The 72,089-nt window shown below is 37.8% G+C and overlaps 3 protein-coding genes across 3 annotated transcripts; all 3 read left to right on the top strand.

The window, feature by feature from the left end:
* Positions 1-13,819: 13,819 nt before the first annotated feature.
* On the top strand, positions 13,820-15,391 carry LOC129730229 (mantle protein-like). The gene is made up of 2 exons (XM_055689384.1): positions 13,820-13,897; positions 14,459-15,391. The coding sequence occupies exons 1-2, from the start codon at positions 13,892-13,894 to the stop codon at positions 15,008-15,010; spliced, it is 558 nt and encodes a 185-aa protein (XP_055545359.1). The 5' UTR covers positions 13,820-13,891; the 3' UTR covers positions 15,011-15,391.
* A 15,671-nt stretch (positions 15,392-31,062) lies between these two features.
* Positions 31,063-48,479, top strand: LOC129730227 (putative cyclin-dependent serine/threonine-protein kinase DDB_G0272797/DDB_G0274007). The gene is made up of 2 exons (XM_055689382.1): positions 31,063-31,300; positions 46,032-48,479. Exons 1-2 carry the CDS (start codon positions 31,274-31,276, stop codon positions 48,147-48,149), a joined length of 2,145 nt encoding a protein of 714 aa, XP_055545357.1. The 5' UTR covers positions 31,063-31,273; the 3' UTR covers positions 48,150-48,479.
* Positions 48,480-64,237: 15,758 nt separating this feature from the next.
* On the top strand, positions 64,238-65,684 carry LOC129730228 (uncharacterized). The gene is made up of 2 exons (XM_055689383.1): positions 64,238-64,332; positions 64,402-65,684. The coding sequence occupies exons 1-2, from the start codon at positions 64,309-64,311 to the stop codon at positions 65,338-65,340; spliced, it is 963 nt and encodes a 320-aa protein (XP_055545358.1). The 5' UTR covers positions 64,238-64,308; the 3' UTR covers positions 65,341-65,684.
* Positions 65,685-72,089: the final 6,405 nt, after the last annotated feature.

The raw sequence follows: 72,089 nt of genomic DNA, 5'->3' as shown, positions 1-72,089 counted from the left end.
CCAGATGTTTTGGTTTCCGACGGAGGTCCTCCTTTCAATTCATTTGAATTTGTCGGTTTCTTAGAAAGACAGGGTATTAAAGTTCTTAAAAGTCCGCCATATAATCCGTCGAGTAACGGTCAAGCGGAAAGATTTGTGAGAACAGTTAAAGAAGTATTGAAAAAGCTCCTACTGGATCCTGAAATCAAACATTTAAATCTGGAAGACCAGATTAATTTATTTTTAATTAATTACAGAAGTTCTTGCCTGACACCGGAAGGTAATTTTCCTTCCGAAAGAATTTTCAAATATAAACCAAAAATTTTGATTGACTTGACTAACCCAAAAAATCATTACAAACGACAAATGTCGTCACCGCACCTTCCATATGATGAAAGATCATCGGGTTATACTAATGCAAATAACAGAACTACTAAAGTTTCTAACGAACATAGCAATGACTTATTCGACAACCTGATGGAGGGTGACGTGGTATGGTATAAAAACCATAACCCTAACCATCATACACGCTGGCTAAAGGCTAATTTTTTTAAACGCTTTTCTAAAAACACCTTTCAGATTACGATTGGAAGCGTGCCAGGGCTGGCACATCGCAATCAAATTAAAATTTGCGACCGTAGACAGGAGGGACCAAGGTTGTTACAGTTGTGGCGACCTGTAAAAGCGGCAGAGGAGTTAAGGCGGTTTCCAAGTATGGAGGAGGAGCAACCCTTCAGAGGTTTCCCGGAGCGAAATGGTTCCAGGACGGATAGGAAGAGAAAAGCGCCGATGGAGTCAACTGATTCCGGTCTTTGGCGATCGAAAAGGAAAAAGCAATCAAAATTAGATGATGATTACATTTATAATTAGGCAAAGGCTTATTGTATAAGAATAAATTCAGATTGAAATTTCAATCATCAATTATAATAATATCTAGATAGATATATAAATATATCTTACGAATTTTACAAAAAGAAAAAGGGAAGTGCTGTTGCATACGCCCTTTCGAAATTTCATACTATGTCGAATAAATTAGACATTCGAAAATCGATATTCTGGAAACACTGGAACTAAGAATAAACCGACGGCGGGACCGTCACTTCTGGTTATAACGTTAACTTGTTCAGTTGTGTTTTCTCACATAGTGTTGAAGAATCCTCCTCAATCCAAGGAATTTGCCTTCATCGGATCTGCCACACTTGGTTATATCGCTTCGCTCTTTTTGGAATCCCAGGCTTGGGATAAGGATAGATCCTGAGTGATAGTAATTGCGGTAAGTGGGAATCATCCTGGGGTTGGAGTACCCCTGAGTAATTAAAACAGAGCCCATATGTAGGGACTCTACAATTACTAGTGATGAACAAAGTTGCATATTCAATTTTTGGGTGCTTTTTTGCGCGCGACGATAGATCACTCCACAAGTATAATTTTGAGAAACGATGTATGACAAACTTGTCGTTCCTAAGTAGTACAACAAGTGTGTTGAATAGTGCAATGCTCTAACTCGTATTTATTGAACGTAGAGCCCATATTCAGTGCAATATTCAGCCAAAATTCATAATATCCACCGCGAATATTGGCTGAATATTTCACTGAATATGAGCTCTTACACTTTAGGCATAAGAGTTAGAGCATTGCTTTTTTCGATAAACATGTAGTATTGCTTAAAGACTGTAAGTTTGTTGTGCATCATGCTTCAAAATTGTACTTGTAGAGCGAACTATCGGCACGTGGACAATTGAATTGAATTGAGCATTACCACTTACCTCGCTAACACTAACGCAGATTTTCCACGGAGTGGCTTGATCTGCTATTATACCGTTTTTGAAATCGAAAAATCATTGCTTATCGGAAAAGTTGAATCGATGTTACAGTGCACTGTATATAGAATAACTGAAGGTGTGATAAAAGCTTTGTCATAAAACACAATCCTCGATTTCAAAAGCGTCTTTCAGTTTGTACTATAACTCAAAAACCATTTCAAATAGGCTTTAGCTAATTTGCAATTCACCGAAATAAAATAATAGTGCCCCCACTGTGTAAAACCCTATCAGTCTAACATAACCTTCATCAAATATAACCTTGACTGCAAGCATACCTACTAGTTGAAAAAACATCATACACGGAAAGTTCAATAACCTTGAGGGATTTATTATAAGGGTCTGAATTATTTCGAAACAAAAACAAGTCTCATAAACGCCGAGTGATTCAATACAAACTCCGTTGGTGATCATCCTATAACAGACGGCATAAAAGAGCTAAATCTCAAATCAATATGGATGGGACCCTCAAACGGCTGGCAATTATATTTTTTCAAACATTCAAGAGCAGCAGCCCCGAGGCCAACAATTACCCAATCGTTGCCGCTCGCATAGGGCGATCGCGTGCTGCTACATTTTTTCGCACGAACAATGCCTCCTCATAATGGGCGCATAAATTAGGTAAAGATCAATTCACATTGTCGCGTAGTCTATGCCAAGCAGTCTTCACGACCTTCACAAGTACCCTTCGTTCGTCGCTCGACTATGCATGCAGTCGCTGACGAAAAAACGTTAATCATTTTTCGCTGACCGGCGCAACGGTATTCGTACCTTCAAGGAGGAGATCATACCTACATTAGAACTGATAAGATTTGTCGGTTTTTGGCAAAGCAGCGGTATTTCCTCCGGAAGGCACATCCGTGCATTTTTTTTTCTATTGTTGAATACTACCAAGCTAGTGCGCAAGCATGATTCAAAGTCGATGTTTGCCCAATAAACTGCATCCTGTAAGTTTCATACGAAGCTCAGAATCATACTCAAATTATGCAGAAGTCATTTACATTCTTATAATAAGTGATTGGGTAACAGAAAGTAAATGGTATGAAACTTGATGCTTTTGGTTTTGCTTTGTATTACTTTCAATATGTCGTGATTATATTTCGTGATCCGGTTTTCAGGTATACCTTGCGACACCTTACTGATTTACATAACACCTATCGATTTTTTTGCCAAAATAAAGAAATATGTGGAACCTGACCAATAAAAAAATGAATTGCTCATATTTGCGAATACCATAACTGCAACTGTACACTAGTATTTTGAATGTATGGACCCGTTGGCAAATTTCAAAGATACAAACACTAACGATTAAAATCATCAACATTGCTAAATCAATCACTCTGTTCAGTATCGTCACCGCAGCGATGGTGAAATTTATGACGATCATAAAGACCAACCAAATGGATGAAAAACATTTCGACTGTCCCTAACGGCTACTAATTTGGGACTTATTCGTATTCGTATAGGCAGACAACCGACGTTGGGCTTGACCTGACTTGCATTGCACCGGAAAGCATCTGGCTGATGATTGAAATCGTGCGCTTAAATCATATGCTGTCGAACAGGTTTTTGGCAATTTGATTTCCGGTGGAATGCTATTTCGGGTGCCGATAAAACATTATGGTTTTACTAGGTTACTGGGGCTAAAATCAATCAGATCAGATGGCTGACCTTCTTGTTATGCAGCCAATCTCGTAATAGATTTCAAACCGGTGCCACTACTATAATAAATATTTCGTTTCAAGACTTGTAATAGTGAATTGTGTGCCGGTTGCTCAATTTTGGGCATAGAACCGAAACGGAAACTTACATTGCGTGACAGGTTAAAAAAAAGGTTTCAACTGGTTAAGACTTGACCTTTACAAGGTTACAGAGCGAGTTTTTTAATTAGCATTGTTAATTGCATTAACAAAAGCTTCTCTATTGTGCACTCAATTTGATATTCATCAGAAGAAGTTGTTTTTGGGAAAATATCAGGCAAATCGTTAACAAACTACTGTTTAAATAACTTGAACTATGCTCAGTTTAATAGAAAATGGTAAGTAAATGGCTTTAATTCGCATTTAAATGTTCAATAATTGCTACGCCTTATTTCTTTTCTTCAAATAATAAACCGATAAATGCGTAATTGCAACAATCCAATAATTGTTGAAGAGCTTTGCCAGTTTTCAATTTATGTAAAAAAAACTAAACAGCAGAGTCATAGGCGCCAACTTAGGGGTCGCAAGGCAATTTCTGACCCTCCCCCAGTGTTTTTCCCGAGGGGCAACGTATCATTTTGCCCCCCTCAATAATTCTAGAAAATTGGCGTCTCTTTTCTCGTTTTCCTGGTAGTGTTATTTGTTATTTTTAAATTTCACAACCATCACGCCCCTTGCAAAATTGTGGTCTATGGTAGTTACTATTATAACTGCCATTCCAATCATTTAACGTCAAGACGTATCGCACGAAAAATTTTAAGCAATATTTTCGGAAGCAGATAAATTAGATTTTTCCGAAGCTCTTTTGCCCCCTAATAATTTTGTGAAATCGGCGCCCATGAGCAGAGTGAATTTCATTTGCGGAAATCATGAAAAAATAGAAAACAGATATTGGTGAGTTAACGGGAATTTTATATTATTTAAAATTAACTACACTCTAGAATTACGAAAAAGAACGAACATCTTCGTAGGAAAATATTTTCTTGAAATAAAATTGAAATATAAAGATTGTTCTGTTGTTTGATTTTAACTACCTTTCATAACCCTCTAGTGCCCAATGCCGCCATTTGGCGGGCTTCAGTCAACCCTCTGAAAAGCTTCAATAAATACTTAAAATAATGATTCATAGTGATTTTACCGAAGCTCGTCTAAAAATTATCTTGGGCACTAGAGGGTTAAATTTCTTAGCGTTTTTTTCAATTAACTTTACTATTTTATTTTATGTCATTTCTTTGATTTATCTCAATGTTCTAGTAACTGTGACTAACTTTGGAAAGTTTTACTTTTACTAGCGCTACGTAGAGACCCCTAATGTTTTGAAAATCGCGCAAATAATTGGTCAAATAACAGTGAATCACATCAAAGAGACAATTAAATCCCAAAAACAGACCCGAAAGCACATCTATTGGCGGTTTTTAATTCAACTTTTTTGCAACAGAAAACTGTTTTTGTTGTTTCACAACGGTACCTGGTGTAAAATTGCTAACGTGAAAGCAACTTGGAGTACTAGGGCGATACATTCATCTTTGGCTGAATTGTAGGACCGTTCGTTCGAGTGTTTACCCAATCAGCACATGGCCAAAAGGAGCCTGCAGCTTTCGTACCTACGCTACAGTAGGTACCGCTAGTTTCTTGCCGGACGAAGTTCTTGGATGGCGCGATTTTACTTGCTTCGTGTGATTCGCAAGAGATCACTAGCAGTAAACAAATGGCAGGCTCAAGAGGCTTCATCATTTTCATTGGTCTATGGCGCTGAGTGGTAGATAGAGGAGATATAGGAGGGGGGACTTGACGACAGCTGCTGCAATGCAGTAATTCGTTTGAGCTACGATGCCTCTACATACGTACATATGCCGCTTCGACATTTGCGTTTGACTCCGTCGTCCACATGTGGTCTATTTTGTATCATTAGCTTATTATGAGTCTATATTTCAGTTATTCATGGACCTTTGCAAAAGCATGATCAAGCTAGAATTGGTTAATTTTTCACATTAACTGATGTCTGTTGTTGAGCGTATTTGAGGAATGGTCAAAGGGCAATTAGCGGATTATGAATGTACTGACAAGAGAAAAGGTATCTTCAACACTGTTGTGAATCAGGAAGAGTTAGATATTGATTAACTCCATGTTTCAATTATTATTGATTGGATAGTTGTTGAGGAAACACCATCTCAAAGCAAACAAACCACAGATATCCGATAAAAAACAGTGTTATGCCTTTATCATGTAAACCGCCTATCTCCCTACTTACCTCTCTTTGCCCACGATCTTGATCGCGCGATCTGTTAATCGGTGCTAAACTCTATTATGTTGGGCACATTGTGACATTTTTCGCAACCGCAGTCTGCTCTCAATACAGTGAATATGCAAAACTCGTCGACAACGCATCGACTAATCTAATTTCGGTTTGTTATTTCCACTGTTCTCTGCTCGGGAGGCATTTTAATGGAGAAACGTGTTGTGATTACACGCCTTTTTACGATTTCGCACTGACTGACTGGCTGCCACTGCACTGTCCCCGAGTGCCCCTTGTAGTGCGTGATTATGATAAGCCACTAAATTAGCAAATGTGTTGTCAACAAAAGACGCCAATCGATGATCTATTTGTAAATTTCTAAATACGTGAGGATTTGCATCGTTTTGGGGACTGTCTGTGTAGGCTGCTGAGCTCTACTTAACGTTTTTCTGCGAAGGTGGGAGAGAATGTCACGCAGTGGTACGTGAAATTTCGGTTGGTACGCGAAATTTCGGTTTTCGAAAAGAAATTTTTTGATCCCAAATGACTTAAAAAGGCATCAAACGTCGAGAATTGGGGTCATCTACAAAAATTTTTTTTTTTGCAGAAATCGACTCTCTAGGCCGTTTTTTCAATTGTGGAAGGCGGAGATTAAAACATTTAGAATTTATTTAATGAAATTGATCGCTAGTCTCTCGAGATACCCTGTATAATGATGATATACACTATAACTAGCATCGAATACATTATGTTTCATTATGGTGGTTCCTTTATTCGACATAGGGTGGTTCAAAATAAGGTGTAAAAATGAGTATGAAATGAAAAAAATCACTTTTCACTGAATACCACTGGAGAAATTCCTGAAAATATAATATTTGTTATATCAATGTCGTTAGGGTGGCAATATTGAATTGGAAAAAATACCATGTAAAATGGCAAGATATTTAAACAAATTTACAAAATGTTTCAAAAAACTACTCTGTGCAAAAAAAAATTATCTCAACCAAAATTAAGGTTGTGTCTCGCGGAAAATGTTGAATGCTTTCATGTCATTTGCAAAATCACACACGGGAGGTGCATGGAATTGAAATATATCAAAATGTTTTCCAAGTGTCGTAAAAGTACATGAAACGGTGGAAACTGATGGAATATGTTTTTTTTATTTTGTTTGAAAAATCTACTCTCTAGGACAATTGTACTTGTTCTTTCGAATGTTGTACCAGACAATTTATTCGTTTTATTTACCACAATAATGTTCTTTGCCAACCCTTGATTGAACACACAGTGCTCTGGCTTATATAATCGGACAATAGACTGTATCGATGTAATTCAGTGATAATGAGAGTATTGGGATCTCAATCAGATACGCAACACAATTGACTCATTGTTTCTGGGTTTGCGTCGTTTTGACAAATCGACCATACTTTTTCTGTCAAGTTTACATCACCAGAACGTGAACGTGCTCATTGGCTGAAACTTTGCATAGACGTTTTTATAGGCAAAAGATGCCATTTTGTGCTATTGGTTTATTTTTTTTAAAATCCAACTTATTTTTGAAAGGCTATTGAAAAACGCTATTTCGGATAGGTATTGATGATTACCAATATTTTTAGAGGCAACACGGTTCGTTTGAGTGGTGTGACGTCTTCGGCAAATTTGGAGATAATAATAGTTTTGTCTTTCAAAAAAAAAAAAATATACACTCTAAGAAAAATAATTAATTTTTTGAAAAAATAATTATTTAAAAAAAAAATGGAAAAAAAGTTGAAAATTAATTATCCAAAACAGCCCATTTAAAAATCTGATTTTTTTAATGAAAACTACGAAAGATTACCTGAACAACGAAACCGGTCCTGGATAAATCAGAAAAAATATTATAATATTTTTTTATTTATTTTTTTACAGGGTATATTTTTTTGGAAGAACAAAGTTATTATTTACAACTTTGCCAGATACACTATGGCAATCAAATAAATCGGTTTGACTGTAAACATAATCTTAATTTCTCATAAAGTGCTCTATTGGAAATTAAAAATATATCTACAGTCGAAACGGTTTGTTTGATTGGCATAGTGTCTTCGGCAAAGTTGTAGATAATATTTTGTCCTTCCAAAAAAAAAATATGCCTTAAAAAAATTGAAAAAATATTTTTTTTAAATATTTTTTTTTATAGAATGATAACTTTTTTTCTTGATTTTTAAATGTTCGGACTAGTATCATTGTTTTGGTAATCTTCTGTAGGTTTTATTAAAAAAATCAGATTTTAAAAATATTAGCTATTTTGATCAATTAATTCTTAATTTTTCTTCTAACTTTTTATTTGAATAAATAATTTTTTTTTGTGTATTTTTTGGGAAGACAGAATTATTATCTACACCTTTGACGAAGACGCACAGAAATCAAACGAACCGAAGTGCTTTTATTTATTTTATACTCATTTTTCACAATATTATGAACCACCCTATGCCGAATAAATGAACCACCCCAATGAAACATAATGTATTCGATGCTAGTTATAGTATAAATCATTAAACAGGCTAATTCAAGAGACTAGTGATCAATTTCATTAAATAAATTCTAAACATTTTGAACTCCGCCTTCCACAATTGAAAAAACTACTAAATCCCAGAGAGTCGATTTTTGCAAACAAAAAGGTTTTCAGATGACATCAGTTCTCGACGTTTCATGCATTTTTGAGTCATTTGGCATCGGAAACCGAAATTTCACGTACATTGACAAGGATTTTTATGAACATAACATTCAATCCAGGTCAATTTAAACATTTTATCAGTAAACAGAATCAGAAAAAAAAATTAATCAGTTCCAAGATATCAAAAAATAACGAAGATGCCATATTATGAAATATATGTCTGTTATCTTCAAAAATAAACCGGGCTAGAATAATAAACAAGGATGAACAACAAGGATGAATTAATGTTTGCATAGTGTTGTTCAATTACAAGTAAGGTTATGGAAAATACTTTTTTGAAGATATTATTGTGAAAAAAATTTAATTAAAAAATACATATACAAATGTGGGAACTCTAATATCAAGATGAAATGAATTTGGTTTTCCTTTGTAACGCCACCGCGGGATGCAGCTATGATTGTCATATTGAAATAAATTCATTCAGCTAGCAAAATATAATCATCAGTATAGCTCGTTAACTACCTATTCAAAGGTCTGTTCGGAGCATTTTGGTTTTCTATTGTCTTTTAAATACACTTTATTTAGTTATTTAAATAAATCTGAGAAAAAAGAGTGTTGAGTTTAAAAATAAACAACGCATTTTATCTGTACAATGCACCAAATTTATATATCCTGCTATCTACCTCTACCAACACGTACAGAATTTTGTTTTTCCGGGTGGCACAGCGGATTTTGCGGCACCCGAATAATCATATTGAATTCAGAGTCTATGTTTATATAGAGTCGCGCAAAGAGAGAATCTATCGTTCGGGCAACACAGTTTTTGTACCGTTTGTTGACAAGAACTATACAGTAATGTTTTTCACCATGTATTAGCGAATATCGTTTTTTGGAATTCTTCACAAGTTATACAGTTTTGGAAGGTTACACCGGCGACACTTTGTCAAATGTCATTGAACCAGTTTACAGGTTTATGCTGGATTACATATGTGTAGTTGAAACTTCGGAAAAACTCGTATTCTATATCACGCTCAATTACAACACTTTTCATCTACTCCTAACATTGATGCTTATTACGGGAATCACTTCACGGTGAAATCAGAGTGAAGTGAACAAAATCCTATTACGGGACTCACGTAAGTGAGAAAAGCGACGCAAAGTGACATCTGCCGCGGAATCTGGGTTATTACGAGTGTCATATCAGTGAAGTGAGAACGGAAGAAGCGACGTTTCGCGTGGAATTATTTCACGACCATTTTAAACGGTGAAGTGATTCCACGAAGATGCCATAAGTCTTAAAGTTGATTGATTTGTGATCTAATGGTAACTAATGGTAAATATTGGATTTTTTTTTCAGTAACGAAACGAATCAGAATTTGATCCGTGCCTTAAAGTGGTCAAATTTTCAAGCCCGATGAAAAAAATGCGAACTAGTTCAGGAAATTTTCGATACCGAAAAAAACATTTATTTTTTGATGCCGAATGTTTAAGAAATGTAGAACACGTCAAGATGTGGTGTTATCTGAAAAAAAAAACGGAAAAAACGATTTTCTGGGACTTAGAGATTTTTGAGCTAGGAAACAATCTCATTTCACTTGCCCTATTCTCAATTTCACTTCACTGTCAATCTCACTCCACGGAGGTGATTTTTGTCACCTCACTTGAGGTGGAATTGGGAATAGGTCTAAAAAAGTGAAGTGAGAGTGAAATATATTTCACCGTGAAGTGACTTCCGTAATAAGCACCATTATCACTTTGTTTATTCACATTGCGCGATTGGTACCCATGTTTGATGTTAAATTGGTTCCTTTGGTTTCAACTCTGCGCGACTCAATATTATAAACATAGACTCGGATTGAATTCTGATATGTGCTACTAGACGAAACAATAAGAAGAAGACAATCCAAACGGCAATTCGATTGTGTTTCAGATCGCAAAACGATAGCTACGCGTTAACCCAACACGCCCCACTGTGCGTCGACCGAGGGAATACCTTTTCATATCCCATATTTTCATAAGAGCAAAAACATTAGATTTGATGTTTCTATGTTGTACTCGATGGTATAACTCATAGCACATTTCCTCGGCGTCGACAGCGGCAATGTAGTCTTCACTTGAGTTGGCTGCACACAAATGAATATCGAGTTCTACTGCACTGATAGACGACTAGTGACATGCAGTGATGGAAACGAAACGAATATGATGCAATCATCGTTTATTCTCCACATGTACACATCATGAAGTGTTACAGACCGCGACTAAACTTGAATCCTCTCAACACATAATGAAATGATGATATGGTGCGTAGGTTTCTGGGAGAAAATAAACACATGACTAGACTACATCTGCTCTGAGAAGCGATTCGCTCGTTGCGTTTGTCTCTCCATATGCCGGTCGTTAGGGGAACAAAGAATAGCAGCAGAAGAATATCACGTCGCCTGAGCAGCAGCAGAGGTGTGGTGCGGTGAGAAGAAAAGTGTGGGGGAAGGGACTACTTCGGCAGCGGTTGAATTGAGCGAGAGTAGGAGAGCATACATTGTCATTTTCTTTCTTTTTCTGACAAAAAATCTTATTCCTGGGTAATACCATAACAAGATCTGATCGCTCTGTGTAACAGAGACGAATAACTTCATATACCGAGTTGTGCACATTGAGAACCATTGTCCATTGTGGTGTACGCTAACGACAAGCAATATATCGTAAAAAGGAAAGCAAAGAGAGTGGACCAACACCGATTCTTTGTTATTCGCATACTGACGACGATGTCAACGCATCTTAGGCTTCCTTTATATGTATTCAAAATCGCTAGAGGTGATTTTTTTCCATCGCTGGTGCGAATAACAAAGTATCGGTGTTGGTCCACTCTCTTTGCTTTCCTTTTTACGATATATTGCTTGTCGTTCGCGTACACCACAACATATGGTTCTCAATGTGCACAACTCGGTATATGAAGTTATTCGTCTCTGTTACACAGAGCGATCAGATCTTGTTATGGTATTTCCCAGGAATAAGATTTCTTGTCAGAAAAAGAAAGAAAATGACAATGTATGCTCTCCTACTCTTGCTCAATTCAACCGCTGCCGCTGAATAGAGCTGCTGAAATGTTGGAATTAGCATAGAACGCTGCTATACTGAAAGGAATCGGCGTGAAACGCGTTTTTTCTCGCATGAGCAAAAATATCAACAACAGAAAAATATATCCGCTTCTCTTCACGGTGCTTCGCTTTTGATAAACGCGGGATAGCCGCGTTTATGTTCCAGCAATCTTCAAGATTATTTTCAACCACGGATTAAAAAAAAGAAAGAGAATTATTATTGAAATTCTTCTCTTCACATTGGCAAATTGATGAACTCTAATCGAGTGTATTTTAAAATATATTGCAATAAGACAGGCTATCGTAGTCCTACGCTAACTTGCAGTCGTGTCTCATAAAAAACTTTTTGGCTTTCTAATTGATGTCAAATTCCACCTTACCACTAATTTTAACATTGTTGTTCTAAATCATAGAATATTTTTGACTGTTAGCTCTTAGATTAAAATAATATCGGTTTCACTTGTTAGCGATCTACACTTTCTCAGAAACTTGAAAATTTTTATCATTTTTTTATTTTTGTTTATATGCTGACAACGTGTCCTAATTTCATTATCTTCCCGTCGCTTTTCTGGATTGGAAACACCTATAGTTCAAGACACCAAGAAAAATTCAGTCATCGCGTTGTTTGCCTGGAATACCATTTTCACAGTTCACTGTATTTAGATGATCCATTCCATCCATCAAACCGTTTTGTCTATTTAAAAAAGGAGAGAACGTGTAACATATACAATAGGCAGAACGAGCTAACTTTGAAAGTAATCGAATTTATGCATTTTCTTATTGTTAGCCTTATCAGAACTCGAATAAAATTTCAGCACTTCCCGATTGGAAATATTTTCGGCGGGCTCCAAATGTTCTGTAGAAATACCTCTCTTTATTTTAAACATTCGTGATATTTCATCAATGTTCTGATTTTTTATTGGTTTTCTGCTTTATATCAAAATTTCTAGTGCTCTGTTTCTCGTTTTTTTTTTTCAAAAACCAATCGTTTTTAAATCTATTATTGATTACCGAAAAACTAAACCATTTTTCAATTTATTTCCATCTTTCTGACATTTCATTTCACTACGATTTTCTGACGAATCCAACTGTTAACTGGTACTGTTCAAACGATTTATTATCTTTGTACAAAACCTATTAGATTAGCCTTCGCACTCCATTGTTTTTCTATTCTGACTGATAATATTATGAAAGCCTACAAAACCCTCAATTTCATTTTTATTGAAATTTTGTTAGCTCCCTCTTTAATTCGCGTGTCCAATCAAACAGTTTTTGAAATTTTTACTCATTAACAATGTTAATACATCTTTTGTAGCGTTCGAGTACGATTACCACATCAAGGTCTAGTTGGGTTTTCCAACTTTTCCTGTCAGAAGCAGCTTCCAAAAACCTTCCAATCGCATTTTTGTGGTTCTTCCAAAACACAAGTTATTTTTTGAAAGTATGCTTTTAACATTCAATAATCCAATTTTAAGGTGAAATAACCGGAACGTTCTGATCAGTATTGTTCACTTGCTAAATATAATTTCAGTCGGTAAACATTTTTTCTGTGTATTTCATATCGATATACTTCTAAACACTTTCGATCGTTTAATCACCCCAAAAATCGCACAGTACCACAATTGTGTACTTCAGATAGGGGGTTCACAATGATTCGGAAATTTTTAATCAAAAGATAATTTTATTTTATCATCAATGTACAGCCCAACATTGTGAGTTTTCACATATTACAGGCTTTGTTTTCATTTTCACACTTGCTCTAAATCGCGTGAAAAACCTGTCCTAACGGTTAAATAATGCTCACTGTAAGGCAAACGCGCTGAAACCCACTGTCCACAACCGCCGTTTACCGCAATTGTCGTGAATCATCTCCAAGGGTCACTCCCACTGAGAAAACCCTCTATTGAGGCGTTCGTGTTCCACAGCACACTGACGATCTGATTCTCGATTCTATACCCACAGTAGCTAGTATCTTACCAGGAGGACGGGGGTCATCCGCGAATTAACCGCGACGATTCGGTTCGCCTGAGGGGGGAAACACTGTCGTATGACAAAATCCCAGAGTCGGGCCCGCGTGCGATTACCCGCGCAAGCTTTCGAGGGTGAGAACGACGCGACGCGACCGGCTTTAGGTGAGGATAGACAAAAGCTAAAAACGAGCTCCAATACGCGACGGGGTAGAGGTTCTCTCGCTTGCTCTCCCCCAAACGAGACGCGCTACCCCATGGTTTTGCGACCGATGCTGACACTGCAACCGGGGGCTGAAAATTCAACACTTTTGTGATGATTTTGGCTACGGGGTGATTTTTTTTCATGCTCGTGTATAAATATGTTGGGAAAAGTCACCGAAGTCATCAGTCAGCTCTGAACAGTTACCAGTGTTACATTTTCTACGCTTAAACAGTTGAAAAATGAAGGTTCGTTTGTTCTTTTTGTTTGCGTTGCCCCCGAATTTTGGTGCAGTGCCATAAGCTTGTGTGTGATTTTTTTTACGAGTTGCCAATCTAATTTGGATTGATATTGAACTTTGGATGAATATTCGAAATCTGTATCGGTTATTACAAATGAATTTTGAAGTGAAGTTGTTAAATGATTGTGAAGTTTGATGAAATTAGTTACGGTTTTTTCTGTGCAATTAAGTTCATAAACATCTTCAGAAATTTCTATGGACAAGCACAACTTGGATACAAAAAATAGAACCAATTGCGTTACATTTTGTGTAACAAAATAAAAATCTGTTGCATGTTCAGTGTTATTTTCAACAAAAATAACTAATGTTGTTATATTTTGATACCAATAGTAGTTTCAGATATTAAGTTGATTATTTTATACAGTTGAATTTATTTTGTAGTCAAAATCGATTAAGCATGTAATGGAAAAATCGTCTGTCATTATGGTTTTAAATTATTTTTCACAACTGAGCTTTACTTCAGTTATATTAAACATCTTCTCTCTGGTTGCCATTCATATTTCTGCAGGCTTTCGTCGTATTTGCAGTGGTCATCGCCATCGTGGCTGGTGCTGCCGTTGAGAAGAAGGAAGTCGAGAAATCTGTAGCCCCGGCAGAAGGTGAGAAGAAACAGGACAAGCGCGGCCTGTGGGATCTTGGCTACGGATACGACTCGCATGGTTGGGATTCTCCACTGAAGTTGTCGCACGGTTGGGATGAGCCCCATGTAACCACTATCATCAAGAAGGAACACGTCCCTGTTCCATACGAAGTCGAAAAACACGTGCCGTACCCAGTCAAGGTTCCATATCCAGTGACCGTTGAGAAGCACGTTCCAGTCGTCGTCGAAAAGAAGGTCCCAGTTTATGTCGAGAAACCAGTGGCCTACCCAGTCAAGGTTCCCTTCAAGGTTAAGGAATACGTCGAGGTTCCCAAGCCATACCCAGTGCATGTTGAGAAGCCATACCCAGTCTACGTGAAGAAGCCAGTCGTTGTCGAGAAGCACGTCCCAGTGTACGTCAAATCCCACGGCTGGGAACCCCATAGCCATTCGTACTCCGAGTTCCACTCGTACCACTAAATCGATAAGACTGGTTCTAGCTACTAGACCAACAAATTACACGAACTCTCAAAAAGTGTTGATATTAATCTCACATAAGCATACTCAAACTATTCCAATATTGTGATCTTCATGTATTTCATCGCTTCTGGCCCGGACAAGTCTCTCTTGGCTGACCGGTCGCCCCTTGTTAACGTTACTCGACTTGTTACAGGACCTACTGCAGGGCTGCAGAAGAGAATACTCAACTTTCTGTCTCAAACGAGGAAAAGTACTGGAAAGCCAAAAATCCATTCATTTTTCAACTTGTTGACCAATGTAAATAAATTATTTTACTTTGTCTACATGTTGTAGACAAAAAGTAATAAAACCTGAACAAAAAAAATACAAAAAACTGAACTCACGTTTTAATGTTACTCATTTCCATCCCTTTGACAAACCATTCGTCATTCGACAGTTCAAGGCCTTCGAATGCCTATCAAACGGCAGTCCACTCGAGTATAGGGCAAAGGAAACCACTATTGATGCTAATTAGAGGTACGAACAAAGCTACGAACGCATTCTTTATTTGCATGCAGTAAGCGGAAAGCCGCGCACGTGTGCCTGCCTAATGTAGGATTGAGTCCGAGAAGCTGCGAGGTCATCCCATCAGCTGCGACAGAAAAATGCAGAAACTGAAAGTGCAGCTCAAACAAGCGATTCCTCAAAGCGACCGCAGCATGAGCCGTGCCTCTTATGTACCTATTATTGACTGGTGGCAGAGTTGAGTTATAGTTTCCGCTTGGTGTTCTGGCGCGATTTTAAGTGTCTGAAAAGGAAGCGAAAGGTGCTGAAAATTACCGTTGGTACGCTTGCGGCGGCTCGGACAGAAGCGTTTATGCTTCCAGCGGATGATGATTCGTGTCAAGGTTTGTTGGCTGCTCTCTGTTGGAACATTGTTCTATTGGGTGATTAAAGAAGTTTGTGGTTTTACTCGAGTAGCTCCCGATCTTTTGAAAAGATTAGATTGCGTTTTTCATACATTTCCGATGGAAGATCGAAAGCTTGGGAAATCAAATTTGTTTATATAAGTTGCAATAAAATGCATGCCAATAAAGTGATTAGCTAATCTATTCATTAGAAATTTTTAATTTCATTTAGAGGATTCATCAAATCGTGGTTTGAGCTTATCGAGATGAAAGAGAGTGAAGTTTCGTTTTTTTTGGAGATAAGCATAGGTACAAATACCGTTTAAAAGAACCAAGTCGAAAAACCGAGCCAAAATAACCATAGTGAAGCATAAAATATGCTCGGTGCATCGAACAAATCTTCATTGGGGTATGCATCTGCCAAAGCTATCGAGATTGAAACCACTTCTCATCAGCTTACGTTTTTTTTTCGTTTCATTGTCGACCATGACCTTGACCAGTTGATGTTCCGATCGTTGTTTCCGCTATGATATAATCACAGTCGATGCTTCTGTGGAAAATCCGTGTTTGGGGTACGAAGCATAGACGGAAAAGAAAAAAACCAGCCGATCAGTAGACCAATGAGATAACTAATTTGATTTCACTTTTTTCGTGTTTGTTGCTGTACGTTGCGCTCATCACGCGCGAAGCGGGGTGATCGTGTCGCGAATATTATAGCAGGGTAGAGTGAAGAGTAAAAGTGGATCGTTTATTATCAATGAAAATCGGAGCTTACTCAGGTTAAAGTAAGATATTTCATGGTACATGTTATGCTTTACAATAGAGAGTAAATCTAGGATGGATGGAATTTATATCACAACAACCTAGAAAAAAAACTATCAATTGTATTTTTTACCTTGGAAAATGTTTCAAACAAAATGATTCTCAAATTTCGATCCACTGGCAATTTGCAACGCTTTCGAAGGTTGTATGATTAAAATATTTTTTATAAAAGAAATCAGTTATCTAATGAACTTACGGAAACCAATAGGCATTTGCAAAATCAATCAAAGAAATAGTTATCGGTTCCCGTTATACTCTACTAAATTTAGTAGAGTATAACGGAAACCGATAACTATTTCTTTGATTGATCTCAATCACTCTGCTAAGACGCTCGTTATAGATTTTCTACATTTGCAAAATGTTATTTTTTGAAACACGTATCTCTTCTTATGATATAGACCGTTCGGCGAAAATAATTGTTTGTCGAAGCCATCAGCCATTGAATAGGAACTGGTTCTGTTCTGTACTTAAAATAACTAAATATTGTGAACCACAATTTTCAGCTGCAAAAATAATTGTTAGAAAAGAAAGCAAATATAACGGTACCATTAAGTTTAAGTAATACAATAAATGCCAAATAATAATTCGCCTATCCTAAAAACATATTTTAATTACCACATGTATTGATATGCAAAGCCTATGTGAACTGGTGTAAAGCATAATGAGAAAATGTACTTTTATCTTTTAACTAAGTGATAGTTGGTCTCCTAATCGAGAATGGAACTGTAAATGCTCATTGATTCCTTAAAATATGCATCAAGATTAGTTACAGGTTCAATACATTCTAAGTATTAAAATATTCATTTTAAGATGAAATACTATAACTATCAACGGTTACTTCGCACTTTACATTATTTAGTCAAGAATGTCATTTGAAAATTATATCATAAAATCACTCAATAGTTTGTAAGCGTCTTATGTATGCAGTACTTATCTCATAATATTGGTAAAAAAGTCCTTTTTGAGATTATTAAAAAAAAAAAAAACAACAATGCCTGCGGTTGATGGTAAATGGTAGGACAACTAAAAACCTAAGAACGAACAAACTAGTTTTCAAACAACAATTAGCACTTCATATTCTTTTTGAATTTGTTTTCCTCTCTTATTTATTGCGCGGATTTCGTTTGACTCAACATTTAGCTGCCTCGAGCACGTACTAAATAAACCAACCCCATTATGCTGTAAGTATATTCACCACGTATCGTTGGAGACAAATCAGGGTATAACTTTTGGCGCAATGCTGACGCGATAGTTTATTCGACACATTAGACACGTTTATGACACGTTATTTGCACAAGTTGATAGCGGAGGGATCACTCTAGCGAAAATCACACTTGGGACAATTACTAAAGTTAAACCATCACCAAAAGGAAAAGACACTCCGGAAAAACTATGAAAGCAGATAGGACCTTTTGAAATATTTATTCTACTATATAAAAATGGAATTCCGTAACGCTTGGTCTTATTGATATTATTCCCTCAGTCTCTGATAATTTTGAATCGTTCTAAACCAAAAATAATAAGCGGTGACATGTAGGTTTTTTAACATGAAAATGTTCGCTTATAAAATAATTGGTATCTAATTACTAAAACTTGGGATATTATTCACAAAACTACATAAAACATGCAAAATTTTGACTTTCTGTGCTAAATTTGCCTCTAAATCAAAATTCAAAGCGATGACATATGACTCTTTTTTCACTAAAATGTTTGTTAATGTTCAGGAAAGACATTTGAGGAAAAATAATTAGTATCTGATCACTAAAACTTGAAATATTATTCACAAAACTACGTAAAACATGCAAAACTATGACTTTTTATACTTAATTCGTCTCCAAATCAAAATTCAAAGCGATAACATGTGATTCTATTTTCATTAAAATGTTCGTTGATGTTTAAGGAAGACATTTGAGAAAAAATAACAGGTATCTGATTACTAAAACTTGAGATATTATTCACAAAACTACGTAAAACATTCAAAATTTTGACTTTTTGTGCTAAGTTTGCCTCTAAATCAAAATTCAAAGCAATGACATATGACTCCTTTTTCACCAAAATACTAAAACTCGAGATATTATTCACAAAACTACGTGAAACATGCAAAATCATGACTTTTATGCTGAATTTGCCTCTAAATCAAACGCAGTGGTCTGTGATTTTTACTATAATAAAATGTTCGTTGTGTTTAGGAAAGATATTTGAGGGGAAAATAATAGGTTCTGATTATTTGAAATTTAAATATTTTCCGCAAAACCACATGAAAAATGCAAAACCATAATTTTTAGGGCTCAATTTGTCTCTAAATCAGAATTCAAAGCGATGACACGTGATTTTTTTTCAATAAAATGTTCGTTGATATTCAGGAATGGCATTCGAGAAGAAATAATAGTTATCTGATAATTGAAAATAGGGATATTATTCACAAAACTAAGTAAAAATAAAATATCATGAATATTTTGGCTCAATTTGACTCTAAATCCAAATTCAAAGCTATGATATATAATTTTTTCCATTAAAATGTTTGTTTATGTTCAGGAAAGACTTGTGAGTAAAAATAACAGATTTTTGATTACTGATAATTGAGATATTATTCACAACACTACGTTAAACAAGCAAAATCATGAATATTTGAACTAAATTTGCCTCTAAATCGAAATTCAAAGCTATGATATGTAATTGTGCTTCATTGAAATGTTTGTTAATGTTCAGGAAAGACATTTGAGGAAAAATAATAGGTTGCTAAAAGTTGAGATATAACTTTAAAAACTATGTTTGTTTGATTTCGGATGTTTTCCAGAAACCGGATGTTACCATCTTCGACTTCAAAATGGTGTCTGTGGTCGGTTCTAGCTCCTGTGTATCATTCTGGTTCCGAAAATACTCATATTGTATGGAAACCGCCCATTTTTGGCTGTTTTTTAGAAACAGGAAGTTGCCATCTTACAATTCATAATGGTGTCTGAGGTCAATTTTCAGTTTCATTCTCGTTCCAGAGATACTCATATTGTGTGGTATTTGGTCACTTTAGGCTGTTTTCCGGACACCGGTCGCCATCTTACAATTCAAAATGTTGTCTGAGGTCGATTTGTGGCTTCAGTGCGTCATAACAATCCCGGAAATACCCATATTGGGTGGTGTTTGGTCATTTTCCGCTGTTTTTCAGAAACCGGAAGTCGCCATTTTGGATTTCAAAACGGCATTAGGAGACAATTTTTGGCCTCTGAGCGTCAATCTGGTTGAAGAAACACTCATATTGGGTGGTACAGTCATACCTCGATATAAGGCAACCTCGATATAACGTAACTCGATGTAACGTAACTTTTAACTCGCTATAACGTAACTTTTATTAATTTCCCAAAATTAAAGTACAACAATTATTTTTGGGGTGCATAATGTTCCGAATAAATGTTTTAGAAATTTTTTGAAACCAATAAGTACCGTAAAATGGGGTAAAGTTGACATTGATAAAGGGACATAAGACAGGTTTATACATACTTTTAGGTGAAGGGATATAAGTTTTTGCGCACTTTTGAGTAACCATCAAGAATTTTGCATCAATAAAAAAATATTTTTTTTCGTGCTTCGATACAACGTAACTCGATATAACGTAACGAAAATAAAAATAAATTTGCCTTATATCGAGGTATAATATTTAGGTACTGTATTTGGTCATTTTTGGCTGTTTTCCAGACACCGGAAGTCGCCTTCTTACAATTCAAAATGTTGTCTGAGGTTGATAAGTCGATTTGTGGCTTCAGTGCATCATAACAATTCCGGAAATACGCATATTGAGGGGTATTTGGTCATTTGCCGCTGTTTTTCGGAAACCGGAAGTCGCCATCTTGGATTTCAAAATGGCATTTGGGAACAATTTCTGGCTCCCGTGCGTCAATCTGATTAAAGAAACGCTCATATTGAGTGGTATTTGATCATTTTCGGCTGTTTTCCAGACACCGGGAGTTGCTATCATACAATTCAAAATGTTGTCTGAGGTCGATTTGTGGCTTCAGTGCATCATAACAATCCCGGAAATACCCATATTGGGTGGTGTTTGGTAATTTGCCGCTGTTTTTCAGACACCGTAAGTCGCCATCTTGGATTTCAAAATGGCATTAGGAGACAATTTTTGGCCTCTGAGCGGCAATCTGGTTGAAGAAACACTCATATGGGCGTGATTTGGTTATTTTCGGCTGTTTTCCAGACAGCGGAAGTCGCCATCTTACAATTCGAAATGTTGTCTGAGGTCGATTTGTGGCTTCAGTGCATCATAAAAATTCCGGAAATACCCATGTTGGGTGGTGTTTGGTCATTTGCCGCTATTTTTCAGAAACGGGAAGTCGCCATCTTGGATTTCGAAATGGTATTTAGAGACATGCCAGAAGAAGGAAGGGTGTCGAAACATTATGGACATGTTTGTTACACCTAAAAACATTCACCTGCCAAATTTGGTTATATTTGCTTGATTGGTTCTCGAGCTATGCGTAATATGAGTTTCATTTGTATGGGACCCCTCCCTTGTAGAAGAGGGAGGGATGTCAAACTATTATGGATATATTTGTTACCCCAAAAAACATCCACCTACCAAATTTGGTTCTATTGACTTGGTTAGTTCTCGAGATGTGCAGAAATTTGTGTTTCATTTGTATTAGACCCCTCCTTTCCAGAAGAGGGAAGGGTGTCTAATCAACTTGAACAAATTTGTTACTCCTAAAAACATCCACATGCCAAATTTGGTTTCATTTGCTTGGTTAGTTCTCGAGATGTGCAGAAATTTGTGTATCATTTGTATGGGACCCCTCCCTTGCAGAAGAGGGAGGGGTCTCGAACTATCTTAGTCACCTTTCCCGGCCCCTAAAACCCCTATATACAAAATTTCACGCTGATCGGCTCGGTAGTTTCCAAGCCTATATGAATCAGACAGAAAGACAGACAGACAGACAGACAGACAGAGCTGCGTTTTTATATGTTTAGATTTGTAACGTTTATTTGTATCATTGCCTTTTATGTGATATTTTTTTAAATTTTAATTCGCTTTCAAGATATCCATGAGAGAGAGAGAGAAAAATAAATTGAAAAATATTAAGAGAGAAACTAATGATATATTTAACTACTTCTTGAAAAGCCAAGCAGAGGATTCCAACTGCAGTGGAAAAAGCAACCGATAACTATTTGATTCAAAACTAAAGATTGACATCGGATAACAAAGTTATGTTGGATTCTGATTCGGTCCGTTCCGAAGTCTATCAAAATCTGTCAAAAAGCAAAATTAATTTTCAGTGAATCAACGACAGAGCATTACCTCTCTTTCCGTGAAGAGAAATCAATGTTGACTTCCACCTTTAAACTCTTATTACTCATCAACTATAAGCACAATAGGTTTATACATCGCAACCACTGTCGTTTCCAGCATAGTTGTCCCATGCTCAAAACGAACCTAATGTACACTGGGACAACTATGCTTGGAACGACAGTACGATTCATCGATCTTTTCACTAATCGTATTTAGCACTTAATGATAAAAAAAATATCCTCATTTGTACTCACCATCACCTTACCAAACGGTCCCAAGCCGTGGTGTGGCTTTTACTGTACGTAAGAGTCGTCTCTATTCCACTCGGTCCATGGCTGCAGTTCGTCAGCTTTGCACTCTGCGTAGGGTGCGAAGGTCGTTTTCCATCTGATCGATCCATGTTTGCTTCAAAAACCATCTTTACCGGGCTTTACCAGCATGCCCAGTCCACCGGAATCTGCCAATCTTAGCTTTGTGGACGATAGATGGCTCTCCAAGCAGCTTGTGCAGTACGTGGCTCATTCCCCTTCTCCACGTTCCGTTCTCCATCTGCAGTCCACCGAAAATGGTACGCAACACCTTCCGCTCGAAGAGCGCAAGGGCACGTTGGTCCTCCACAAGCATAGTTTATGTCTCATGCCCGTAGAGGACTACCGGTCCCATCAGCGTCCTGGCGTCGAATTCTACTCAATCGGAGCGTCCTCCGGAGACCAAAGTATGCCGATAAATCTCTCCGTGATATCGTTGTCGGCAGTTACCAGTGAGCCCAGGTACACGAACTGAATGACCACCTCGGTTTCATCACCACCAACTTGAACTCGAAGTGGGAGTTTAGCACTGTCTTCTCGTGAACTCCTTTCTTTCGTGCACTTCATCTTTAATGCATTGATGACCATAGACCTTCCTATTTGCGCTAGTATTAGTGGTCAATTTCACTTATACAAGTTTTATTTTTAGTTGCAAATAATCAACACGCTGGTGGTAAGAAAAAATTTCCTCCTGCCCCGAACTTTTATTCAAGTTTTAAGCTGATTTTTAGTTCTATTTCATCTATTTTTCCCTTAAAACAAAGTTTGTTAAAACAGGTAACACTAATGAACTAGGATTCATAAGTGAAATTTTTTCGAAATTGAATATCAGCTGATTTTTTGGTTGAAAACAAATCGATTTTATAAGGATACACGACTAAGCCTGTATTGGTGAGTTCTGGCGTAGAAAGCTCTATTCTAATCCGTTTGGCTTCGGCCAAAGGTGACTTGAACAAAATACCTAACTTCCAGTTTTTTCATACATTTTGCCCACGAAACCTTTACCTCTTCGATTTTCGAAGGGGCTCGAGAGTGCCTTGGATACTCGAACCACACACATCACTCGATCCATCGTCGCTTTGACCAGCCGCGTAAGATTGTCCGGAAATCCGTAGTCGTGCATAATTTGCCATAGCTGGTCTCGATCGATTGTGTCGCATGCCGGTTTGAAATCAATGAATAAGTGGTGCGTGGGCACGCTATATTCGCGGCGTTTCTGCATAACCTGCCGCACCACGAAAATTTGATCCGTGGTGGCACGGGCATCCATGAATCCCGCCTGGTAGTGCTCCACGAATTGCTTTGCAAATGGTGTTAGTCGACGGCAGAGTATTTGGGAGAGTACCTTGTAAACGGCATTCAGCAAAGTGATTGCCCGGTAACTGCAGCACTCCAGCTTGTCACCCTTTTTATAGATGGGACACATAATACCTTCCATCTACTCCTCCGGTACTCGTTCTTCCACCCAAATCTTGACAATGACCCAGTGCACGGCTCTAGCCAGTGTTCCTCCACCGCATTTTAACAGCTCACTGGAAAGTTGATCCACTCCAGCAGCTTTATTGTTTTTGAGCCGGCCAATTTCCTTCTCCACCTCCAGGAGACCAGGCGCTGGGATCCTGTTTTCTTCTGCTCGTGCACCAAGATCAGTTGCCATACCGTCCTCACGCCCTAGTGCATCGCCGTTCAGGTGCTCATCGAAGGGCTGCTTCTACCTTTCCATTACTCTACACTCGTCCGTAAGGAGATCGCCGTCCAAGCTCCTGCACATATCGGCTTGCGGCCCGTACCTTTAACGGGAGCTGTCTAGCTTCATGTAGAACTTCCGAGTGTCTTCATTTGATAATTATCAAATTGCAGATACATCATAGATGACGAAAAAATTCATTAAAACATCTCTCACAAATTGTACATCGTGCATCGTATAAGGTTGGCAAATGGTTGGACACGTGTAACTTGAGACCCTGATGTGGTCATTCATCTCTGTCCAGTAACTCCTACCCCAACCTCCACGAGGTGGCGACCGGGATACGAGTAACCTTAGCGGAGAACGGGTAACCAACACCCGGTGGAAACTATCGTCGTATGCTGACTGGGAAGAAGGTCGTACGTGGCTGTGTACCCATATTAGGGGCGACGTACAGCAGCGTCTGACCCAGAGCGGGCGGTTGAATCATGGAATTCTGTATCCCGCCAGCTACACCAAAGATGGCAGCCCCATCAGCAGGATGTAGGTATCGCGACCCTGGTAAGGTAGCATACCGAAACCTTTCCTTCAACCACAAACAACGGAATTAGAAATACGGAACGGATCAATCAGCAAAGACTTAGGCTACAAACACGGAAAAAGATTAAGGTGAACGATTGGAAATTGGGTATTTGGAACGTCCGATATCTCAGTGAACCACCGCGAGCTGGCTTGCTTGGTCGAGAACTACAGCGGCAGGGAGTCGAAATCGCAGCGATTCAGGAGGTTCGGTGGTCAAATTCCGGAGAAAGGGAATTCCGTGCAGTAGACCCTATCACACGCACTTCCTTCAAGTACTACATCTACTACAGTGGCGGCAAAGTAGCGGAACGGGGCGTTGGTTTTGTAGTGCTGGGAAATCAGTAACAAGAATCACCCGGTGGAGGCCCGTAGATGACCTTATATGTGTGTTAAAGATTAAGGGCAAATTCTTCAACTACAGTGTAATCAACACCTATGCTCCGACAAACGACAAATTCGATAAAGTCAAAGATGAGTTCTATGACAAGCTTGAGCGAATCTATGACGAGTGCCACAAACAAGACGTAAAATGAACCGGTGCAGGACAAAAACAACCACAACATAAGACTACCTAACTTCAATTTAGGAATTTTCCATCTACCTGCTTCTACCTACACTCCCTGCTCTTCAACAGTCCACATAAGCACTGATGGTGGTTGCATATAGCAACCGAAATACCTACCTGCGGACGGTATTCGATTAAAGGGTATTCGATTTTTTGTAGTAGCGTTGAATGGAAACTATTCTAAATATTCAAGACGTAAAAGTCGTCGTCGGAGACGCAAACGCACAGGTTGGAAGGGAGGAATTCTTCCGTCCGGTCATTGGAAGGCATAGCCTCAACTCGTCAACCAATGAAAACGGCATGAACTTTGCCGCGACAAGAGGAATGGCCATATGTAGCTTCTACTGTCCACGTTTAAATATTCGGACACACACCTGGAGGCATCCAAATGGAGAAGCCAGCTCCTAGATGGATCACGTACTGATTGACTGTCCGCATCTTTCGGATGTTACTAATGTTAGGTCTTTTCGGGGCCCAAACATTGACTTTGACCATTATCACGATGTAACGATGTAAGATCCGCGCACGGTTAGCAAACGTTCTGAAATCTCGCACAGAGAGGACGACGCGTTGCAACATTCAGCGGTTGAAAGCTGATGGCGTAGCAGCAGAATACGCTAAAGAGATCAACGGATCGCAAAACAGCAGGAGGAAAGAGTGTAAGACATTAACGACTGTGGAACAGTATCCACGGTGCCATCGAAACGACTGCGAGAGAGGTGGTTGGTACGACGCGTGGAAGAAAGCGTAACGGCTGGTTTGATGCCGAGGGCCAGAGAACGACGGATGAAAGAACCGTGCCAGGAGCCGCATGCTCACTGCGGCTACGCTTCAGAGCAGATAGAGGTACAGGGGGTCAAGAGCTGCCGAAAATAGAACCCACCGTCGGAAGAAGCGCGAGTACGAGGAGCAGATGCTCGCCAGCGCAGAGGACAGCTATGCCCAAAACGACGAGCAGAGCTTCTATAGAACAGTCAACAGAGTCAAAAGCAGGAATTTCTCTATGCCAGTCATGTGAAATGACAAGCACTGCAACCTGCTTACTGATAAACCGATGAATGCAGCCAGGTGGAAGGAGCATTTTCAGGCGCTATTGAACGGTGAGGAGCCGGATAGGCAGTGCAGAAACAGGATGACGATTATGAGTGACGAACAAGCTGTGGAGCCACCAACACAGCAGAAGGCGAAAAAAGCGATTAGTGGGATGAAAAACGGCAAGGCCACTGGAAAGGACGGTATCCCGGCCGAACTTCTAGAAGCGGGAAACAAGCGACTATACTATGCGATCCACCAGATAATACTAAGGATCTGGGCGAATAAACAAATGCCGAACGACTGGTGTGAAGGGCTCGTAGGTCCTATCTATCGAGGCATTACGGTGCCCAACTCCGCGTATAAAGTGCTCTCCCGTATCCTGTTCTTCAGATTGAGGCCATTAACGGAATCCTTTGTTGGTGAATACCAGACTGGTTTTCGACTGGGGCTTTCTACGACGGATCAAATTTTTACCCTGCGACAGAAGGATTCAAAACAACTCAAAAACCGATGTACTTAGAATGTTAACTACGAAGAGCTTTTTGATTTTAAATGACTATCTGAATCTTTAATTCATAAGAATACAAAAATTTTAACAAATGTTGAAATTAGAATTTGTTTTTAATAGTTTATTATTCCATAAAAAAAAATGTTTTCATTTCATCTATTCATCTTGCACATTAATTTTAAGGTGCGTAATAACTTTAAGTTTCTTAAAAAAAATAATAAAAAGTCAACTCTTTTTTTAGTTAGAAATTAGTGTTTATTATTATAAAAAAAATTTTTTTTCCCCGGTGAATATTTTTTCTATGAAGAATTCTTAATTCCCTACAACTCATTTCCAGACGGTTTCTCTGTACAACCCAAGGTTTCCGAACTATTATGCTTTGAATAAAACCTATGCCAAAATCCCTAGGTCCTTTAAGAAAATAACTCATGAGTCTAAAAAATCTCTCCATCTCACATAAGACGGTCCCCATATGAAGCAGCGGTCAAAATTACCAAAACGCGAATTTCACATTCAGGATGTTTTGAGCACATCATTTTATAGTTTTTGATCTATATTTATATAATTGCTCAATGAAATCTTGATATATAGAATGGTTCATGTTGAAAAACGCCTCCAAAGTTACCTTTCTCAATAATTAAGAAAAAGAGTTTTTTCTTAATATGTTGGAATATATAAAAACCTAGTAAAGCTGTTATGGTATGTTTGCAAACAATTGAAAGCTTATTATTTAAGCTTCATAAAACTGAAAGATTAATTGATTTTAACCCTGCAGTGTCAACAGCAGGCCACGTAGAAAATATACGAAAATTTCCTTAATTTGACCTTCAAAAACATTAAATGTAAGCACGTGTAAGCCCAGTTCCTGATATTGTGCCTGGAAGCCCTGCTTGTGCTCTTCAAAAATCTATATTAAAAGTTTGCGGAAAATTTGCGTTTTTGTAGAAACAGATGATTCCAAGTTTTCATTTTTAATGTAAGTTCTAAATTTTTGGGGAATCCATCAACGAAATTTATCGAATATCGTATCAATTTGGTCCAAAACACATCGAGAAATCGTAAAATTAGTAGGTATAATTATTCGTTTGTATACACAGACGATGTTTTTTATTGTTTCGAAAAGTAATATAATTTGCCTTAATTCACGTGGTTTATGGATAGCCCCTAGCCACTACAACACTTTTCTCAAATGGCAAAATCATCTACAGTAGAAAACTAACAATCTGACACCAAAAAATTGATTTTGGCCGAAAATCTTAATTTTCCGACCATTGTGCATCTGTGAAAAATGTTCAGTTTACTAAGTCAAATACGTGGCAAAGTTTCGATTAAATCAAAAATCAATATTCGACCATAGGACATTCCGCGCGATTTTGCTCTATTTACTCTTATTAAACTCAATCTGTTTTAATAAAAAATAAGTTTTTCCTATATAACTCCATTGTGTTTTACTACCATTTGTCTAAAACCCGTGGTGTTGATTTTAACATTAGCTCAAAATTAGAGTGGTTCAAGGTTGCAAAAAGTATATTATTTCATACAAATTTAAAATGCAATACGCCAGGCGGAGTCATTAGTAATTTGATTCCGATAAGTTTAGGATTTTTGAAGACTCAAATGAAAATAAATGAAAATTTTGATCTGGCTCTTTGCTATCAAGTTTTAACATTCCCATATAACGATGGACCGCTTCAATACTAATAGCCAAGCAACGACATTTAGTTCTGAAGTGAATGGAACAATCTTAGTTTCTCTATTTTTTTAATAGATGGAAATACACAAACAGTTGCGCTCACTGATGTGATTTCTTAGCAGAATTAGCAGCGGTGTCCCATTCGCTGGTTCTGGTGGTTCGATGTTCACAACGATTTTGTTACCGACTTCTCGCCATGGTTACTCAGCATCGTCGTGATCGGAATCGTCTCCGATATCGCCGTCGTTGTCGCCTCTTTGTGCGTCTTTGCTACGGTTGACTTCAGATTGGAGTAGAATTCAAGATCTCCTCCTTAACGCTTTTGATAGACTTTGCCCTCCACAAACGTGGCATCTCTGCTAATGTAGATTTCCCGGGTTATTCACCCACACCCATCACATTAAATATAGTTAAGTTTGCGTCAAACTGTTGTTAAGTAATCAATCGCCGGTAGCCACAGCAACTACAGGAATATAGCGCAAACAGTCCGAATAGGTACATAATAAATAAAAAATATTCATTCACGACCTACTTCCACCGCTCTATGTCTGAACATCGCCTTAACGCCGTCATTTGGAAAATATGGGGAAATGAGCTGCGGCTGTAGGTTTCGCATAAGTTTTTGTTCCTTCTTTCAATGTATCAATAGCTCCACATTAGAAACGAAAATTAAAACAATAGCAAAAATATAAGCCATCGGGCTTGAAGCCTAAGCGTGAGCGACCGACAACGGCTTTTTACCGCGCCGACGCCGATTCACAACGAAAGAAAGGCCGGTTCACTATTTTGTAGTGCACTGTGGAAGCCCATCCGTATCATCGGTGCACTGGGACTGGACTACTGGCTATCGAAAAAGGAGTACGCGACGTTATGTGGCCACTTTGTGCGATAACGATGCCGTCAAACGTCACTTGGTAGCACCGACTTAGTGGTCTTCTCAGACGAAGAACATATGCGGAAACCATTTTGCAAAAAATATGTACCACCTAATTGGAAACAGTATTTGCGGCCAGCCAACGAGAGAGCACGCACAGGTCAGGAAATTTTTCAGAATCAACTCATCTTGTTCAGCGTAATTGCTCACATGTACATACTTCGAAATAATATGCTGGGTTTGTTGCGAATCAGGGAAATTTTGAAGTGAGTTGAAATTTAAACTCACCCAAAGATATCTAGTTGAAAAATAAAAATGTGTTAAACTACTGCTTGAGTGCTAAAGGGCGCTATATGCAAATGATTTCCTACCCTATACGGCAAATACCTAATATATTAACTGTTACGCTTCTTTTGTTCATTGTATGATTTGTTTAGCTCTAAGCTTGTTTTTTATTCTCTTTGTATACGTTATCTTCTTATTAGTCTCACAAACTGTTTGTATAACTGAATTGCCGTTTGGCTATTCTGTATATTGCCTCAGAGTTGTAATATTGTTGATAATACCACTATATATTTTTACATATATCTTCAATAGTTCAAATAAGTAAACTGACTAAATTTAATGACCGATTGTGTTTACTCCTATACGCAGTAAGTTTGCAGTCAAACAGCATGAAATATGTTGTTTTTTACGGCTAACTACCTATATTCCCCACTGCGTCATTCAGATCTGTATAGATTTTATGTCCATGATGCATTCGAGAACAACAAAACCAATGTCCGGTAGACGAGGCAACAAATTACTCGAACCGAATGTCAATATTAAATGAACGAAAGTAAACATCGCCCAGGTGCGTGTGTGTCAATTATGGAATACTAATCGCAAATGAATGAACACAAAAAAATAAAAATTGTTCTGTTCCATGTTTGCGCTTGCCTATAAAGTGCAATTGGAAACATTGTAAAGGGCTTTTTTTTCTTTAGCACAGCTTTTCGAATGAGTTGGCAAACTCAATTTATATCTCCGAATAGTACTTAACAAAAGTGTTCTTTAAACATTTTCTAGTAAATGTCGCTAGCAATAAGCCGACAAAACAAAGCTGCTTCAATTTGCGCACGCATTAAGTGATGCCGTAACATGAATCGTTAACTATTTCCTGATTGAGCGTACAAAAATCCTGCATTTATCATCGGCAAAATAATTCCAATTACGGTGATCTGCTACCGACCCAACAGCTCAATACCGACACTAGTCAGACCGTAATTTCCTTGCGCTATCTCGGTTCGAAGGCATATCGATCTATCAAGTTGTAACGAACAGGCACCGCCGGGACGCGATTGAGCATTTCCACGAGGGTCACTGCTGCGATGCAAACAGTCCCTGTTTTGGTGAAAAGTAATAAAACTGAGTTGATTGGAGAATTTAAAGCGTGCAGTTTTTGGATAAAATTTAAAAAAACAATGAATACATGGTAAATTCTTTATATCAGACATGTCTTGTCTAAATAAAAATATAAACCAAGCCACCAGTTAAATATAATGGTTATGTCGGGTAGTTAACCCGATATAGAAAGTGTAACAAAAATAAATATTTTTTTATCTGATTTTACAGCGTCATGTTTTGTTCGCTTTGTCTGCTCGGGTCTCTACAGCGGTAGACTTATGAGAAGCCCCAAAGCCTTTAGAGCCTCGCAGCGATAAAGCATAGTGCACCGCCTTATAGTGAAAGGCTCAGCCGGCCACCCACTCACTGGTTTTTGGTGAAAAGTGTATAAAAGAGCTACACCCGGTTGGACGGCAAACAGTAGTCAGTACACTTTCCCAACAAACATTTCTTTCTAAGGTTAAGCGAAAGCTGCAAGATTTAATGAAACCAAATATTCGTATTGTGAATTAGGTTTCAGTGAATTTGAAACCAGAACTTCTGCCAAACAAGTGTGAACTGTGCAAATGGACTGAAAGTGGTTCGATTGATTGAGAAGCAAGTGACCGCGGTTGATTACCCTGAAAATGCGACGAGTTAAGATATGGAAACTAGTAAGTTGTGTTTCTATGGAGCATATTTTATGCTAATGCAAGAACAGAACTGGAAGTCTAGCGATGTGGAAAACTGTGTAACGAGTAAAAACAATACAATTGAACGTAACTCAGATGCATTCACTGATGCATAAATATTGCAGTGCTCAAGTGGATAAGCAAAGTTGTGGAGTAAAGTTGTACAGCTTCCACAGGAACATATTTATTACTTATGATACAGAGCATATTGTGCATATTAAATGCGTACTTAGTGTGATATTAGCTTTAAACTTTTTTGCATGGTCTTCAGACTGAAACCCGATTATATGGGAAAAAATGGCGTTATTTTCTTGCTCCAATGCACTTTTCGTATTCCTTATAACTTGTGTGTCAATTTTCAGATCGATCGGTGGAACAATATTTTGGCGCCTAATTCTTTAAACTTCCTTGTGATTTTATATGAGGAAATGCCCAGTTGGCTCCTAAAAGTAAATCAATACATGATATTTGAGAGAAAATATCCTGGAAAAAACTTTTCTAAAGACCGTAAGTTAATACGATGCTTATTGGAAATGTTGTTTGTCTCAAACTGATTGAATGTCTAACAAACGGCTCAACATTTTAGCAATACTGAGCTGCATGTTGCTGTTGCAAACTCACCTATAGCTACATGATGAGAAACAACTTCGCGTAGAATTAAGTTTGAAAGCTTATCCAAAGATACAATGGGCACAAAATGACACTGCGAAGATTAATTCTACCGGAAATTGTTTCTTATCCATACAGACTGCAACAGCATGTGATGTGAAAATTCAATGTTGAGCCATCCGTTAGATATAAAATCAGTTTGAGGTAAATAACTTTTTCTATAAGCATCGTAGCACCTTGTGGTCTATAAAAGTGTTTTTTTTTTTCAAGTAAATTTTCCATAAATATCATGTATCGATATATTTTTAGTAGCTAGCTGGACATCTCTGGAAATCAAGTTTTGAAGAAGTTCATTTTCCCTTATAAAATCATGTGAAAACTTACAAAAAACGGAAAAAAAGAAGAGCAGTAGATCTTAAATACAAGCGTGCAGTAGAAACGGTAAAAGTATAATAGACCGTCACTAACCACGGTGACAAAGTTACCTTCCTTTCCGTTGTAGTCGTTAGAGATGCAGCGAAAACTACTGAATTGATATACATTGAAGATGGTAAAATTAGTCCTTACTTCTTACGGTGGTTCATTGTGCAACTTCACTAGCTCAAATAAATCAAAGAAGAACAACCACGAAACGTTGAAGCTCAAGCTCAAGAAAAATCACATAGTCTTCTCACTGAGTTAAAAATTGATAAATTCATTCACAGATGGGTTATTCCATTTCAAGTATTCGAAAAAACTCATAGACCATCTTCGATTTCAACCAAAAGTTATGGACCTCTGCCAAAGGAACCGCCCCCGCTTTTTGCGAAATTAAAAAAAAAAATATATTGCAGATATCTCGAAACCCTGAAAAGCTATAAGTAACCCTGACATTTCATTTAAAGGGTGTTGTATGTAGAATCGATATACCAAGGAACACATTGTTTACAATTTTGAAATCATAGCCAACCTGGGCCAAGTTTCTGAAAAGTACTGTCGTTACGTTGCAGCTGATTTTAAGCTAATTCGGATCTCATTGTATTGCACAGCTTTACCTGCTCCCCATACGTTCGTTACACAGTCCGACAGCCACTGATGCACACATGCAAAGCCAAACGGGATGTTATTCGTCAAAATTTTCGAAAATCTGTCCACGTGGAATATGGATAACCCTTTACCAATTTTTTTTCCTAAGGGCATCTTCAGCGGTGGTCTATTTTTGGAACCATTTTATAGGAGATTTACACCAGCATAACCTGAATAGAACTAGCTAATATAGACAAACTTCGCGTTTCCCGCACCGGTGTAGTATATCTTGTTGTTTTAAACCGCTGACATTTGTCACCCTACAAGCAATTCAATACCACATGCTATCAGTTTCCATGAGACTCGTTTAAATATTAGGCAAAGAGAAATTTTTAGGCACATTAATAGATTACTTTAGAAAGACATTCAATATCTACCAGACCTGGCATTATAGATTTGACGGTTTGAGTCAAACGTCAGTGACATCTTTTTAGGATGGATTGGTATGTGATCGAATAATTAAAAAATAAATTAAAAGAAAACGAAAACTTTTTGATTTGAAAAATCTTGTTTCGTTTATCCACCCGCACACACCGAAACGCTTATATGAAAATGCTTGAAAATGAGGTATTTAATTAAAATATGACATTTTACCCACAAATTAGTATTTTTGAGTAGTGTGCAAATGGTTTTAAAAAGATCCTTTTTCTGTTCCAAAAAGTGATGAAAATAGATCAAAACGTATACCAGTTCCAAAATTTTTCAGTTTAGGTCTGGTATAACAAATCATCTAAAAATTAAGCTAAAATGTGCTATAACTTTGTGAGGAAAAGTTCTAGAGACGTGTGGTCTTCAACAAAAAATGTGTGTTTTGTATGCCCAAATGCTGCTTTAAAACGACGTTTCTTGAAAAATGTAACTAACAAAACTTATGTACAAAAAACTTTTGAGTAACTTTTATATAAAATATTCTGTAACTCTGTACCCAATGAAGATAGGAATTTTGTTTGTTAAGCTAAATTTCATATTTTTGCCTGTTCTAAAACTTCGCCAAATAAACTCTATGTCCTAACACAAAAAAATAGTATTCTTAATATATGAAAACCTACAGACTGTAACATATGCTCGCTGTACTCTAATATGTGCGGATTGGGACAAATGGAACCTGCAAGGGTTAATAGTACTTGAGCTTAATTTCAAGAGAAAGTTTTTAAGCTATACGTTTTTGAAATTTAAAAAAAAATAAGCTAAAATATGATATGATATATGATATAACTTTGTACGAAAATGTCTTGGAGATGTATGGTCTTTGGAAAAAGTGTGTATTTTGTATGCCTCAACAAATACTCTGAACAACTCATTCGTGTTAAATGCAGCTAACAAAAGTTAAGTCTAAAAAGTTAAATTTCAAATAAGTTCCATATAATACACTTTATAACTTTCTACCGAATGAAGATAGGATTTTCATTTGTTCAAAAAAGTTTCATATTTCTAAATTCTCTACAACTTTCCTGAATAAACTGTTCCTCTATCTCATAACACAAAAATTTAGTTCTTTATTTTTAGTATAGTAAATTTTGCATAATTTTTGACAATTTGCGATTAGACCGGTCATTCATACAAACAATTGTGCTGAAGACACTATTAAGCTAGGATAGAGGTGAAAGGCACTATGGAATTAAATTCCACTGTTTGCCTTGTTGGACCACTGTGAGGTGCAGCAGTGAATTTGAGTTTGTTTCAAAAAAATAGAGCAAACTTCGATTTGGACCATCGCTGAAAGTGCCCCAGTCATCCGTAGACATTTTACAAACCCTCCTTAACCCATTCCCGGCGGGTTATGCCGTATGGAATCACCTGATATCTAAGCTTGGATTACAGCTTAATAATGATATTTGATATTTTGAACTATGAAACTATTCAATATGGTTAGAGAATAAATCCATCTGCAACACGTAACCCAGTTTGTGTCAATTGTACATGCAGTTGCTGATTAATGAAAGTTTGAAGGTCATTTTTCGAGGTAAAATCTGATTTCTTTCCGCTGGGAATTGGTTATGCACGTAGTATGTGGATTGCCCCTTAGCTTAGCGTTCATTAAGACATTTGCTTATTTGCTAATATTTGAGAAACCAGGTTCAGTAAATTACGCATTCTTAGTTAGGTTTTAGGTTTCAAATCTCGAAAAATCTCCCTAATCTACATCTCTATCGAAAAATAAGAAACTTTGCTAAAGACTGGAAATTTAGTTTATAAGTGAAGGGTGTTTCTCTAACTTTTGATAAATTGTGTAAAATTAAATTACATTTTGTGTACAAATAATTTGATGTGTATTGTTAACATGCCTGATGTTGATTTCATCAGGTGCGCAAAAGTTTTCAAAATGTCGTTGTAAGAGCAGGGCGTTCGCGAGAAATTTTTGCATGAGTACTTTGAAAAGCAGCATTTGTCGCTCTGCGACATCGGGAAAAAGTTAGCAATTGCGAATTCTACGGTATCCGGTATGATAAAACGTTCCAAAGAACGTCTGACTGTGGATCGGGAGCGCACATCCGTGGACGGAAAAGCACTCAAATCAACGAAAACGCGTCAAATCAACAAGCGCGTCGTTACTGCCTTCAAACGCAAACCAAACGCCTTGGTCCGAGTTGTGGCGGAAAAGTTGCACGTTTGTGCTCACGAGCCGGACTACGTTCGTTTGAGGTCCAGAAGTCTCCAAACCTCACGAGAAGCAAAATACGACCGCGAAAAGTCATGCGCGGAGCTGTAAAATCAAAAATTGACCAAGCGTGATGGACGATGAGACGTATATCGAGGCAGACTTCAAGCAGATTCCTAGAAACCTGTACGTAACCGCCAAGGATAAGTTTGATGTTCTCGAGAACCTCAGGACGCAGAAAGTCTCGAAATTCGCAAAGAAGTCTGAGATTTGGCAAGCCAATTGCACGTACGGAAAGCGTAGCACTCCGTTCGTCACCGATAGCAGTATGAAAGGGCAAAGTGCCTCCAGAAGCATCTCCTTCCTTTCCCAAGGCTCACGATGGTCCGATGCTCTTCTGGCCGGATTTGATGTCCTGCCACTACTCCAAGGAGGTGATAGAGTGGTACAAGGTGAACGGAGTCGATTTTGTGCCGAAAAAGCTGGGGGGTTCGACGTTATTACGCGCGTAGGTGGACGAAACGAATTGTGGGATAAATTTTGAATACTTGTAAAATTATACAAAGTCTGTAGTTCCACGGGTTCTCAAATTTTCGATCGCATTGAAAAAAGTCACGTATTTACTTTACGATTTAACTAGCGAGAAAAAAAATAAATGAATGCAGGAAGTGAGTATTTAGTTTCTGTTATGTTGGTTACATTTCTTTGAAACGGGCGAGTTAAATTTCGCTCCAAGAATGAATATTTCGCTTCAAGGGGTATTTGCATGGGACGTCCTCGAACATCCTCCCGGCCTTGAGGCGAAGTCTCAATTGGATGGCAGCAACACCAGCTTATGAATCGGTCGTTGATACTGCGTTTGTCCTCTGCACAGTGTTACGTTACGCACAACTCCATTACGATCAGGATATACTCCAACCACACGAGCCAACTCCCAATAGGCTGGAGGAGAATTTTCATTTTTAACGAGCACCAAGTCACCAAGTTTCAAATTTTCCTGAATGGTCCTCCCTTTGTTCCTCGGGTGAAGTGTGTTGATAAACTCAGTCTTCCATCTATTCCAGATTTCACTGACATAACTACGTAGTTTTGGTACCGGTCGGGACGATTCAAAGGTATATGCGACACATCAGGCTCTGGGACTAGATTCAACGGCTGTCCAACGATGAAATGGCCTGGTGTTAAGGCGTCACAGCATTCGGTTGACGTTGATAGAGGACAAAGAGGACGTGAGTTGAGGCATGCCTCTATTTGGATATTGTGGAAAGCTCTTCGTATGTCAACAGTTCCGTACCAATCACTACGCGCAAGTGTTTCTTCATGCTCTTGATGGCTGACTCCCACAATCCTCCCATGTGAGGAGCGTTGGAGGTAATGAATGTCCATTTGATTTCCAAACGACTGACGTATTGCTCAATCTGCGTGCTTGAAAGTACTGCCTGCAAACTTTCCTGTAGTTGGCGATCTGAACCAACAAAATTAGAGCCATTGTCTGACCATAGTTGGCTAGGCAGACCACGTCGACCGCTAAAACGTTTCAAAGCAGAAATGAAAGCGTTTGCTGTAAGATCAGTGACAGCTTCCAAATGCAACTCTTTTGTTGCCAGACACACAAAAACCGCAACGTATCCCTTGACTGTTTTAGATGATCGCAGTGTACTCGAGCGAATAGTAAGTGGTTCGGCGTAGTCCACTCCTACGTTCTCGAAGGTTCTTCCTTCGCATATTCTCACTGCTGGTAAACTATCCATCAGTTGTTTAGCTGTCTTGGCTTTCCAGCGAATACATCGCACTCAACTATTTATGACGGATTTAACAGCTGTATGACAACTAAGCACCCAATAATGTTGGTTTATGGAAGCCATGACCAAAGTTGCACCAGCATGGAGATTTTGCAGATGCTCTTCGCGAATCAATAGGACTGTATAACGGTGTAACTTTGGAAGAATTACTGGATGACGTTTTTTATAGCATAAGTTTGAAATATCTAACCTGCCCAAAACTCGTAATGTACCCGAACCATCTAAAAAGGGGCAAATCGATTGGAGTTGAACGTTGACTGGTTCACAACCCTTGCGAATTAGTTTTATATCACAACTGAACTGTTCGTGTTGTGCATAGCGTGCCAGTTGGAGATCGGCTTTCTGAATTTCAGAAGGCGTCAAATTTCCCTGTAACTTTGATGTTGCCTTCAATTTTGATAACATGTTTGCATTAAATCGGTTAACCCACGCTAAAACCTTTCTTATCAATATTATGGAGGAGTATCGTTCCATAAGATACGTTTCTACTTCGAAAGTTGACACTGTTTTAGCAACTACCGCCATACACTTCACTTCTTGTTTTTCTTCACAAATGTCTTACTCAAGTAACGGGTAGACCTTTCCAAATAGGAACTCTTCTTCATTACTTTCTAACCACTCTGGACCTGACCACCATAAAGCATGTCGCACTAAATCAGACGCTAAAGCCTGTATTACACTCTTTGACCAAGCGTCAAATATTTGTCACTTTTTGACAGACAAAAATTTGGTTAAAGACAATTGTTTGTCACTCTCCAATTTTAACATGGGGCAAACACGGACAAACAACAACCATGATGTCAAATAAATTTGACCATTATGTCAGAAGGTCAAATATTTGAGAGTGTACTACAGGCTTAACACACCACGCGAGGCGCAATCTTCGGGATTTTCTTTCGTTGATACATAATTCCACGCACCTCGTGGTAGCAATTCCATGATTGTTGAGGTATGATTAGCAACGTATGTTTTCCATTTCCTTGGATGCGATGAGAGCCATTCGAGCACAATTCTAGAATCAGTCCAAGCGTAAACAGTAATTTCCAAATGCGCGATGGCTTCGCGAATGGCCTTCAACAGTTCAACCAATAACACTGCAGCATTAAGTTCCAACCTTGGCAATGAAACTTGTTGAATTGGTGCCACTTTGGTCCTACTGGCCACCAATGAAACGCGTGTTCTACCTCCACTGTCTACTGATCTGGCGTACACTACTGCCGCATACGCAGACTCTGACGCATCAGAAAAACCGTGTAACTGAATTCGTTTACCGTAATTCGCAATGCATCTTGGAATATTAATGTCTTCGATAAACGGTGAACTCAGTTTGATATTGTTCCACTCATCATCGACATTCACAGGAAGCGGAACATCCCACGACAGATTCAAAAGCCATAACGATTGGTACAGAGTTTTGATTCGAACGATAACTGGCGATAGCCAACCGAGAGGGTCAAATAATCGAGCGGTGTCTGACGCTTGGTGTTCTGCTTATGTGCGTTGAGTTTTAACTTGTAGAAAAAGACATCTTTGGAAGGATCCCAGTGGATGCCTAGTGCTTTAGTTGTCTCTGCTTCAGGAGCTAGTTTTATAGGTTTAGATTCTGAATTTATTTCCGAATTACTCTGCAACAATCGTGGGATATTGGTTGACCACTTTCGAAGATTGAACCCGGCGTTTGAGGTAATCTGAATAATCTCTTCCATTAACTTCATGGCTTCTTCGGAGTGTATCAGCACCCGAGAGAAGGTCATCGACGTAGAAATTCTTTTCAATTCTTTCAGCTGCTGTAGGCAGTTTTGCATAACTGTCTCTGGCTGCCTGTCGTAATGATTCGATGGCTAAGTATGCTGCACAAGCAGTACCGTACGTAACGGTTAAGAGTCTATAGTGTTGTACTGGTTTGTTGGGATTTGTTCTCCATACGATTCGCTGAAAATCTGTATCCTTCTTGTCCATCATCACTTGACGATACATCTTTTCTGCATCTGCCGTAAATGCCACTGCGTAGCTACGGAACCGAGTCATAACTACGAAAAGATCTTCATTCAGGTTATAACCAACCAGCAACCGTTCATTTAATGATATGCCTGTCGATGTTTTGTATGAGCCGTCAAATACGACACGTAATTTAGTCGTGGTGCTTGTTGATTTGAGGACGGCGTGATGTGGCAAATAAAAACGTTTCTCAGGAGCGACGTTAACTTGCTCTAGTGGAACAAGTTCCATATGGCCGAGATTCAGGTACTCTAGCATGAACGAAAAATACTGTTTCATGAACGAAGGATCTATTTCGAATTTTCTCTCCATCGCTTTAAATCGCTGTATAGCTACCGGTAGTGACTCTCCCAGTGATGGTTTGGATTGATCGAATGGCAGACGAACCGAAAACCGTCAAGTTTTATCACGCTGGTGTGTTATTTGAAATGATTCTAACGCTGCTTTCTCGTCGTCGGTTAGAGGTTCCGGCTTACACAGTTCTTCGATTTCCCAAATTTGTCGCAACGTGCGATCAATATCAACGGCAACATGGAGACAGATCATGGCAGTTTGGCAATTTAGCGTATTTGCATAACCGACTTGGCCTGCGACGATCCAGCCAAAAGCAGAGTTCATTGCAATTGGAATTCCGAAGTTATCCTTTACTTTACCATCAGCTAAAATGGAAAGAAAGACATCTATACCTAAATTAGGTCGATCTTACTTGGTTTATCGAAGCCTGGATCAGCTAGCTGCAACGAATCCAAACACTCTAAACGGTTGATGTCGATTTTCTGCTGTGGTAAATTACGTGTGAGTTTAGACAGCACATACGCCTTTGTACTGATGACAGGATTGTAGTCAAATCGGGAAGCAATTTCCAAATCTACTGCTCCTCGTGTTGTTTCGGACGAACTACTCGTAATACCACTAATAAATATCTTCGCAATTTGTCGTTTCAGTCCCAATTCCGTTACACAGCTTTCGGTTATGAGTGAAGCTTGCGAACCGCAATCTATCATAGCTCGCACTTCGTGAAATTGTTCGTCTTTTCCTTTTATTCGCACGACAGCTGTGGGCAAGGTGCCTACAATACAGGAACCAAAAGTCCTTCCGATGTTTGCCGAGCACGAAACTACTTGGTTATCCTTTTCTTTGTTTTCCACCGGTTGGTTTTCACTCGCTATGTTCGATTCCTGCGGACACAGCCAAGTATGATGCCGTTGTTTGCATTCGGGTATCTTGCAAAGTGATTTCGACAGACAATCCTTTGCGAAATGATTTGGTCTTAGGCAGTTAAAACAAAGTTTGGCTTGCTGAGCCAAATGCCGCCGTTCGTTTATTGATGCTGTCTTGAATTCTGTACACTGATAAATTGTATGATTTTCAGCGCACATCGGGCATTGAAGCTTCTGGGTAACTCCAAAACATTTTAGTTCTTTTTTAAGCGGTGAATATTTTCGTTCCTCCTTTATAACGTCTCGTTTGGTTTGATCGAAAGATTTGGCACCAAACACGGCACACGTTTCTAAAGCATCGCACTTTCTTTTGAGAAATTTTAGCATATCGTTGAAAGATGGGCTGTCAATATCAACAACGTATTGTGCCCATTGGGATCGCAATCCATCGTCTGGTTTACTGAGAATCAGATGTATTAGCCATGGGTCCCTTGACTAGTATTCTTCACCCATTGCTCGAAGCTGCCGCATCACCTCATCTGAGGTTGATACTAGTTTCCGCAAATTAGCCAAATGTGCCACCTTGATCATCGGCTGATGGCAAAATTCCTGCACAAGGGCCGAAACAGCAAATTTCGGTTTGTCATAGTGTTCGACCAACGTGTCCCATACTTGTTTATAGTTCACATCAGTAACAGCGTAGTTACTTACAAGACCTTTTGCTTCTCCTTCTAAGTGCGAAATCAGGAGTTGCAATTTGAGTGCGCCGGTAAGATTTTTACGGTCAACACTGCTAACGAACAAATCTTTAAACGAAGCCCACTGCTTTCTGTCGCCATTGAAAACAGGAAGACTATAAGGTTGCTACCTTAAGGTACGTTTAGACAATTAGACATGTCGGTCTGATTTTGACCAGTGCAGAAATCGAAAGGCTGCTCGATTTACCGTTCGACATACTTTGTCGAACCTGTTTGTATGGTGGTGTTCACACTGCTTGCACAAGTCGGAAGGAAGAACTGCCAAATGAATGTCAAATGAAATCTTTCTCCATTTCAATATTTGCTAGCACACATAAAACGAAAATCATTTTTGTTATGGAAAGCCAAAACAAAAGACTAAAAAAATTAAAGGTTACTAAAGGGTGATTTTTCTGCTATTTGGTTTTTCGTGTATTCAGATTTGTCTAATGTACTCAGTTTGGTTTGCCATTTCACCATGAACAGACTGACGCCTGAACAACGCTTACAAATAATCGAATTTTTGGGCCTGAGAACAACTTGCCAAAAATCCACTTTTTTACCGAAAAATTGCGTTCAGTGACGAAGCTCATTTGTGGTTAACCAGCAACCAGAGGCAATACAAGAATCGCCAATGCACCCAGAAAAATGCACGGTTTGGTGCGGTTTACACGCTAGAGGCATCATTCGTCCGTACTTCTTCAATGATGATCAAAATCGCAACGTTACGGTCAATGGCGCTCGCTATCGCGATTTTTTTTTTTTGCCGGAAATGGAAGAGCTGGGTCTTGTTGACATGTGGTTTCAGCAAGACGGAGCAACGTGCCACACATCGCGCGAATCAATGGACATATTGCGGAATGAGTTCGGCGAGCAATTCATCTCACGAAATGGACCGGTGAATTGGCCGCCTAGATCATGCGGTTTAACACCGCTAGATTATTTTTTGTGGGGCTACGTTAAGTCTCTCGTCTATGCGGATAAGCCAACAACAATTCCAGCCTTGGAAGACAACATTACACGCGTTATTCGCGAGATACCAGCCGAAATGCTCGAAAAAGTGACCCAAAATTGGACTTTTCGTATGGACTATTTAAAACGTAGCCCGGGCCAACATTTGAATGAAATTATCTTTAAAAAGTGAATGGCATAAACCAATTTATCGGCTCAAATAAAGATTTCATACAGTTTTGTAATTATTATGCGTTTTTTAAAGCAAAACCAAATTCTTACAAAATCACCCTTTATATTCTTGGAGTCGAACGAAAAATAGAAACGTTCCTATTCCATTCGACATATCGAACGGCATGTCGAATCACAACATCGAATAGGTGTAAACGTAAACCAACATTGCATTCGATATATTTTCGAGCAATCAGCTCGAATCAGATGAATAAATCAGATAGTCTAAACATACCTTTATATGGATATCTAGCCCGGAGATTTTCACAGTAATAAGGGGTTGCATTGACATACTTGTTCTGATATATTTCCTACACTTTTTACTTACTTCATTATTCTTAGCAATTACGTTATTTATCCTAACAATTTTTAACAGCCGATCGAGTTCGATAATTCTGGTGACAATATTAAAATATTTAAATTTTTTGTACAGTAATACATCATTCGTGAGAGGTGTGGTGCATTGGAACGCACAACCTAGAGATTTAAAGCAAATAACTTCGGAAGTAATGTATAAAAGAGCTGCTCTAATTCATTTTAATAGCTAATAAGTTAGACTATAGTTCTAGAATAATTGTAATTCTGGAAATTATTATATTCGTTCTTATTCCGTTAATGACACAAAAAAAGACTTGTCTTACGTCATGTATCAAATAAACTAAACTAAACTAAACTTAATAAAATTAAGTAAATTATGAAGGTACGCCGTTAATTCAACATGCCGAAATTTATGAGTTTTCCGGCAATCGGTAGGACTTGAAAAAAAATTGTCCAAATTTATGACTTTAGCAGTTTCCAGAGCGCGTTGAAAATAATTTCGCCGGCTCAGAGAAATTTCACTTTCACCCGGAAACTCCTCGACGGACGTTGAAACTGCAGCTTGTTGTGAAAGCAAAGCGCGTTGCGTCTCTAGTAGCACTCGGACGGCTTCTTTCAAATCACTGTTGTTGTCCGCACTTATAGCGCATCATCTACGAAAACCTGCTGTTCGTCTTTCAGCATTGATAAATATTGATTTTTTGTCGCATAGTACACCTGTTCGAAATCCGAGCGAACATTCAATGCTGACGCTAAATCGTCCGGTAGTAGCAATTCTTCTATTTCGGTTTGGTTTTTATTTCGAACATTGCCTCTATGTCTAGAAGTTTCTGTATTCGATCATGTATCTCGAATACCGGCGGATTTTGATCACATAATCGTTTCGCACCCGCGTACTCCCGTTTAAGCCTTTCGAAGGCAAAATTTCTTCTGTTCAACATAACCTCCATTACCACGAGTTCGACGTAATCCGGAACCGAAGGACCAAATGTTCGACGTTATTACGCGTCTGTAGTTTCACGGGTTCTCGAATCTTCGATCGCATTGAAAAAAATCACGTGTTAATTTTACGATTTTACTAGCGAGAAAAAAAAAAAATGAATGCAGGAAGTGAGTATTTGGTTTCTGTTATGTTGGTTACATTTCTTTAAAACGGGCGAGTTAAATTTTGCTTCAAGAATGAATATTTCGCTATTTGCATGGGACGTCCTCGAACACCCCTAAACACTCCGGAACTGCGCCCGATCGAGAAGTACTGGATCATAAAGGGGTAACTTCTAAAACGACCTAAATTTATGAAGCATGTCGGAGAAAAGAAGATCACATGGGTTAATACACTGAAAACGGTCGATTCTGAAGTCGTGCAGAATCTTATGGCTGGGGTTAAGCTCTTAATGTTTCTTTATACTCCCCGGAGATTTGGTGGCAATCGGATGAAAACTTGAATTTTGACATTGAAATTAGTCTGTGCAGGTTTGAAGTGAAACACCCTACATACAAAGAATTTTTGTAGGAAACCAGAAACTGATGGGATGAACACTGAAAACGCTGATATTTTTTTCCAAAAAGGTTACATTTTTTTGTCTAATGTGCAATACTAGAGATCAGTGGTGGGCACCGCTAACCGAAAATTTAGCGACGCTAATCGCTAAGTCGCTAACCGGAAAATTTAGCTCGATAATCGCTAAACGCTAAACGCTAAACCACATTAGCGGAACTGTCGCTAATCGCTAATCGCTTACTTTTTAATATGTAAATAGTCGTATCGCTATATTTATTGCTCGTGTTTTGTAAGATTTGAACCACTTTGATCTTTTTGGGTATTCAAACGAAAACAATTACTTTTTAAAGCTATTTACAGTAAGAGGTTTACGAAGCGGTATTCATATTTGATTTTGTAAAAACAAGAATAACAAAAGTTATTTAGGTTGCATTGAAAATAGATAGTCTTAGGAATGTTTTCATAAAAAATCAATTATTATCTGAATCGAAAAAGTAGAACCAAAGTTGTCATAATTTCAAGCGCATTGCAATTTACCAAAGTTCTTGGTGTGCCAAAAATTCAATCTAGACCTTGTGCTTGTTCTTCAAAATGATCCTGTGGCTTGTACGATAACTGGAACTCTATTCTAGGGTAAAAAACTGACAAAAGTAACTTTCGCAGTAAAGTATGTTCATCTTTCGGAGCAATTTACGTACGCCATCAGCAATTCACAGTTTTTCTAAATATTTCTATTGTCGCTTCTCTACAAAATTTAGCGAATTAGCGATTAGCGTTTCGAAGGCCACAATTTTAGCGACGCTAACAGTTTCGCTACCCAGCTCAAAAATTAGCGAAATCGCTAAATCGCTAACTGAATTTTAGTGTCGCCAATTAGCGAATTAGCGAATTAGCGGAATGGTGCCCACCACTGCTAGAGATGAATATAAAACTCCATTAGATACGTTTCTAGTGAGTAGATAGTCAAGAGTATGAAGCATGGAGAATAACGTATAGTGTAGACACGAATGTTCATATTGCACAGGTGAACTCATCACTAGGACCAGAAGAATTTCATCCATTGTGATAATACTCTTGTGTTTTCTGTACTTCTCACTTCATATTAGTTGCGATATAACGATTAAGAGTAAGTGGCATGCTTATCATTTATATTCGTGCTTGTATATTAGTTATAACCCTTCCGTTTCACACTTACTGCTCTACTATAACGAGCCTTCCCACCTGCCAATATCGCCAATTACAATTTCCTGGAGAGATTTCACAAATCTTTCCTTTTGGGCAGACTTGTTTTGTCAAGAAGAAGGAGTCATATCAAGAAACCTCGTTATTCTTGCCAAGAATAACAACTCCCTGAAGATAAGTTATATACGTTCCGATGGCAGGAGTTTTATTGCTGTTGGTGTTATTGGTTTTAACCGTCTGCAGGAGATGGCTGCCAAAATGAAATAAACGATCTAATTGTTGCATAGTACATGAAAGCCAACTGTTAATAGCACATATGCTGCAGAGTTAGATGTATTCTTAAAAAAAAACTTTATGTTGGCTGCTCAGAAAATGTGATTGTTTAATCAAATTAAATGTATTTTATCATTAGATAGATCATTATCTAGTTGCTAGCAAACTTGGTATTTATGAGTCGTTGAATGTCAAAACTTACAGTTACTCTCACCAAACTTAATAACAAACAACTGAAATTTGATCCAAAGTGTTACATGTACACAAAATTTTCTTTTCCTTTACAGACAAACCTGCTCGCATTCCTATCGACGTATTTAATTTTCAATCCGGCAATTGGTTCTCTAATCGACAATGCAATCGAACAACAGCACAGGGTTATCAATGAAATGAACCAGAACTTTACCGACTTGGAGAAGGCTAGTGAAAAGCTGATTGATCTTGGTACCGTTATTGCACCGCATAAAGTACCCCCAAAAACTGTCAAGATCACCAACACCGTAGCAGTTAAAGTACCTGTGCCATATCCTGTGAAGGTTCCGATTCCGGTACCGGTTCCAATTCCTGTCAACAAACCCATTCCAGTACCGGTTCCGAAGATAATTAATGTTCCGGAGCCAACGCCAGCGTTGCCAACCGTGAGCACTCCACTTAGCTACAGCGTCACATCATCCCAAAGCCCAACAGCAGTTGGACCAACGGCATCTTCTTTTAGCAGCAGATCTTCTGGGCCTACAGAACCTGCCCATTTCATACCAGGCGAACAAGAAACTGCATACTCTCATAATGAAGAACAAGTTAAAGAATTCACGCATTCTTATCCAATCCATTCTGTATTTGATGTTGGAGTGGATTACAATCCATACATGGGAAACCGGCTGTCCGTTAAAAAGGAAGCGACAGCAGCCTCTGAACAACACTTCAGAAAACATTCAGACTTTGAGCAGCTCCGGGAATACCATAGTCACGATGTAAAACAATCAGACAACATTGGTTACCAGAGTGTACAGTCGTATCCAACAGAACAAAGGATCCGAGAACCACCTGAGGAATACCATAAATACTATCAATCAACCGCTCAACCCGAACATGGCTCTTCCGTTGGCCAAGATTACCACAATGTTTATACGACTCCCGAACCCGAAGTAGTTCCACATGCATACAAATCATCCAAGTCGGTTTATTTCTCCAAAAATTCCGAAAAATATCCTGCTCCAAAGTTTCCAAGACCAACACATTCGGCTTACCCAACCAATCCAACTTACTACACCAAACAACATTCCCATGAAGAGGAGCCCAATTATGAAAATCAAGATTACAAAGATTACAGAGAATATCAACACAGATCTCCGTCAACCGAACATCGCTTGCAGACCGTGAGAGATTCCTATCCTCACTATGAGCAACCGGATTTCAGAAAATATCACTATCAGAAACCTTCAACTGATAACTACAGAGAAATTTATTCTGAGCAAACTCAGCATAAACCCGAGAAATATTACGAAAAACCAGCTGAGATAACTTATACTACACGCTATCAGCAAGTAGAACATGATGACGCTGAAGAAACTCGAAGACCTTCAACTCATTATAAACAATACGAGTATCAGAAAGAATCGTACCCAGAACAAGCCTCTCCTTCCGAACAACATGAACAACATGAACAACATTCTGAGCATTATGAAAGACCCAACCCTGAATCTCAGTACTCACATGTTGAAACCAGAGAACCCCAGCACTATACCCCTCAAGAGTATAAAACATATTACACCAAACCTTCTCCAGTTTCCGAAGCTCTAACCTATCTGGAAGAAAAAGAACGATCTCGTGGGACTGACCATAAAGACTACTACACCAATAAATTAGAAAACTACAGAGCTCGAACTGCACACCACGAACACAAAGCACAATATGCAACTAAACCAAGTGCCATTACCTATGACTTTCCCAGTGACTCCCATCTGCACCCATCCTACTCGGAAGCACAATCCGCAAAGTACAGAACTCAGCACTACTATTCCTCCAATCCGGACCAACCATCCTTTGACGAAGCCTCAGAATCTGAACACAGACACTATCAACACCATCAGTCAGAACACAGCCCCAGTCCTTCCCCTTCAACGCACGTAAACTCGTATGGTCATGCCGTTACTACCAACAGCGATCGTTATCGCGAACATTACTATCCCCAACCTTCACATTATCAACAACATCACCACCCCCACAGACATACGGATATCGCAAGCGATATGCTCGAATCATCCTCGAAAGATCACGCAGCGTACGAACGTGCGGTCGAGCATGACCATCAGGTGGCCAATCCGAACGAGTATGCCGAGTACACCCATGAGCATCTCCACCACCATCATCATTCGCCACCAGCGACAGACGGAAGGGATTACTAGACAGTTTCCTGTCCTGGACGTACGAAATGATATCGTATCTGTGTTTACGCATTGATAGCATGTAAATTGCACTATTTATTATCATTATGTAATGCTTAAACGCTTCCAGCTTTTTTTTTTCTCTTCGTCTCCCAATCTCCAAGCGGTAGAGAAGAAAAACATGCAAGAATCCGTACGATCTCGAGTTCCGCTTATTCGTCTTCGTGTTTTTGTTTTAAAAGGCTTGTATATAGCGTATCGAACAGCGCGATTATATCGTAGAAATGCATACAAATATTGTTAACTAGTGAATAAGTCGTATTCCGAATGTTACTGGAAACACGTGTACCTGCAGGGGGTCCATTCAGAGTGAAGCTTAATAAAGAAACTAATTTATCGAAAACCATTTAGTATTTTAATGGCACTGAGGGCCGACTCTTTGCAACCGATAACAGGGAGGGAAATGGTTAAAGGTATTTCATTAATCATTCAATAATGTCCATGATTCATCGATGTCAACGTGAAAAAAAAATTAACGTGTAAATAAATATTGAATTGAGGATTTTATAGATACTGTTTCGAAAAGTGGAAAATTGTCTTTTTGCAGGTGTCATTGTTCTATGAATACCAATATGAAAATCCTAATTATTACATGGTTCCAATGGTATCGAAACTTAAAATTTTGATCAAATAAATCAATATAGACAAGACACTGTCGTTGATATTGACGATTTTTGTTATTGTGATGATATATTTGACTTGACTTGTTTCAAGTTGTGAAATAAGTGAAAAAAATCGTATATCAAGTAGATTTAAATTCTTTGATGTTATGCAAATTTTGGAAATCGTACTCGTATGTATATAGACAACTCGAAAGTATCATTTCATACCTGAGCAAAAAGTCGATATGAAAGAAAACGTGAGAAAGAATGAAATACTCAAACAATTGATATAAATGAAAACTATTAATAAGGAATTAAAAACCAATAGCAGCATGCTGTAGCAGTGTTGCTGGAAATATTCAATGGTGAGCCGTTCGTCTGACATTCAATCAGTTTGGGGTGAATAACTTTTTCTACAAGCATCGTAGCGCCTTACGGTCTTCAAAAAAGTTTTTTCCAGGAAAATTTCATACAAATATCATGAATCGATATATTTTTAGAAGCCAACTGGGCATGTCTAGAGAATAAGTTTCGAAAAAGTTGATTTTCCCATATAAAATTGTATGGAAACTTCAAAAATCGGGTGAAAAAATATAGTTCAACCGATCGTTTTGAAAATTTACACAGCTGTTAAAGGACCCATTAGTAACACGAAAAGTGCATGGGAGCTAATATTTATTTTTTGTCTCACCCTAATGAGCAGAGCTGCTGATCAGCTAGACTATGAGCCATCGAACGTAACAGATGATAATCGAACGGCGCTATATCTGGGTTCACCATATGAAGTAGGACTTCTCATTAGAACGTTTTTATTTTTGACAATATGAGGCCGAGCTTTGTCATGCACTAAAATCACTTTTTCGTGTTGTAACCGTTTTTTGCACAGTGCTCGGCTTAATCGTGTCAATTGGGGTCGATACCATTCTTTAGTGATGAATGGAAAAAACGCTGTAGAAAATTACTCAGTAGTCTGATTCTTTTCAAACTTTCAGACAATCAAATTTAACCTAGTAGTAGGCTTTTGTTATATTTGTTTCATTTAACTTGAATGCCATTACTGTACACTCGCACCTCATGCTTAAATCTACTCATTAGATTTTGTACAACATCTGGCTGCAGCTTTTCCTTAACGGAAACCCACTTTTTCTTCGTGTCCTCCTCAGAGTAGACCTCCTTGGGAGGCTTTGGTAATGCCTGCTTTATAATAGTCCAGAACTTCCGACAGGTCTCAGTTCCGGTACGTTAGAGTGGCTCATATCCTTGGGTACGAAAGTGACCCAAGCAGCACTTGCAACATGTTTTGAAATGAGACTACTCGATATTTGTTGTTTCGAAACTTTTTTAACGGTGCATGAAACTTTTTCGGTTACTCTGAAGAAATTTAAAAGAATTGATCAACATTATATTATTTACGTGTATCATTCTCGTAATTGAACACTAGGAATTGCTTGATAATTTTCTGCAATCTAAATCCAACTACATATTTTATGATGCTTTTGAATAACGATAATGTCACATGATGTTGCATATCGTTGTTTCACATGTTTTCTTTTAAGAAAAGCAACCTGGTGATGAAAATGTATAGCAACATCTTGTTGAACCATATATTTGCTAAAATTAACACTCAGTAAACAGTCATCTTTAATAAATATGAATGATAAATTATTATTGTTGGAAACATGGTTTTGTTATTTCATATTTCGCATAATTATTGAAGTGGTAATCCATTGAGCATGGTTTTCTGAACTATCTTTTCCCAAAACATTGTTTATAGTTTGGAGAGTTTGAATCATAAAATTCCTTTTACAACACTTCATAAGAGGTGCGTGAATAATTAGGAAGTAAAAACATGTTTTTCACGGTATATTTTAAATCGCAGGTAGAATTACGTACCTATTAGAAGTGTAAGTAGAGAAAAATTTCGATATATTTAAGGTTTTTTATAACGTTATGTAGTTATATGAAACTTTGCGACACCATCACCGAAGAGTACTGAGAGTGAAGGTAAACAAAATAAACTTTATTTCTCCTCTCTTTTCTTCCTATGCTGCAGCGGTTATCGATGCTGATGATGTTCGCACATAGCATTGTTAGTCGCATATAGGCTCCACCTCTTACGCTTTTCCGGTTATTTACAAGTTGGATAAAAGTAACGAATGCGAATTATTACAATCTTTGAATGGTGCATTGAGAGTTGCATTTGTTTCATTGCAACAATGTGTGCTGCTTGGCGACCCCGTTGGCTTCGTACCAATTCAATAGTGGCACGAAGTTAGATTCGGCCAAAAGTTTGTATGTCGCTCGCTTTTTTCAACAAAGGAAGCAGACGCTTCAGTAAACACTCCTTGAGGTAGATGTCACCGTTAGCGGTCCCCGGTAGTCTCAAACAGCGCACTACTTTTGCCACATGAGCAGATCAGGTATTTCTTGGCTAACTTTGGAAGTTTTTGCTTCGTTACTTCCTCCGGAATATCAAACTTGTGCTGGGCAGTGAAGAATAGTAGCCTCGGAAGCTGCCGGAAGTCCACCTCAACGTAAATCTTATCATCCATGACAAGACAGTGAGGCTTCGTCTGCATTTAGGTGTACACTGTACAGTTTCCGGGCCCGTGACTTTCTCATTGTATTTTGCCGTTTGTCACGATTTGGAGCCCTTTGCACTTTAAACGTATGCAGTCGCCTCTGGTGTTTGGCTCTTTGAAGGAAAGACTTGGACAGATTCAACTTTTTGGCCACATCCCTGGCCGAAGTATTGGGATTCTGCTAGAACGCCTCAAACAAATTCAATTTGCGACATTACTTTTCGGGTAACGGCATGTTTTGCAATTTTCGAAAAACTGGCATGGCAGCTATAAAAATACAGTGTAAAAAATACACTCCAAACTATTTCCACCCAAATTTTCAAGATAAAATATCCGATAGGTAGTTTTCTACAGCGTTTTTCTCGTGATGCAATTTGATATGGGCCACTTTTTAGAAGCATGACCGGGCAGTCCCCATGAACTTTTTTCTTCGAGTTACTATAAGGAATCTTTTTTTCACTATCCGTCACGGCGCGATGAATTATTCACAGGCGAAAAACTCACGTTCAACGTCCTTTGACTTCAAATCGTAAGGAAGTTCCTCGTTTTTGTCGCTTGGAAATGGCTTGACAGGTAACCGAAGCAGACTGTTCATTAGACTGGGACACAGTTGTATGGGAAAAAAGCGTTGGTGTTATTTTTTCGCTCCCATGCACTTTTCGTGTTCCTTATGGGTCCTGTAAGAACTGTGTAACTTTTCAGATCGATCGGTGGAACCCCTGATTTGCGCCCGATTTTTAAAGTTTCCATACGATTTTATATGGGAAAATCCACTTTTTCAAAACTTATCCTCTAGAAATTTCCAGTTGGCTCCTAAAAATATACCAATACATGATATTTGTAGGAAATTTTCCTGGAAACAATTCTTTTGAAGACTGTAAGGGGCTACAAAATTTGTAGAAAAAGTTATTCACCTTAAACTGATCCAATGTCTGACGAACGGCTCAACACGAAAAGTGCATGGGAGCTAATATTTATTTTTTGTCCCACCCTACTGTTCATGCGTTTGGCATGGGTCAATTTTGACTTGTTTCACCCAACAGCTTTAAAGTGATGGAATCAATCATGGCACGTTGGTTGACATAAAACAACATCACCGGAAATTTTTCTAACTCTCGATGCGCTCCAGTCACCTTTTTCTTTGACTGAAATAAGAAAAATAACACTTCCCGCAAACGACGATTGTTTGGCACAAAATAAGAGATTTTCACACAATTCTAAGTTCGCCACAGTGTAAATACGCAGGATGACACATTAAAATCACAAAGCAGTTTGTTTACCGTATGTCTTAGCTTGGCGGCTTATTACGTTTTAGATATGTCAATAACGATTGGCACTCACTGCTATCGCCATCTATTTATAAAAAGCTAGAACTTAATGGTATTTACGGCCTCTAGAAGCCTTTTTCGCTGGCTCATTTATTGTTTATTTATTAAAATATTTGTCTATTGGAATCAGCTGGAAAATGTTTATTTTATGTTCGCTTACCTTTAAAACGATTCGAACAGTTCAAATTTTTGATCTGACTTTAGAAAGTTTTTTGGCAATTCAAAATAAGATTTGGTATCATATTAGCAGTCTCAGGAAGAATTTCATAAAATAAGTGGCTTCATTCACGATATTTCATGACTGTTAGAAGATTTTTCTTTGGGCAATTAAAAATCTAATTTAGTTTAATTTTTTAATTTTTATTGTTATTCTAGTGCAGTTTTAACTTTAAATACGGCACACTTTAGGATCAAAGGAATATTACAATTTATCCAAAGCGAGTTTATTTTGCTAAAAGCTTCGCTTAAGTTAAAAAAACTGGAAACAAACGATCTATAGTATTTACAGCCTCTAGAAGCCTTTTTCGCTGGCTCAATTATTGTTTATTTATTAGAATATTTGTCTATTGGAATCAGCTGGAAAATGTTTATTTTATGTTCGCTTACCTTTATAAACGATTCGAACAGTTCAAATTTTTAATCTGATTTTAGAAAGTTTTTGGCAATTCAAAATGAGATTTGGTATCATATAAGCAGTCTCAGGAAAAATTGTATAAAATTGGTGGCTTCATTCACGATATTTCATGACTGTTAAAAGATTTTATTTGGGCAATTAAAAATCTACTTTAGTTTAATTTTTTCATGATTTTTATATTATTCTAGTGCAGTTTTAATTTAAAATACGGCACACTCTAGGATCCAAGGAATATTACAATTTATCGAAAGCGAGTTTATTTTGCTAAAAGCTTCGCTAATGTTGAAAAAACTGGAAACAAACGATCTGGAGTTCGTAACTTCCTAAAGGTTGAAGAAATAAAAAATTATTTCAAACAAATACCAGAATCGATCAAAATTGTTGATATCTAGAGGAAATAGAAAAAAGATCATCACTATGAAAATTGATTGGAATATTCACTAGCTTTTGGAAAAGGAAGATGACATTTTTAGTCCTAAGAAGTGGAGCAAGATATTCCCCGTGACAGCTTTTCCTCATTAGTATGACATTTTATGCACGTCATCATTTACAGTTTAGGTATATACATGCTAATTACAGATTGGTACCGCTTTAGCAAACTAGCGGAATGGTGCCCACCAATCAATATTTTCCAAAGAATATTTATTTTTATTATTCGCTCCATGATTTACAAAAATTTTGTCAGTGAAGAATATTCAGAGATTGCAAAAAGCAAAACAAAGCCTTGGTGCTACATTCCAATTCGGAGCTCGACTTTCTGCCAACTGTTAAGTGTATAGCATAATTGCGGGGCTACTGCTACGATCCTACTGACACTAACAACAAAGATGACTAGAACAAGATACCTGACTTTTGCAAAATTCATCGGACATGATTGTCGCTGCGCGTCAGCAAAAGTCAAACTAATTTATACACTGTTAATACTTGTATACTTAACGTCAAAATCAACTGATGACAAGGCCAAGACATGACTGCTGAAAGGTGAAACAATTTTTTCAGTATCCATGTGGACGACTTCACGGTGCTGCCATCCGAAAAATGATAATAATGTGAACGAATGTTTAGTTCTCAAACATGAAACATTCCCGAATAATCAAGATTTATCGGCGCTTCATTCAAGATTAAGCGTACCATCAGAACTTCCCGATAACCGTTATAAGCACGCTCTAAAGCCAAGTTTTCCACTCTTGCCGAGGTTAATAAAGCAAAAATCGGGTATCCCGGTGAACCTGATCATATGCACAATGGTTCTTAAACCTGGTTTGCGACATATCAAACTTTAAGTTTTGGTAGAATGAGACCTGAAACTAAATATAATTCCTCAATATGAACCCCCACTCTGATAGTCAACTTCACACTTTTCTTTCGTACTTTAAAGTGCAAAAAATATGGCAGTAGCATTAAAAGTGCAAAAAATGACAATATCATTAATCTGCATGTTATCTTAAGCGTTGAGCTGACCAAACTGCTACACCTTTTTCATATACAATCTTGAACAGCTTAACGATCGATGACGGACTATGCACGATAAATCGATTTTGCTCATAGTGACAATCTTATGAGAATTTAAGTTATCAGATGGCAGCACTAACCGTCGGAAATCGGTCGTGTTCAAAATGTATGAAAACTATGGAAGTTAAGTATCTTGTTCTAGTTTTCTTTGCTAACAGTCTCTCCCGAGTCAAGACTCGAACCTACGACGTCTGGCTAGCATAGTTCATGAAAAGTGTAATTTTACTGTTTACGTAACATTCGATTAGCCTTAGCTTATGACGTAAAACCTTGTCAATATCTTTAATCAAATATACGTAATAAAGAAAACTTACAAGCGTCATAAAAATAATCACTACACGCCTAAGGACCAAACAGAATATAATCCCATCTACGGGTATGATCGAATTGCATGTGAAAGTGTTGACTTGATGGTGATATACCTGCTCCAGATAACCGTTATTAAATAAATGAAATTTGCATACAAACAGTTAACTTAATTGATAAATTGCAGCTAATGCTTAGTATCAGAATACAATTTTTTACTCTACATATCAAAAGCAACGCCGTTTCATTTTCACTTTCAATCACGCGATCGCAGTAGAATTTGCATTCAAAAGTTACCCTCACCATAAAACGCATTCCGTGCAAATTATGCTCAATTAGCGTCCTTACATAATCCATACGCGCTGCGTCGATGTTTACCGTGTCTGCCATCCGTCTGCGGACACGTGTTTGTCTGCTGCTCACGGTAAATGTTTTCTTATCTACGCACCAGCAACATACTGACAGATTATCTCATCAAATACGTCATAATTTGCATTTACATCCTAAGGCCTGGTATCGGAAAGCAGTATAATTATGCAGTGCGCTAGGCTTGTTAGCTTGAAACTAGTCATGAGAAATCTTTAGCTCAACTTTATAGTATTGAAAGTCGATCACTGGGCTATGAATGAAACTACACTTAAAGGTTCAATATTTTTTCTAAAGAGCAGTTCAAGAGTAACTTACCAATGTTTACTTAATTACTTCATTAGAAATGAATATTTCAATATTATACAAACGAGTATAATATATTAAATAAAGAAAGCCGACTCTTTGCAACCGATAACAGGGAGGGAAATGGTTAAAGGTATTTCATTAATCATTCAATAATGTCCATGATTCATCGATGTCAACGTGAAAAAAAAATTAACGTGTAAATAAATATTGAATTGAGGATTTTATAGATACTGTTTCGAAAAGTGGAAAATTGTCTTTTTGCAGGTGTCATTGTTCTATGAATACCAATATGAAAATCCTAATTATTACATGGTTCCAATGGTATCGAAACTTAAAATTTTGATCAAATAAATCAATATAGACAAGACACTGTCGTTGATATTGACGATTTTTGTTATTGTGATGATATATTTGACTTGACTTGTTTCAAGTTGTGAAATAAGTGAAAAAAATCGTATATCAAGTAGATTTAAATTCTTTGATGTTATGCAAATTTTGGAAATCGTACTCGTATGTATATAGACAACTCGAAAGTATCATTTCATACCTGAGCAAAAAGTCGATATGAAAGAAAACGTGAGAAAGAATGAAATACTCAAACAATTGATATAAATGAAAACTATTAATAAGGAATTAAAAACCAATAGCAGCATGCTGTAGCAGTGTTGCTGGAAATATTCAATGGTGAGCCGTTCGTCTGACATTCAATCAGTTTGGGGTGAATAACTTTTTCTACAAGCATCGTAGCGCCTTACGGTCTTCAAAAAAGTTTTTTCCAGGAAAATTTCATACAAATATCATGAATCGATATATTTTTAGAAGCCAACTGGGCATGTCTAGAGAATAAGTTTCGAAAAAGTTGATTTTCCCATATAAAATTGTATGGAAACTTCAAAAATCGGGTGAAAAAATATAGTTCAACCGATCGTTTTGAAAATTTACACAGCTGTTAAAGGACCCATTAGTAACACGAAAAGTGCATGGGAGCTAATATTTATTTTTTGTCTCACCCTAATGAGCAGAGCTGCTGATCAGCTAGACTATGAGCCATCGAACGTAACAGATGATAATCGAACGGCGCTATATCTGGGTTCACCATATGAAGTAGGACTTCTCATTAGAACGTTTTTATTTTTGACAATATGAGGCCGAGCTTTGTCATGCACTAAAATCACTTTTTCGTGTTGTAACCGTTTTTTGCACAGTGCTCGGCTTAATCGTGTCAATTGGGGTCGATACCATTCTTTAGTGATGAATGGAAAAAACGCTGTAGAAAATTACTCAGTAGTCTGATTCTTTTCAAACTTTCAGACAATCAAATTTAACCTAGTAGTAGGCTTTTGTTATATTTGTTTCATTTAACTTGAATGCCATTACTGTACACTCGCACCTCATGCTTAAATCTACTCATTAGATTTTGTACAACATCTGGCTGCAGCTTTTCCTTAACGGAAACCCACTTTTTCTTCGTGTCCTCCTCAGAGTAGACCTCCTTGGGAGGCTTTGGTAATGCCTGCTTTATAATAGTCCAGAACTTCCGACAGGTCTCAGTTCCGGTACGTTAGAGTGGCTCATATCCTTGGGTACGAAAGTGACCCAAGCAGCACTTGCAACATGTTTTGAAATGAGACTACTCGATATTTGTTGTTTCGAAACTTTTTTAACGGTGCATGAAACTTTTTCGGTTACTCTGAAGAAATTTAAAAGAATTGATCAACATTATATTATTTACGTGTATCATTCTCGTAATTGAACACTAGGAATTGCTTGATAATTTTCTGCAATCTAAATCCAACTACATATTTTATGATGCTTTTGAATAACGATAATGTCACATGATGTTGCATATCGTTGTTTCACATGTTTTCTTTTAAGAAAAGCAACCTGGTGATGAAAATGTATAGCAACATCTTGTTGAACCATATATTTGCTAAAATTAACACTCAGTAAACAGTCATCTTTAATAAATATGAATGATAAATTATTATTGTTGGAAACATGGTTTTGTTATTTCATATTTCGCATAATTATTGAAGTGGTAATCCATTGAGCATGGTTTTCTGAACTATCTTTTCCCAAAACATTGTTTATAGTTTGGAGAGTTTGAATCATAAAATTCCTTTTACAACACTTCATAAGAGGTGCGTGAATAATTAGGAAGTAAAAACATGTTTTTCACGGTATATTTTAAATCGCAGGTAGAATTACGTACCTATTAGAAGTGTAAGTAGAGAAAAATTTCGATATATTTAAGGTTTTTTATAACGTTATGTAGTTATATGAAACTTTGCGACACCATCACCGAAGAGTACTGAGAGTGAAGGTAAACAAAATAAACTTTATTTCTCCTCTCTTTTCTTCCTATGCTGCAGCGGTTATCGATGCTGATGATGTTCGCACATAGCATTGTTAGTCGCATATAGGCTCCACCTCTTACGCTTTTCCGGTTATTTACAAGTTGGATAAAAGTAACGAATGCGAATTATTACAATCTTTGAATGGTGCATTGAGAGTTGCATTTGTTTCATTGCAACAATGTGTGCTGCTTGGCGACCCCGTTGGCTTCGTACCAATTCAATAGTGGCACGAAGTTAGATTCGGCCAAAAGTTTGTATGTCGCTCGCTTTTTTCAACAAAGGAAGCAGACGCTTCAGTAAACACTCCTTGAGGTAGATGTCACCGTTAGCGGTCCCCGGTAGTCTCAAACAGCGCACTACTTTTGCCACATGAGCAGATCAGGTATTTCTTGGCTAACTTTGGAAGTTTTTGCTTCGTTACTTCCTCCGGAATATCAAACTTGTGCTGGGCAGTGAAGAATAGTAGCCTCGGAAGCTGCCGGAAGTCCACCTCAACGTAAATCTTATCATCCATGACAAGACAGTGAGGCTTCGTCTGCATTTAGGTGTACACTGTACAGTTTCCGGGCCCGTGACTTTCTCATTGTATTTTGCCGTTTGTCACGATTTGGAGCCCTTTGCACTTTAAACGTATGCAGTCGCCTCTGGTGTTTGGCTCTTTGAAGGAAAGACTTGGACAGATTCAACTTTTTGGCCACATCCCTGGCCGAAGTATTGGGATTCTGCTAGAACGCCTCAAACAAATTCAATTTGCGACATTACTTTTCGGGTAACGGCATGTTTTGCAATTTTCGAAAAACTGGCATGGCAGCTATAAAAATACAGTGTAAAAAATACACTCCAAACTATTTCCACCCAAATTTTCAAGATAAAATATCCGATAGGTAGTTTTCTACAGCGTTTTTCTCGTGATGCAATTTGATATGGGCCACTTTTTAGAAGCATGACCGGGCAGTCCCCATGAACTTTTTTCTTCGAGTTACTATAAGGAATCTTTTTTTCACTATCCGTCACGGCGCGATGAATTATTCACAGGCGAAAAACTCACGTTCAACGTCCTTTGACTTCAAATCGTAAGGAAGTTCCTCGTTTTTGTCGCTTGGAAATGGCTTGACAGGTAACCGAAGCAGACTGTTCATTAGACTGGGACACAGTTGTATGGGAAAAAAGCGTTGGTGTTATTTTTTCGCTCCCATGCACTTTTCGTGTTCCTTATGGGTCCTGTAAGAACTGTGTAACTTTTCAGATCGATCGGTGGAACCCCTGATTTGCGCCCGATTTTTAAAGTTTCCATACGATTTTATATGGGAAAATCCACTTTTTCAAAACTTATCCTCTAGAAATTTCCAGTTGGCTCCTAAAAATATACCAATACATGATATTTGTAGGAAATTTTCCTGGAAACAATTCTTTTGAAGACTGTAAGGGGCTACAAAATTTGTAGAAAAAGTTATTCACCTTAAACTGATCCAATGTCTGACGAACGGCTCAACACGAAAAGTGCATGGGAGCTAATATTTATTTTTTGTCCCACCCTACTGTTCATGCGTTTGGCATGGGTCAATTTTGACTTGTTTCACCCAACAGCTTTAAAGTGATGGAATCAATCATGGCACGTTGGTTGACATAAAACAACATCACCGGAAATTTTTCTAACTCTCGATGCGCTCCAGTCACCTTTTTCTTTGACTGAAATAAGAAAAATAACACTTCCCGCAAACGACGATTGTTTGGCACAAAATAAGAGATTTTCACACAATTCTAAGTTCGCCACAGTGTAAATACGCAGGATGACACATTAAAATCACAAAGCAGTTTGTTTACCGTATGTCTTAGCTTGGCGGCTTATTACGTTTTAGATATGTCAATAACGATTGGCACTCACTGCTATCGCCATCTATTTATAAATAGCTAGAACTTAATGGTATTTACGGCCTCTAGAAGCCTTTTTCGCTGGCTCATTTATTGTTTATTTATTAAAATATTTGTCTATTGGAATCAGCTGGAAAATGTTTATTTTATGTTCGCTTACCTTTAAAACGATTCGAACAGTTCAAATTTTTGATCTGACTTTAGAAAGTTTTTTGGCAATTCAAAATAAGATTTGGTATCATATTAGCAGTCTCAGGAAGAATTTCATAAAATAAGTGGCTTCATTCACGATATTTCATGACTGTTAGAAGATTTTTCTTTGGGCAATTAAAAATCTAATTTAGTTTAATTTTTTAATTTTTATTGTTATTCTAGTGCAGTTTTAACTTTAAATACGGCACACTTTAGGATCAAAGGAATATTACAATTTATCCAAAGCGAGTTTATTTTGCTAAAAGCTTCGCTTAAGTTAAAAAAACTGGAAACAAACGATCTATAGTATTTACAGCCTCTAGAAGCCTTTTTCGCTGGCTCAATTATTGTTTATTTATTAGAATATTTGTCTATTGGAATCAGCTGGAAAATGTTTATTTTATGTTCGCTTACCTTTATAAACGATTCGAACAGTTCAAATTTTTAATCTGATTTTAGAAAGTTTTTGGCAATTCAAAATGAGATTTGGTATCATATAAGCAGTCTCAGGAAAAATTGTATAAAATTGGTGGCTTCATTCACGATATTTCATGACTGTTAAAAGATTTTATTTGGGCAATTAAAAATCTACTTTAGTTTAATTTTTTCATGATTTTTATATTATTCTAGTGCAGTTTTAATTTAAAATACGGCACACTCTAGGATCCAAGGAATATTACAATTTATCGAAAGCGAGTTTATTTTGCTAAAAGCTTCGCTAATGTTGAAAAAACTGGAAACAAACGATCTGGAGTTCGTAACTTCCTAAAGGTTGAAGAAATAAAAAATTATTTCAAACAAATACCAGAATCGATCAAAATTGTTGATATCTAGAGGAAATAGAAAAAAGATCATCACTATGAAAATTGATTGGAATATTCACTAGCTTTTGGAAAAGGAAGATGACATTTTTAGTCCTAAGAAGTGGAGCAAGATATTCCCCGTGACAGCTTTTCCTCATTAGTATGACATTTTATGCACGTCATCATTTACAGTTTAGGTATATACATGCTAATTACAGATTGGTACCGCTTTAGCAAACTAGCGGAATGGTGCCCACCAATCAATATTTTCCAAAGAATATTTATTTTTATTATTCGCTCCATGATTTACAAAAATTTTGTCAGTGAAGAATATTCAGAGATTGCAAAAAGCAAAACAAAGCCTTGGTGCTACATTCCAATTCGGAGCTCGACTTTCTGCCAACTGTTAAGTGTATAGCATAATTGCGGGGCTACTGCTACGATCCTACTGACACTAACAACAAAGATGACTAGAACAAGATACCTGACTTTTGCAAAATTCATCGGACATGATTGTCGCTGCGCGTCAGCAAAAGTCAAACTAATTTATACACTGTTAATACTTGTATACTTAACGTCAAAATCAACTGATGACAAGGCCAAGACATGACTGCTGAAAGGTGAAACAATTTTTTCAGTATCCATGTGGACGACTTCACGGTGCTGCCATCCGAAAAATGATAATAATGTGAACGAATGTTTAGTTCTCAAACATGAAACATTCCCGAATAATCAAGATTTATCGGCGCTTCATTCAAGATTAAGCGTACCATCAGAACTTCCCGATAACCGTTATAAGCACGCTCTAAAGCCAAGTTTTCCACTCTTGCCGAGGTTAATAAAGCAAAAATCGGGTATCCCGGTGAACCTGATCATATGCACAATGGTTCTTAAACCTGGTTTGCGACATATCAAACTTTAAGTTTTGGTAGAATGAGACCTGAAACTAAATATAATTCCTCAATATGAACCCCCACTCTGATAGTCAACTTCACACTTTTCTTTCGTACTTTAAAGTGCAAAAAATATGGCAGTAGCATTAAAAGTGCAAAAAATGACAATATCATTAATCTGCATGTTATCTTAAGCGTTGAGCTGACCAAACTGCTACACCTTTTTCATATACAATCTTGAACAGCTTAACGATCGATGACGGACTATGCACGATAAATCGATTTTGCTCATAGTGACAATCTTATGAGAATTTAAGTTATCAGATGGCAGCACTAACCGTCGGAAATCGGTCGTGTTCAAAATGTATGAAAACTATGGAAGTTAAGTATCTTGTTCTAGTTTTCTTTGCTAACAGTCTCTCCCGAGTCAAGACTCGAACCTACGACGTCTGGCTAGCATAGTTCATGAAAAGTGTAATTTTACTGTTTACGTAACATTCGATTAGCCTTAGCTTATGACGTAAAACCTTGTCAATATCTTTAATCAAATATACGTAATAAAGAAAACTTACAAGCGTCATAAAAATAATCACTACACGCCTAAGGACCAAACAGAATATAATCCCATCTACGGGTATGATCGAATTGCATGTGAAAGTGTTGACTTGATGGTGATATACCTGCTCCAGATAACCGTTATTAAATAAATGAAATTTGCATACAAACAGTTAACTTAATTGATAAATTGCAGCTAATGCTTAGTATCAGAATACAATTTTTTACTCTACATATCAAAAGCAACGCCGTTTCATTTTCACTTTCAATCACGCGATCGCAGTAGAATTTGCATTCAAAAGTTACCCTCACCATAAAACGCATTCCGTGCAAATTATGCTCAATTAGCGTCCTTACATAATCCATACGCGCTGCGTCGATGTTTACCGTGTCTGCCATCCGTCTGCGGACACGTGTTTGTCTGCTGCTCACGGTAAATGTTTTCTTATCTACGCACCAGCAACATACTGACAGATTATCTCATCAAATACGTCATAATTTGCATTTACATCCTAAGGCCTGGTATCGGAAAGCAGTATAATTATGCAGTGCGCTAGGCTTGTTAGCTTGAAACTAGTCATGAGAAATCTTTAGCTCAACTTTATAGTATTGAAAGTCGATCACTGGGCTATGAATGAAACTACACTTAAAGGTTCAATATTTTTTCTAAAGAGCAGTTCAAGAGTAACTTACCAATGTTTACTTAATTACTTCATTAGAAATGAATATTTCAATATTATACAAACGAGTATAATATATTAAATAAAGAAAGCGATTTCTTTATTTGATCAAATTCGTCGATTTGGATAATCGACGTTAACGACGACTAATTTTTTTATTCAATAGAGTGACTATGGAAAAGTTACCCTATATAAAGGCTGGGCTTCACCGCGTTAATAGACGATAAAAAGGGTAAGTGAAAAGACGATTACCTATCACTTAATTCGATACTGTATTGTTACAGTACCTGGATAGTAGTGTAAAACCTCTTGTTAATATAATTATCAATGTTTATCTGTACGTTTGCAATAATGTTTGTATGGTTTTGATCAAATTTCATTTTATATAGAAAAAACTGTGGTTGTCCCAAATTACAATCTGGACGGTATTTCCGAGTGAGATAAATGTGTAATAATTTGATCGCATTTTAATGTTATAGGGATGAGCAATTTTATACTCAAAAAATTACATCTGCTGCATAAGTATTCCACAATTCTATTCCATAAAAGTTTGATTATAAGCTTCCTATTGTATTGAAACACTTTTAATTTCTGGTTGTAGGTTCCTGTTTTAAGTTAAGATCAATTTTTCGTTAACGTCAATGCAGTACATGACACGAGCGTCTAAGAACTATGAACACCCCCCTAAGGCGCAGTACTAACATTAATGCATACCTAAGCGATTGATTATGATAGGCTTTAATTTTGTTTATAGTGCACACACTTTTCTTCCGTCTCATTTTAATCGCGACAGAGCAACAACCCCACCTGCTAGCTGCCTGTCTACCATTGGAATAATTGATATAATTACATGCAAATTCGACCCTCTGCGGCTGGGAGTCCGACCGGCCGGCATGACCGAGTGAGCATCGAATCATGATGTATGTATGACCTAATAGTGGAAGTCACCCGTCAGAGCTTGTAATCTATGCTGCATTTGAAGAGTTTTTAATGTCTTGACGATGGATTGGGCTTCTCAGGGGAGAATGTATAAAGGTAAGGACAATTTTTCTGTCCGTAGACAGTATCAATTCCATCACTCTGTCGTGTGCCACCCGTTATCGATAAGCTTAAACCGTAATCCAAGAATATGAGACACATAACTAAGTTAACGGTGAGTCGGTTCTGAAGTACAATCGAATTAGTGATCCATCTTAGTGATTAATGTATTTTTGTGTTCCAGTTCAAATATTTAGTTCTTATACTGGCCTTCAATGCAGCTCGCGGTATTACAAATGAACCGAGAAAATTGAAGACTGAAGCATTGACTAAACGTGGGAGCGAAATTGAATCCACAAATAATGAAGGAAAGAAGCAAAATTTTAAGCGGCATCTTTCATTGGGGCTTGGTTTCGGTGAAGACAACATAGGATATGGGAGCAGTATATCGGGTGGACATTCGTTTGGATTAGTAGGAAAAAGTGCCGAATTCGGTTACGGCAGCGGAGGCTATGGCTTCGATAGTGGTTACCACGGTTTAAATTACGGAGGAGGATTTGGTTACGGGGGTGGGTATGGCTATGGCGGTGGATTTTCTTCCCACGGGGCTTTCCACGGTGGATATAGATTGGCCAAACCAATTGTGACAGCCACTATCAAAGAACATATTCCGATTCCGTATCCTAAGCCCTATCCAGTTTTTATACGAAAACCCATACCATTTCCTGTTAGCGTTCCAAAACCAGTCCCATACCCAATATTTGTGAAAAAGCATGTTCCAGTTCCTATCGATCGGCCAGTGCCATATCCTGTCCCAGTACATATCACGAAGCATGTACGAGTCCCAGTGCCGCACCCTTATCCGGTTCCTGTGAAGGTACCCACGCCAGTGATAGTTCCCAAACCAGTAGTCGTAACTAAGCCAGTAGTGATAACTAAACCAGTCGTCCACTACGCTCCACTTGTACCAACACCCATCGTGGCTGCACATGCACCGATCCTAGCGACGGCCGCTCATGTTGATGTGTCCGATCATGGTATACACCAAACCCACGGACACCTACAATCGCACGGATTTTCGGCAGGGGCACACTTTGGCGCTACCTCAAACTATGGCGCAGAAGCTCATTACTCCAGTGGGGCTGTGGATGGTGTTCTATGCGATCAGGGTTTAATACATTAGTTTCGTTCGGTGTTCAACGTCAAAAATAAAAATAAGTAATCTTTCTTGTAGCAAATTTAAACTAATGCCAATTAACCAGCCAACCTAAGAAAATTGTTGTGATTTATGGAAGTTGAATTGAGTAAACCTTCACACAAAAAACCAAAGTAGAATTGAAATCGATTAGTTTCGAGAATCTAAACTAAAATTTTAACTGCCATGGTAGGAAATAAATTTATTGCTTTACAATTATGGTATATTGGTTCTCTTTCACTATTGGTTTTAAAAACGGCTTTACTAACTAAACGGCACCACCAAAATGTCAAAAAATGCTTTTACTAAGAAGAAATATACTGTATCTTGAAGTCTCGCAAGTAAAATGCATTAAAAATTAGCCGCGGATCAGAATAAGAACCATTCTATTCTTTTTTGAGTATATTGCAGTTGCTTAGTCAATTTGTTTCAAGGTATTATATAGTCAAAACGTAAGTTTAGAAAATAAAATAAAAGTTTTAGAGTAAAAGAATCAAAGTAGGCCAAAAAATAAGTATTAAATACTAACCGACGTAATCTAATAAACATATATTTTTTAAACAATTAATCAATAGTTTTATCATTTATGTTTCACTGAATTTAATTGGTGTGTGCTAGGGATCAAAGTTGTAGAAGTTGGGACATGCCGAAAAATGTTGATCAATCTAAAAGCAATGCGCCAATGATGTTTTGATTCAAAGAGGTTCAACACGCGGTGTTGAACTGCGCCTGGTGACGGCGGACCAGGAGAGACTATCGAAAATGCTGAGCAACGAGTGGAAAGGAATTTTCACCAAAGTTTTCATCACTGGAAAGTTTGTCTCCAAATAAACTAGTATGGTCTTGGCATTACACGAGAAAAACTTCGCAGCCTAGCATTCAAACTATCGGATAAAAAATCGAACGGGTCATCTCTTTTTATCGGGATGAAAAAAACTCACGGGACGTGTTTGGCTGGTGGGGTTCCTCAACTAACCTAGTACGGTTGTTCGCTTTATACAAAGTGTAATATCGGACTGGAATAATGCCTAATACCTAACAAATGTTCAAACATGCAGCAAAAATCTTTTTTCCATGCTTGAATAACAAGACAAAAAGATTATATTAAATCTATCAAAATCAGTCTTTTTTCACGCGGTTCCATACAAATTTGGAATGTATCCCCGCAGACCAAGCTTAGGAAAATGACTGGAGAACGACACTATACTGACGACTTTTCTCTCTTTTCACTATAACAGCCTCATGCATGAGCTATAGAGCTTTAGCCAAAGTGTATGTGTATTAGTGGTCTGCGGGGCACACAAAATTTGACAGGCAGGCGAAAATGAATGTAGAATATGCTGAGTAAGTTTTATTTTTCGTTATTAATCGGAATTATAAAATAAAATGATAAAAAATGTTCTCTGTTAAAAGAATGGCATGATAGAATATGTTTTCTGTTGATGCGTTACAGTGTTAAGTCTCGGTATCAGGAGAAAATACAAAGTTTTGCGGCGGATTTGACCCCTACCAGTTACAAAAGAAAAATTTCACACAGTACAGTCCCTCTACAATTATGGGTGTTGTGAATGTTTAGTGTTGTGCAATTTAGCCTGTGTTTTAGGTATCTAGCAAATCCCCTGCAAAAACTGCTTCGCGGTTTACATTGGACAAACACGACAAAAATTCAAAATGCGACTGCGAGAGCATAAGAATGCAGCCATGCCATCGACTGGGAAAATGCGAAACTTTTAAAAAATGTACAAAAAACGTCGAACGTTAGTGGTAAGTTATGATTATTTTCTAGCTGCTGCCGATGCGCTTCTGAATCTTTCTGGTTCAAGCACACAATCTCCCGTTTTGGAGAAGGTACCTACTGTAGCTTGTTACGAGGAAGTGGCAACAGACTTTGAGTCGACTAGATCACTTTCGAGTCATTCGGAAAACCTTTCGTCACCCAGCCTACCTTTACGTTTATCCAATTGTTCCCAGCTGCGTATCAGCGAAACTCAAACGTATACTGTAAACACCGCTAACGGTAAAGATATTTGTTCCGCGCTGTCTTCTTTAAGTAATAAAAAACGTTCGTTGGCAGGTAGTATTCATTTTTCAGCTTGTCTACTTATTCTAATCATTGGTAATTTTTTAGATCGAGCACCTCCACAACAAATTTTAAATAGCACAAACTGCGATCGTCCGATGAACTGTTGTGAAAATTGCAATTATCTATCTGGCCATGAAGAGCCGATTAAAAAAAAGGAGGTTTTAACATCGACTCCCATCCGCAAAGAAACAATAGATTTGTCATTTGCCAGTACATTGGATTTTTCTGCAAGCCTCCTAGGGGATGGAAACAATTTAGAACTCGAGCCTCAAGGACGATAAATGTGGTTGCAATGAACCCATAGATTTGGGTATAAAACAAACAGCTCCTGTAACAATGGAAGAGGCTGACAATATACATTCTGATGATGGAATGATTGATGATGATAGCGTTGAAGATGGTGATACTATATTATTAAACGATTTTTCTATTTTTGAATATTTTGAGCCATATAAGATTAGTGATGATGAAGAAGCAAATATTAGTGCTCATTGCTTGGATGATCTAGACAAGGAAGCGATTGTTCTTAAGACCCGCACTGGCAATCCTAAAGTGACGAACAGGGGCAGAAAGGAAAAGGGAATAAAATACACCCGCAAAGATGGTACTGTTGTACCAAAAAGACGCATACGACCGGCTTGTAGATGTCGACTGAAATGCAGCGAAAAATATAATGTCGAAACCCGTAACCTTCTTTTAAAACATTTACTTCGATTAAAACTCTCTGGACAGAACCAATTTTTGGCGAACCACATAGCGGTTACTGAAACAAAGAGACCCAAGGTATGAATAGTTGAATATTTTGTATTTAATGTTTTGAGACTACTATGGCTCAATCTTATTCACAGGTCATCAACTCTCGGCGCAGATACAGCCGTACTTATTCGTTGCCAGCAGTTAATGGAACCGTCAAAGTTTGCAAATCTATGTTCGTTGCAACGTTTGATATTGGCGATCAAAAAATACGTGGTCTGGCACGTAAAACTTCCTGTCAAATGATTGCAAGCGATGACCAACGAGTGAACAACCGAAACAGAACTCCGATTGATAAGGACCATGTTAACTTTATCAAAAACCACATTCGCTCTTTTCCAGCTTATTCAAGTCATTATTCTCGTGAGCGCTCCAATCGGCTATATCTTTCTAATGACCCAAACGTTCAAATCATGTACGAGATGTATGTGGAAAAGTGTGCGGATTTTTGCCTAAATACTGTTTCTTATAACACATATCGCTTGATATTCAAAACGATTAATTTAGGGTTTAGGACTCCTAAAGTCGACACCTGTGGAGAATGTGATCGTCTAACGATGCAAGAAAAATATACGTATAATGACGCAAGAAAAATATACGAGCAACATCAGACTGCCGCAAAGCGTGTATATGATGAGAAAAAAGAGATATTGCGTTATCTAAGTATCATTCGATCTGCAAAAGCAGCTGCCGACACCTAGTTTGACGTGTGGCCAAGCATTTTATGCCAGACAATTATACACACTCAACCTAACGATGTTTGAGACACATTGTGGAGTGAACTCTGCAACGTGCTTTCTTTGGGATGAAACCAAAGCGCGTCGTGGCTCTCAAGAAGTTGGATCTTGTTCATTACTAGATTTGGAGGCAGTACCTGATTTTGTGAAAACAATCAATTATTACAGCGATCGCTGTGGTGGCCAAAATTTAAATAAAAACATCGTATTTATGTTTTGCTACCATATCGAAATGTTAGCACTGAAAGGCAGGAAAATTATCATAAATCACAAGCTGATGAAAACTGGACATTCCCACATGGAAGTTGATACAGTGCACTCTGCAATTGAACGTGCTAAGAAAAAAACTGTTATTGACATCGAAACGCCACATGATTGGGCGATTTTTATTGCGGCTGTTCATCGATCAGTTCCGTTTACAGTTATAGAGTTAAACCAATCGGAATTCAAAGCACTTAAACTGGAGAGAAGCTTTGTTTCAAAGAAATGATGGTGTTCAGTTACAGTACAGAGTGTCCAGGAGTCGTTGCCATAAAGTATAATGTTGCAGAGGAATTTAAAACTGTTCGACTAATTCCCTCAGATCATGACATCAATAGCATAGTGAAAATCAATTTGCCCCCAATAGAAACAAGCCCCACTCCGCTACCTACTGCTAAACTCGAGGATTTGAGAAGTCTTTTGCCATACATAAGTCAAAAAGAATATTAAAAAACATTCCTCCAATCGTTAGCTGTTCCAAAGCGGGGGCGAAAGTTGAAGCAAAATGAAGTAAAAGATGAATTCGATAATGATCTGGATTCTATAGATTATACTGAATAAAAAACCGTATATTGATTCCTAATATTTTACTTTTCTTTGATTATTTGAATGTGTCCAAGAATACTAAACAAATTTCGAAAGGTAGTTTACAATAAATTTTGTTATTTAGCAGCTGAATTATACAAGTGTGCTTTTCACTTCGCTGGTTTACGGTGCTGCACGGTTCCCTGCGATCTAGGATTTTTTTAAACGTCGTATCTGTTCACCTAGCTATCAAAAGGACGTATAATCTATGTCGAATGCGCCTGACTAGAAATAAAAGGTCGTAAGTAGCATTTTCCTTCAATTTACAGCTAAAAACTAATAAATACTCAATTCTGTCGAAGCGCACCTCTGCAACTCATTCGTGTTCATTTTTTAAAGTATATTCATTAAAAGAATGAAAAGTTTTTAAATAAGACTTGATTCCATCATCCCAATTATCAATGTTTATTTTTTCGAAATGCAGTGAATGTTACTTACGACCTTTTGACATGTTGCTCGTGAAATAGTCTAAACATACCTTAACACAGAGTCTATGGTATATAGAGTCGCGCGAAGAGAAAATCTATCGTTTCGGCAACACAGTTTTTGTGCCGTTTGTTGCAAAGAACTATACAGTTCTGTTTTTCACCATGCATAAGCGAATATCATTTTTTGAAATTCTTCACAAGGTACACAGTTTGGAAAGATTACACCGGTGATGTTTTGTTAAATTTAAGTGAATCAGTGTACAGGTTTAATGTTGGATTAAAATGTGTAAGTAAAACTTCGGAAAAACACATATTCTTTATTACGCTCAATTACAACACTTTTCATCCACTCCTAACATTATCACCTTGTTTATTTACATTGCTCGATTGGTACCCTCGTTTGACACTGATTTGGTTCCTTTGGTTTCATCTTTGCGGGACTCTTAAACATAGACTCTGCCTTAACAGTGGTGAAATTGTGATATCTAGAAAATAACAACTACTATACGCAGCGTTGCCATTGTGCCAGATGAATCTGGATTTTGCCAGATTTCTGTTTGCGCGCCAGACAAACAGATAAACCTCAGAATCTGCCAGATATTTGTAAATGAGCCAGATATTTGCCAGATTTCATCCGCGTCATCTCGCAAAAAGGTCATTAATGCGAGATGGGCCGTGCCTGGCCTTTACCTACCTACACCCTGCGAGAGCAAAAAAAGGTCATCACTTTCAATTCTGCCAGGAATTTTATCCCAAAATGAGTGACAGATTTTTGCCAGACTTTTTATTTTCGTTTTGCCAGATTTTATTCAAAACTTAGTGGCAACGCTGACTATACGCAACTAGTCGAACATTGTCCAGCTGATGGGCAAGACTGTGCCCGAAACCGGTCGACTAAAAAGGTAAATTAAATTCCTTTTTTATGTTTTGTAAGAACAATAAGTGTTGTGCCCTGTCTCTCGTCGCGTTCCGTGAGTTTTATCGGGGTACTTACGTTGGCACAAACCAATGAATATTGTGATATATTTATTTTTGTATTGCATCTTACAGATTTCAAGTATTTCGTGTCAATTTTGCGTATCGTGGGTGCAAATTCAATGAGTATTACGCTGTTGACAGCGTTTTTCCCAAAACCATGTTTTTTCATGGTAAGATACATAGCCGTTTTTCAATATCTGAATTTTTCAATGTTTTACACACTTAGATTTCATTGCCAAGAATTTAACAGCTGATAATGTCAGCGAAATATCCTACAAGTTTACGGCAAAGTTTTCAAGAACTTCAGCAAATGAAATGTCAATGCTTGCTGGCTTACGGTGGATCGATATATTTGCCGAATGTTTGTCGAAATGTATTGCTGACATCCGCGTAAAAAACGCCGAGCTCGATCAGCTGTTGGGAAGTTTGCCGAGCTAAATTGAGTGTGTATGATTTTTTAAATAACGATTTTTCATGAACAAAATTTTTTTTTACTAAAATGGCCGCCATTGCGGCAATTTTTGGATTTTTCAAAAACCGTTGTGTAGCAAGTAAGATAATTCATTCAATCTAAAAAAAATTCAAACAAATCGGTTCAGTAGATGCTAAGAAAAACTTATAACCAGTTAGGTACTGTTTTGGAGAGAGCAACCACGTTCGCAGCTGTCAACAGCGTAATACTCACTACATTCACATTCACGGCATGCAAAATACATCTTTAAGTATACCTTAATCAATAGCCAAATAATAAGATTCGTAGTCACTGAGCGGCCAGTCATACGTTTGCGTTGCGTTGACGTTAATTTGACAGAAAATGTATGGACTAACTGTTAAACATATGTTTTGGTTATTCAAATCGCTATACATGATTGAAATGTTACATATGAAATGTTTAACAAGATGCGAGAGAAA

Source organism: Wyeomyia smithii, chromosome 3, assembly GCF_029784165.1.
Source record: "Wyeomyia smithii strain HCP4-BCI-WySm-NY-G18 chromosome 3, ASM2978416v1, whole genome shotgun sequence".
In the NCBI taxonomy this organism is placed as follows: Eukaryota; Metazoa; Arthropoda; class Insecta; order Diptera; family Culicidae; genus Wyeomyia; species Wyeomyia smithii.
This window is presented reverse-complemented; position numbering and strand designations above follow the sequence as displayed.

Bases quoted from the DNA above. Each gene is read 5' to 3' on its own strand.
- LOC129730228 (XM_055689383.1), top strand. From the start codon at position 64,309: ATGAGACACATAACTAAGTTAACG. The intron at 64,333-64,401 runs GTGAGTCGGTTC...TTTGTGTTCCAG, and splicing joins GACACATAACTAAGTTAACG to TTCAAATATTTAGTTCTTAT.
- LOC129730227 (XM_055689382.1), top strand. From the start codon at position 31,274: ATGCGACGAGTTAAGATATGGAAACTA. The intron at 31,301-46,031 runs GTAAGTTGTGTT...TTTCCTTTACAG, and splicing joins GAGTTAAGATATGGAAACTA to ACAAACCTGCTCGCATTCCT.